Here is a 60,948-nt window from a genome sequence, read left to right on the forward strand (position 1 = left end):
CTCTGGAGATGACAGATCACATGTATCTGCAAATTGTAGCAGATGAGAGTTTAATAGCAAAGTAATGAGTGTTTTGGCTCCACATATAATATGGAGATCAAGCAGTCGGAAACCTTCAATAAACATCTCATTTGATGCAATTCTTTGCGCTTTTTGGTCTCGTCCCCGGGTCATATTACTTCACCAAACATAGAAACACTATTACTGTACACATGACTGGAAGTGTGCATGCATGTGCGCTAACAGTGGGTACAGGTGCTCCATTATTCAAAGTATCTTCTTGGGCTTTCGAGCTCTGACAGTGAACCAGACAAGACTTCTCTGCACGCACACACACACACACACACACTCGCACACTCGCACGCACGCACGCACGCACGCACGCACACGCACACACACGCACACACACACACCCCTCCCACTGCAACACCCCTCTCAACTGCAAAAATATTACCAAAGCTTCCCTGGGGAGAAGCAGAGGGGAAACGTGATCTGGAAGAGAGGGGCGAATCCACCACAACAACAGCTGTTTCCAAATCACAACAACCTGGGGAAGGGTTGTGGGTTATATTTTATGGGTGGAGAGGGACCGCGGATGTTCATTTATTTATCTTCACAGTCAGCATTGAGGTGTGTGTGTGCGTGTGTGTTTGTGACGAGATATCTCATAGCTCACTTTTTACTTGAACAGGAATAAGCCTAAAGTCACCAGTCACCCTGCTGACTGCTGAGACCTGTGCCACAGCCAGTCATGTGCACAAATGATGAATATGTAAAACTAATCAATTCCATGCGTCAAAATATTATAATGAATGTATGGAACATAGAAAAATCTTATTGAGTTGGTCTGATGCCATCTACTTTCCTCTTCACTCGCTTTCATGGATGCCACTTCTCCACGGGTACAATTATGTTGAGAGCAATTTCATATTTCAAGTATGCAAATATCGATGCCGTGCGGCCACAAACAGTCCATAGACAGAAAATATGTGGACTGGAGCACAGTAATCCTTTTGAAGTGTCGTGCTAGCTCACTATTTAAAATCTAAATTAGCTCACGTGAACACAGTCATGCTCACACGCACTCACACACACGGATTGAAATTAGTCGAATGGTTCTCAGTAGACCCAACTCCAAACACACATGCCTCTGGTGGGGAAAATGGAGGGACATGTGCTGGAGCTGAATACCAACATAACCATTAGCAGGTGGGGCAGGCCAATCCGTGGTAATGACCTTGGACATGTGTTGGTGCCTGCTCTCTCCTTTGTACATGCTGTTATTAATTTGGCTATCCCCTAATCCACATGCCGAAACAATGGCTCATCTGGTATCATTTACCCACAGTGACCCAAAGCAGGTGCCGTGGCTCTAAATCACAAGGGATTAACTGTCAGAATCAGACTAGAGGAAGCGTTAGGTCTTGTTCAGACTGCCAGCCCACTCGCGACGCAACACACGGTGACGACGTCATTTTCAGAGTGAGCGGAACCTACGCTACCGCTCGCAGAGCGCTATCAAAGGAGTGAAGATGTTGGCGCCTTGGACAGACAGCGAAATACGTTGTCTGCCGGCACTGTGCTTCTGCGTCGGAAAGACGCTTCACTAGCAGATCTACGCTTACGTCGTTACCACAGCAACCCATGCAGATAGGGTGGTAATGTGGGGACACACTAAATCCGATCCGTTCAATGGCAGATAACGCTGTGGACAGTCTGTCCTAAAGATCAGAATTAAGAAACAAATCCGATTTCCCGCAGTACAAATCCTACTAATGGGACATAGCTGTCATCTATTATATCTACATGTGCTGAAAACACTATGCTGCAAACTTTGTTTGTTCATCTCAAGATTTTTAATCACAAAATATGGAGTTTTTCCACTGAAGCAGCAAATCACTATTCAGTGAACACACCACTGTCCATACAGTGGCAACATTTGTATTTTGTAAATCGTTGTAATACGGTCCATGATTTAAAATGTTTACTGGTTCTTATGAGTACAAAAATGTAATGTTGTTACAGTGGTACGAAAACCGTGCGTCCCTTTCCAGAATTATCTGTTCTTTAACTACTGCTAGTTAAGGAGTAAGTTTACAATTATCATGACATCTTTGTAGCTATTTCTTAATTCCCTATTAAAGCCACTTTGTGTTATCATCATTAATTAAATTCATAGCTCGCATTTGATTGTGAAGCCTGTTAAGTCCCCGGAGTTTCCTCAACATGCTCCCATCGCTGATTGTTATAATGTGCTGTGTTTCACGAGATCCGTTAATCCCCTCTCCTGTTTGGAAATCACAACTTTTTAACCTCAGTCGGGGGCGCTGACTTTGATTCAGATCAACTGATACAGTTACAGATCACAATGGTGACAGTCAGGGAGACTTTTGGAGGTTGTCATTTGTTGCTATTCCTGCCTTTTTTGAAGATGTTTTCTGGATGAGGCATCTGAGAACTGTGGTGCACAACAACTTTTCACCAGGGGGATTCTCTGCCATTCTTTGCGTCTGATGTGGCCCTTCTCGCTTTTATTACTGCTTTTGTTGTCCTTTTTTTTTTTTTTTTTCTTCTTCCCTGTGTGTATATTTTGCTACACCATCTGTCTGTCCTGCACTTGTTAAATCAGTTTGCCCAATAATGGCGCCCTCTGCCTCGACTACACCCCTGGCACTTTCTATTTGGTGTCCAAAAACCACAGAATGATATGCAAGTGTGAGTCAACCTTCCCCGAGTTATTGGACGCTTGTCAAACAATACCAGAACAACAGCATGATTTGTTTTGTGCACAAGTCTCAACAGTCTATACCCTCTTGGCATTGTTAAAGGAAGGCAGCAAAGGCAGAGACAGACATGGAGAGAATATCATATCAATCTACAGGATATTAGCTGCAAGGCACCAGTTCATACTGCCAATGATGTAACCCTCTGTGCCAGTATGAGCAAGTGCCACAATAAATTACTTTACAATCATCCAATGCTTTTATCTGATGATAGCGCTCTGTGTGGGCTGTGTGATTTCAAGCTTAAGATTTTGTTGTTGTAGCAGTGGTAGCACGGTGATTAAGGGTGTGTGAGGGGGAGAGGGAATCCAAAAACAAAACTGTGTACAAGAATGTAATTGCACATGGGTTTATAATTTATGCAGTGGATAATGTTTGAATCCCTAAAACCTGGAGACCCGAGCCAGTCCTCCCCCCAACAGTAGTCACATCTTATTGTTAAAATATTGCAGCCATTCTTCTGACACCCTTTTTTTAAACCCACTTGGCTATGTTTAGCCCGATTTTACTTGGGTAAAATCATGAGTTATTCATTTGACAAGGGGTCATTTTTTTCTTTTGTCACAACAACATGAAAAGGTTTCAAATTATGAACATGGTTCCCAAACATAAAAACACATTTTTATATTGTGTAAAGCTTAATGTGATTTCCACTCACATGTCCACCATGAATTCAAGCTCGCTTCTGCCTCATTATGCAAAGCATCTTTTTTTCTTTTTTTTGTTATACCTTCTCCCCAATACCTACAGCAGTTTTATTTCATCCAAGCTGAGCTGGCGATAGATAAAAGGAATGTGTGGGTGGTGGCCACCTTGTCGTACCTGTGAAGCCCTGAACTTTGGTGGGCCAGTGGGTGACGGTGCCAGACTGCAGACCTGCAGGCACAGACCTCCTCACACCCAGGTTTCTAAGATGATTTAAGATTCTTGAACTATAACATATAAAAACAAAACAGATCATTTTATTCTATTTAGTTATAATTAAATAAATATGTAAAAAAACAACAACTCTATGAGCAGGAGTGACAGACGCAAAGAGGTGGGAGTGTTGGAAGGGTTACAGTATCTGACTACTATCAGCTACTGACAACATCCAGAAACCAAGTATTTTCCAAAGAGATGTGAATACAAGGCAGCACATACATCATTGCCCCCCCCCCCCCCCCAACGTAAATCTGCAGTGCAATCCTCCAACAACATATAGAACTGAGACTCTTCCTAACCTATCCACTCACTGGCAACTCATTTTCTGTCGTCATGCCCCATTAACCTTAAATTTATCACTAATCTCACATTACAGACAGATTAATGTAAAATTCAGTTTTGCAAACAGATGCTACATTAAATAGCTTGATCATTTACTTACAATTACTGATTTGTTTACTTGTAATGTAAATGAGACAGTGACAAGTAGATACTTGTGTTAAAAAGGAGATGGGACATTATTCTGAGACCATGCAGAGAAAGTAAAATAATTAATTATTTAGCATCATCCTATTACAGGACCTGTTTAGAGGTCAATGATGGTAATCACTTATTTATGTATACAGGGTCTGCAAACAACTAGGTAAACAACTTTGGAATCTAATACAGGCCTATATACAGTAATAATTCTGCAATAGTTACAGAAGGAGTAAACAAAAACAACAATCCCTTTTCAAACTGCCCCTCTCTTTCTTTTAGATGTTTTTTATTTTATTTTATTTTATTGCTATTTGGTTTAACATTGATATTGGCTCCAGATGGTTTGACTTTGTCAATTTTTTTTTTAGCTTCTAAATGATCCTATATATTCACCAGCAAGTCGCTGACTGTGTCTGCTGCTGATCTCTGGGTTTTCAGTTTTAAAATGAAAACGTATTTGTTTGAACCTGTAATTTATCAAACCATGCCATCTTAAAAGAAGAGCAAGATATGTCATATAGATATACTCAATCCTCTCATAATCAGGTATTCTTGCTTATCTATCAGATCTGGTTTTGGTCTGCAACAACTGTGTGCTCTGAATGTGTGTGTGTTGCATTTCTGCCACTTGTTTCACAGTCTTTCATCACTGAGTCAAGTAGGTCTCCTGTTCATTTGTGGATTGAAAGACTTTCTCATCTGTTTTCTGCAGATTACTTCCTGTTTCTCCTTCCGGTCTCCCATCTGGTGTGCCAACCACAAAGGATCGTGGTTGCTCGTGTTTGTGCAGGACCACGGCCGGTTGCCATGTCTCTCCTCTTTGCACTCAAACGGTTTCTCCCACGTTTCAGGTAAGACAGTCTCCTTGTTTTCCTGTCCATGTAGTCTTTGCATCTCCTGCTTTTCTCTCAAGTGCCTGCGTAGTTGGACTGTGAGGTTGAGGTTGGCAGTGTCCCATCAGTAACTGTGCTGGTGATAGTTCTAGACTTTAAAGTGGTGTGTTGAAAATGAAGGGGTGACCATTATTACACAGATTCTTCTTGACCATTCGACTCGGCGTGCCCGGGATTAGACGTGGTGTGCTTGAACTCCCAGTTCTCCGCAAAGTCTTTGAACTCAGCACTGACATACTGAGGAACATTTTCGGAAATGACAACATCGGGAATGCCCTGCATTGCAGACATCGATTTCTTTGCAAGTTTGGAACTGCGACTGGTGTATTACTCTCAACGCTGTGATTTTTGGGAACCTTAAAAAACATTCTGCTACTTACTCCCACTGGTTCCTGTCTGGTACTTGGGATCCATTCAGATAAGGTTGTACTCCCTTGCTTTCTCAAAGACGTTCTTCAGCATGTGGTCATGCTTATTTGTTGAATTCTGTATCTTCTCATAGGGGTGTTAGAGGTACACAGGTCTGAGCTTTCATTATAATTTTTTTATCTGCCCTGATTAGCATCTGGCACTGAGAAGTACTTTGTATATGGCACACAGGAAACTACTTCCTCAACAGGGAGCAATGGGTCCTACTCACATTTGATAGCTTGGTTCAGATCTTTGGGATCCATTCAGATATGGATTTTCTTGGGTGTGACCACAGTTTATATACTGTTAATCCACTCTGTTGGTTTTGTCTGCCTTACTCACAATTGTTCCATGTGTAGCTCCTCAACTTCTCTGTCCCCGAGTGCTACTGGAATCCTCCTGGGAGGATACATGGTGGGTGTAACAGTGTAGTCAGTCTGTATATAGTTCTGACCAGCTGAGCAACGACGTTCACCAAAGAGATCATCATAGTCCCTAAGAATGTCATTCTCCTTTCCAACATCCCTCATTGTCTTTAGTGAACCTTTCAAACAAGTGGCTCCTCACAGTAGCTATAGCTGAGACATATTGCGTGATCTTAAAGTCATTGTTGTTTCTTTGGCCCTTGTGTTAGTGCTCTCTTGCCCGGTGGTGCTACTGTATCTTTTGGCGAAAGAAAGCGATGAGTTTGCTTTTACGTGCCCTGAGCTTGCCTCTAACATCGAGTAGTTTATTATATATTTTAACTGATATTTCTTTGTAGTCTGTGTCCAGTTAAAAAGTTACAACTTTCTTATTTATTCACCATCTTTTATTCCATTTTTTTCCTTCTCAGATTCTGTCTCTGCAGACTCCATCACCCTGATGTGTTTTTCATGTTCAGCTTTCACTGTGCTGTTTTAACTCTCACTTCAGCCAAGTGCATACACGTTCTTTCCATGTTGGTGCTGCTGACCCTGTGATCTACACATAAAGGCAAAATAATTGTTCTTCTTGCGTGCTTTCCTTGTGTGGCCATTTGCAGGACATTTTTATTCTGTGTTTAAAGCTACATTTAGTGCAGCTTAACTCATGTTGTTCAAGATTTGCTGTGTGGCTTTAACTTTGTGGTCTTCTGTCCTCACTGTTCTAACTCTGTGCACTTCTACTTCCTGCTTCGACTAGCCTGGATTTAATCTAAAATGCACAGCAGATATCAATCGCTTTTGCTCATGTCAGATCTGCTTTTCTTAGCAGTGAGCCTCTCACTTATGCCACATACTAGTCTGTCACGTACCAGGGAGTCATGCAACTGTCCAAATTCACAGTCTTTGGCTTTATGTTTTAAAACTGCGACATATGCATCAGTGGATTCCTATTGTGTGGGCTCGTGTGGAGAACATTTATCATGTACTATGTAAGGAGAGTTTTTCTGGGCTCAGAATACTCCTAAAACTTCCTTTGTAGCACCTCTATTTCATCTCTCCTGTTGTCCTCAAAATTTCTTCTTCCACATTAACAATATGTTATATTAATGAGGGTCAACAACCAAAGTTCATTATGAACAAAACTTTTCTGGTTACTTGTGCAACATACAGACCCATACTGATAGAGCTAATGTCATGCTGCTTGTTTATGTATTATGTACATCTCGAACTACCGGTACCTACAAAGCACTAATCCAATTATACCAGGTTACATTCTGTAGTTCTGTAGTAGGAGGGTCAGCAGCTAAACACCACTACATAGAGAGATGGAGTCTACTCCATCTATTTGCGTGGTAAGAATAATCAAATAAACATTTAACATTTCAAATAATCCTGGTGTAGAATTCAGATAATTACATCAAGCCTCAGACTTACAATATGAGGATAGCATATTCATTTATTACCAAAAACGTATTCTAATTCAGGTTGGTTCTGACCTGCTTATGGAAAAGCACAGTTTCACGTGACCTCTGCATAAATGATTTCAAGCCAGAGATGGAAAACACTTCACGCAAATGGAAACCATGTTGATTATACAAAAGAATACATATTCTTTATTAATTCTGTCAAACTAGTCTACAAATCTAAAGTGGAAAGTGTGTGGACATGTTCGCCATGCTTTCACATGATTAAAGACTGATTAATTATACTGGTATGTCCCCTTAATTTGTGAAGAGGTACATGAATGAAAAGCAAGGAGGGAAATTCAGGAATTCCAGCCTTAAAAAAATGTAAATAAAAAAAATTAACAAATACACAAAGGTAAGTTAGATTTGTCACCTTCAGTGTTACATGTACATATATATTGTTCCAACAACAGAAACCAGATCCTGTCTCCATTTAGCAATGATTTTCAGTTATATCAGCAATGACCTATAATAACTGTAATATAATAAACCCACACATGGTCTGAATGGATGAAAAGAAAATCAAAGCCTGCATCAAATCTCCAATTTGTTTTCTGCTTGTTGCTGTTTCATCTCCAGCAACACCATGTTTACTGACCTGGCAACATGTCATGTTGTGTCAAGTCCTCAGTCCTAAGAAGCCTCACTGAACAGAAAGGTCAGAAAAGCATGCTCATAAAGGGATGTGGACAGCTTTTAGCCTGTGGCATTGCTTTAATGAAATCCAAATGCAGTTGCAGTCAGAAAACACTTCTGATTTACTCAAGCAACAGTGAACACTGGCTCTGAGTAAGACCTGTAGGATTTGAGGCAGCGAGGGCATTGACTAAGAAATCCTAACATTTCCTCAGAGATACGAGGTGTGCATGTGCGTAAATGTGTGTGTGTGTGTGTGTGTGTGTGTGTGTGTGTGTGTGTGTGTGTGTGTGTGTGTGTGTGTGTGTGTGTGTGTGTGTGTGTGTGTACAGGCTTGTCCTTGTGGCAAGTCCATGCCCTGGGCTGTTTTTTCCCCGACTTTGTCAGAAACATGTTGCATGAAGCAATACACCTGCAAGTCATGGTGTTAAGTCATTGGTGCTGTGCACTTCACGGTCCTTGGACCAGTCCATGGCTAACCAGATTTGCCCCTTATCTTGCAGAGAACAGCTTCATAACAACATAACAACCTCCAATAAATTCCAAGATGCATTTCAAACCTCTCAAAAATTACTGCAAAGACAACACAGCAAGACTTCTGTACAACTATTATCATTTTCTTTGGATTTTTTTTTATATAACTCTGAAGATAACCGCATCACTGCACCTATGGCAACAAATGCATCTAGAAAGATTGTATGTTTTGAAGAATAGCATCGGGGTGTGTGAGCAGCAAGCGGCCCATTTGTGAAAGCTCTTCCATCATGATGAGAGACAGCCCACACAGCTTCAAATTGCTGATGAGCTTATTTTTAGTCGAGGGGCTGCCCCAGTGTCTGGTTTACATGCGGGACTGACAGAAAATGTGGAGCAGATTTCCCAGTTAATACTTGTACAGCAAGCCTTCCTGCTTCGTAATTAACCAATTAACAAGCAACATGCCACACCAACACCATACCTGATTCAGTTTGCAATCAGGAATGCTCGTCTGCAAAGTTTTAATTGTGCCCGAGGCAATAACTTACTGTTTGTAATCACATTCTCTCTCTCCCAATATTGCACCATGGTGCGTTAGGGAGGAAAAAACTTACTGGCGCAAGCTAATTCGGCAAACCTCCATGTTGGAGGTGAGCACAGTGCACATTACCAGCAGTGCTTAGGGTTTTGCTGAATAACAGAATGAGAGTTAATATGCTTCCCAAATTATTTACACATTGTGCATTTATAGCCTCTGATGAGAGGTGAGAGGCAGGCAGGGGAGCTTTCACTCAACACCCCCCCCCCACGCCCCCATGTAAGGTTGTGATGAGACCACAGAATGAAGACACGCAAAGAAACAACCCGCCCGCCTCCATATTTCAAAATAAGATATTAGGTTAATAGTAAAGCAGACAACATTACAAGTTTTGACTCCCGTACACTGTGCTTGCATGGTGGAGGCGAGCCCTGTGCCATTGCCAATCATCGTTCAGTAGGCAGACATGGTGCATGGAATAGATGAATCACGAAGCTGTCATGTGTCTGTTTCACATTCTGACTGTCGGAAAGCAAATTATAGGTGACTTAATGTTCCTTTTTTCTCTGCTTTCTGGTGCGCTGCCAGGCCATACACTGAGCTAAAAGGCAGAAATATGGTCTGTCAGATGGGAGATGCCACTAATTGTTCAGCTCAAATCCCTCCATTTTCGTTAGGAGACCACAGCCACCCACCACTTTTAAAAATACATGGTTGATGCTATTAGCTACAATAGACTTCAAGCAATTACAAGAGTCATGCATTCTAATATGATAGACAGAGATTGGTATTGGCTTTGCACTTTTGATGTTATACACACACACACACACACACACACACACACACACACACACACACACACACACACACACACACACACACACACACACACACACACACACACACACACACACACACACACACACACACACACACCCGAACTGCAAAACACAAACAATCTAGGGCAGCTATTCCAAATCCAATTGTTGTGAACATGAAGCCAGCTAGTTTCAGGCAGTGGGGTGAGTTTGGCCCACACATACCAATTAGGCCCGTTTCCAAAGCAATACTGCACAATGCTGCCCAGAGGACTGCAGCAGAACAAGACTTTGATTTCCCTCAATGTGATAGTAATTTCATATTCTTCTGAAAAGCAACATGGCTACTGAGGCTTGAGTCTCGAGATGGGCAATGAAGAGCAATCCACAAGAACACGCTCGTCTGGTTATTTGCATAATATTTTTTCAAACAAACGCAAATGTGTTGTGATTATATTTTGTTGCAGTGATATTGGAAGGCTCTCGCGCTAATGTAAACACAACAGCGTCTGATAAATCGTCGCCCCATTGGCCTCTTTTATTGGACCCGTTGCATCATCCAGTTGCTTTGTTAACCGCTTGCGTTTGATCAGTTATTGTCTCCCTCCCCCCCCCGACCACACGCACGAGTGTAATGCTTGCATCTGGGATCAAAAATCAAGGCCATAACTGAGAATGCAGCCTGTGGTCTTCACACCGACTAAACGCCGTTGAGCCCGAGTCCCACCGCAGCGCATCAGACAGATTGAGGAATAGAGAGGGAGGAGGCATGTAATGAGAGCCAGGAGAATTACTACACTCTATTTATAGGGAGTGCAGGATTGTTTACCTTCTTTCTTAGCTACTTGTTTTGATGGGTGGCGAACTGGTAATGAGAAGAGGTTATCTTTCCTTTGCGATATGGCTCTATCACCTTCAGATTTTTTACCGTATGTTGAGATTTACCTGGGAGAGCCAAAGAGCTTTCCTTCACGATCACTCTTTAAGGTCTGCGTGTCCTCCTTGTTCAATTCTCTTTTGCTTCTGGTCATGAAATACAATCATATTTTTGGTGTTGGGAGTAGCAGCAGTCTGGTGATACTTATTTCGATGTAAGACGGTGTGGGAGAGCCTATTGTTGGAATAAATCTTCACCCTCTCATCTGAATCACTGGCAAGGCTCTATCATTTGTCACAAGGGAGGAGGGAAACCAAAGCATCCCATAGAGAGCAGAGGTGTAACTGTATGGATGCGGCCATATTAGCAGAGATATTCTTCAGGATTATGTGCCCCTTCAACCCAAGCCAGGAATTTGTCAGCTGAAGTGCAGATATGGCTCTATCAATAATCCATGGCATTGTGTATTTCCCAACTGATGCCATTATGTGGCTGGGGGATGACAGCACTCACCAACTCCATCATCTTATCCACAGGGACCAGAATCTCATAAAGCGCTTTCAACATAGACATCTCATATAACGGGTAATAACTCCAGCCAGTTAATACAGGGGAATTATCAGGGAGAGGAGCGATGAACCCAGCAAAAACCGGGGCGGCCACCACTGTGTTATGGTCGTGGAGCACAGAGAGAGAGAGCAGGGGAAGGTGTAAAAGGAGGGGCTGGAAATGGAGAAGGGGCAACGAGAGAGCATGCGAGATAAGCTGGCGAGAGATAAGAGACGAAGGAGGAGGCGGAAAAAAGGCACAGAGAGAGGGAGCGAGGGTGTCGTGTTAAACAGATGAGCAAAAGTTAGAGGAAGAGCAATGAGTTAGGGTTAAAGAGGAATAAGCGAGACAAATGACGTAATGATTTAACAAAATGCAGTGCGAATGTAGAGCTTCAGAAAGGTATTTATGTCTTCTTTTTTTTTTTTTTTCAAACTCTACACGGTTGAAAATCCTCACATGGTTCGAGGATCCTTCTTTGTTATTACTGCAGTGAAATGGAAGGTAACTTTGCTAAAGACTCAGTAATAAAGAGCTTAAACTAGTAATCCCCCTAATCCAAATCAAAGTCTTTAATTGTTTTCTTGACAGCATAATTCAGAAGACTTTGGTTCACAGAGTCCTGCGTATGGCTGAAACAGCAAACCTCTCTTGTGCTTCGTCACTGACTATTTAAAATATTTAACTGTAATCTTTTCCTCATGCTTCGATTACATAAAAAACATGAATCATGCTTTAGTAGCTTCAAGCAGATATTGTTATTGTCGAGAGAACAAATGAAACATGCTGTTCAGTGGGAGCATTTTGCAACCTTGCAGATACATTCATCCGTATTTCTTCATTTTATTGATAAAAAAAAATCTTGTTTCAAAAGTATTTTTTGTTGCAAATCTAAACACTTGACTTCAAAGAAAAAAGGCTGAGATCCTCTCATATTGACACCATATTGAATGGTGTCAGTCTGACATATTCATCCCTAATATCCTACAGTAAACCTGAGTGAATAAGCCTCTGAAGGTGTGTTCTAAACTCAGACAACAGACAATGGGTACTCTTAGTTTCCTCCTGAACTCTTGAGCCCCAGGGTCTGTTGAGCTTGTTTTATAATTTATCGCTGTGATTAGTAATATGTTTTACAAGGAGAAAAGCAGCCGTGAAAGATATGATTTTAAATCACACCATCCTCCCCTATAGGTTGTCTGCGCAAGCAGCTCAATATGACCCATATTTACATTTTTTGAAACCAAGTGGACATAGCAATTATGGCAAGCGCAAAAGATTAAGTCAGGTAGTATAAAGAGTGATTAAGTCCACATTGGGAGGTGGCCAACACCTGCAAACTTGACACTTTACAATGACAATTGCTTTTTCAGAGTCAACCGAATCATTAACGTGAAGCATGTAGAGTCGGAGAGTTACCAAGCTTGAGGTAAACTTTTATTTGCCTGGCAAGTTTTAATGAGCACTGATATCATGTTTGGAGGCTACGTCGTAAGAATCACAAAATAAACCCAGATATTTTTCTGCCTCTGCCTCATTCACCATCCCTATATCATAACCACCATAATTAGCTGACTCTGTGTTGAGAATTGGCTCATGCAACATCCCCATCATCTTTTAGAAAGTAAAAGCAGCCCACTAAGTAGAAAACAGGGTGATTCAGGACAGAGTCACAGTGCTCATGCTGTGATGTCATACTGTTACATGTTTTACAAATGAATGTTTATCTGTAGTGTGCACGTAACAGACAGGTTGGACATTTGTGCCCCCCCCCCCTCCCCCCCACATCATCCTTGTTCTGTGTCATTGCCCATTAAATCTTAAGCAACCAATAATAAGCATCTGGCTCCAACCCTTTATCGGGCCTTTTAGTCTTAAATGTGGGTAGGTGCCAACCACCAGTGCTATTAGCGGGGAGAGGGACAGGAGGGAGAAAATAAATATATAATGATGCCACCCACCAAGCAAAGATATTCAGTGTTTGCATTTCAGGGGACAATAAAGAAGGCCATCTGTTCCTGTCGTCATTTGTGCTTTATTGTTTTCCTCAACGGACCACTCACTTTGGAACACCACATGAAGCCCTCCCCAAGTCACACTCTCCGTAGTCCAGACCCCCCGACACACACCAACCCCAGTCAAACTGTGTGTACACAAGGGCACGTTAACATGCAGGCACATATGTGCCGCTCACCCTCAGCCTTGTACAGCCTTGCGAGAGAAATCAGGACAAATACAAAAATGCTAAAGAAGACACTGAGGGGGGCATGGCTTTGAATACATTCTCCGTCCTTGTCCCTCATTTTTGGCACCGCTGGTAGTATGGCAAACATTGCCAAATGGTTTCCTTTCATTCATCCTGCAGGATGGAGAGGAGGAGAGGAGAGGAGGAGGAGGAGAGGGGGAGGAGAGGAGTTAAAAACGATCCTTAGAGTTTACCAAGGCTGAAGGTCTCAATATTGGCTAAGGAAATTAATGTCTCTTGGGGGACATATTCGTAGAGCTCACAGCACATCTGTGGTGAGTTAAAACCACACAGAGGACCATGCACGATGGAAGACAATTTTCCATCTAGTTAAGAAGTATATAGCTATGAAACTGGTTTTCAATCAGCTTAAATAAGGTCATTATAATATTAAAAGTTAAAGAAATAAAAAAAATTATTGAAAATATTCTTATTCACTGCGTAGCCAAAGATAGATAGATAGATAGGTTGATACAGCTCTCTTGTCTGTATGATAAGTATCTAAATGGTGTCAGCAGTCAGTTATCTTATAGCTTAACTTAGCATGTAGACTGGAAACAGGAGACAACTACGAGCCTGGCTGCCTTGATTGGGACTAGTTGCCAGGCAACCACTGGAAATTCCAGGATGGTACCGGTCCCAGCCAGGGAACTATCAGGCACATGACCCAAGTAAAATAAGTATGGACTGAGAACTCTGCACTTGTACATATTAAACAAGAGAGATGTGGCGTGTTCATTAGTGACCTTCAGAATTCCTGCTCGGTGGATCTTGTCAGTTTGGTCAGATGCAGGTTCTTTGGTTTCCCCTTTCTCCATCCTTTGTGCTAAGCAATACAGCTGCTCGTTGTCGCTTCATATTTTCCGTGATCAATCTTCTCATCAGGGCTATTCTTTTAACATTTTTGAGTTGTCAGCCAGGATGGATGTAGACCAACAAATCCGGTCAATGTTTCTCGACAGGCTATAAACAGTAAATGTGTGCATGCATGAATAATGTGAATGTATCACAATTATAAATTAGTCACATACAAAGATTGATAACACTCTTCTGTAATGCTTTAAAGGCAATGATATTACACTTTTATACATGATATTACAGACACTACAAGGAAGACAACTCTCTCAAACAGTGTTTTCTCACCAGTGATCTGACTGAATGCAAGATTTGCAGGTGCATTTCCATCACAGTCAGCAAGGTTAAACTCCAGAGAAATTAAACAAATTGCTCCTCTTATGCAGAGTAAAACAAATGGAGAACTTTAGTGCACATGTGGAACCCTCTTGGGTTCTAATTATGTAAAACTATAGACATCAGAAGGCACTGAATTCTTTAATGAGCACTTGAGAGAACAAAGGGAATTTAAGTGCACGTTAATAAGAGAGGCGAGACAACAGGAGGAAGCAAAATGCCACAGAAAGAATCACTACACATTAAACGGGGGCATTTCCTATCTTACCACCATCCAGCAGCTTCTGACAGTTACACAGGGTGCCACTGAACAGTTGAGAGGAATCTATTTCTCACTGTGATTTGTGGCGGTTAGAATGAGCACACAGCTAATGTGCTAATAGGTTCTCCATGGAAACAACATACAATAAATTGAGATGAATTGAGTGTCAGGAAATTCGGGTTTTGCTATTAGAGCAGGAGAGATGAGCCGGTGGGAGATTTCTCTCCACAACCTGCAATCAGTGAAATGGCGACTTCCCTCTGGCCAGTGTGCCGCAAGTCAGCACAAAATTACAGGTTAAGCTCCCCTGTCAGATCTTGGGGCTGCCGGAGGCTTCCACGACGCAACAGGAAAAGTACCATTTGGATTTACTCAATAACGAACAAGGCGTGATGTGTTCGGGAAGCACTGTTCCACTTCCTTGGTCAATGCGCTCGCCAATTAGCATTGACAAAGACTCCCGTGTGTATAAGCAGGCAGAGCACCGCCCAGATTTCTGTTCAGGAGCCAAAATGGATCATACTGTTGGGGGTCCTTTAAATCCCACGGCTCCACTGAATAACGTTTTAAATCACAGACACAGTGGTGTAAGATAGCCACAGTATGCTGTTTGGTTACTATATCTACATCTATACTAGCTGGATTACAATGCGTCTGCACTGTATGCATATAGGCTTCTATGGACTACTGGTTTGTGTGCTGCATTATACAGTATATGTATGCTGGTGATTATGAAAGAGAATGCTTGGGAAGACACATTTCTGTTGCCAAGTAGCATATGGAACACATTGGTAATTAATCAATAATTAATTATTACACAAAAACAAAAACCATCAATGAGAATGATGGCATAGAAAACAAATATATCAAGTACCAGCGTGGAAAATTCGGAAAAAAAACAACAAAAAAAAAACGTTTTAAGGTGTTTACCTTAAAAATCCCCCAGTAGTTTTTTTTACAGGTCGCCCATGAAAAAGAACTGCAGCTGATGACATCTGTCAGTGACCCCACCGCCGGTCGAGAGAGTGCAGGTGCGAAAGAGTCACAAGTCAGAGTTTGTTGAAGACTTCAACAGCAGAATTACAGAGGCTCCACTGCAAAATGCTTTTATCAGCAGCAAGAATCAAAATGCTGGACTGGATTTTTTTTCCCCAAAAAAATACAAAGTCAAGTCAGAAAGGGTCTGGAACAAGGTTGAATGGACAGATGAGACCAAATTGGCCTTTTTTTTTTAAGTGATAGAAAACCAGAAATCAGCATAAAGACAGGAACTGCTCGTGATCCAAACCGTTCCAGCTCATCAGTGAAACATGGAGGAAGTTATGACATGCGCTCGGCCTGTATGGCTGTTTCTGGAACTAGCTCATTCATTTTAGTGATAATTGCTATCTTCAAATGGGGTCTTGTTTATCCTATTTTAACCTCAGAGTTCACGAGTTGTTATGTGTTTGCTGACGTTAACAAAAAAGGCAGCGTTTGGAAGTTAATTTTTCATCGGCTGTTAAGCCACCATGTTGTCATCTTAGCCATATGTAGTTCATCATCCTAATTGAATAATATGTCCAAGGAAAAATGTTGATGTTCCCAGTGGCTTCATCTTCTCCTGCTGTCATTATGCCTTTGTATTTCCTGCACTATGTTACCCACCTGCTAGCTTTGCTGAATTTTTAGCCTCTGTGGTTTCCAGACACCATCCATGTTGCCGAGTAACACTGTTCTTGCAACTTCCAACCTTGTAACCACGAGCTCACTATTTCCGAATGTAGGCGATGCAGGAAGGAACCAGCAGCAGGAACAATTCAGAAGTCGACAATTTTGTCTGGCTGTAAAAAGTAGTTTGTCGTAAGTTAAAGCTTTTATCAGTGGCAAGAACTGGAGGCTCTCACGCTGGCCAAGTCAGACACCAGATTTAAACCTTAGTGAGCATAAAAGATAGAGGATTGAAGACAGTGAGCCTCTGTAACCAGCATCAACCAAAGGAATAACGGACCCACTTTTGGTCACTATTTGGTTTCTATTGTTTTTTTAACAAATATATCAGGCTTTGACTCCACAGGCAATGCTAGATACTTGGATCAATTCATTGTCGGTTTTAGACTTTAGATTTGTTGTGATAGAAAAACAATAAAGAATTTCAACCGGCTTATCCTCTTGCTACCTTTTTACAGTAGTTGATGAGACAATGACACAGGTGTCTATGGTACACACATGGCAGACAAGAATTATGTTTTTGTTTATTACATGCATAATATGAAGGGAAGTATGGCAGTAATAGACCAAGGATATACCACGAGATGAAGAAAGATCCTGAACCGCAAACTCAATTAGATCCTCAATAATTAATTGGTTAATTACAAAGCTCCTGAGGAGCAGTCGTCCTTTGCAACATTATAATAGCATTTCAGGAGGGTTTATCTGTGAAGTTAAAGGTAAATAATGAATATGTTTACACCTCTTTTGAGGCACCACATTTGGCCAACTAAATTATACCTGACAACAGTATTTCCTCATTTCCTCAAATTTATTTTTATTGACTCTCATAAGCCTCAAAAGCCCCCTGTGAAGAGGCCTGACCCTCACTCAAGGATTAATCATCATCACTTCAAAATGGTAGGAGCTTTTGTACCTCTCCTCCAACAGCAGAATTAATACTGGACGAGAAGAAAAAGAAAAAAAAGCACTGTGCGTATTTCACCCTATTCTATTCAAATTTCACAGCACCATCTTTGATTTCTATGGTCCAAAGTGAGGTAAGCCCCAGGGCGGTGACGGACTGTCATCCCTCCCCTGGGGGCAGGAGCCGCGCTCTTCAGCTCCCTAATGATGTGCCTGTCTTTTGAACGAAGCAGCCCATGCCACAGCCTATCACTTAGCAAGCTTAACTAAGCAGGGGGCGGTGGGTTAGACAGACAGAGAGAGAGAGAGACAAAGACAGAAACAGAGGGAGACAGAGGTGTGTTGGTATAGGTTTGGCTTCCTGCAGATGAAAGCTGCCCCTTTCAGAATTTCAAGCATAAATGAGACAGGTTTAAAAGGCAGGATTTCAATGATAAATACGGTATTAAACCATGATTATGTGTAGCAATGTGGCGTATAGGTCAATTAGTTTGCCAATCAGAGAAAATACATGAACAATGTTCCTGAAAAAGACCACAATCCATCAGCTTCATGCAGTCACATTTCACTGTATTGTGCTCCTTTTAAGAATTAGGTAATTGGAGAAATGCTGCAATGAAATACATATTGCATAAATGACAGGCAGTGATACAGCTGTTTTTGTCCCAGTGTCACACTGTAAATATGAACATCCTCAATCTGGAGGGCTCGACATAATCACTGTTTATCCATTATATCCTCCAGCTGAATGGCAGCGCACACACAGTCAGATTGCCCTCAATCATTCTGTAATTGATGCTGTGGCATTTCACGCTGGTATTACCCAAAACAGCCTTGGTTAACTCTCATCTCCCTGACACCGCCCTCCACCCTCCCTGTCTAGATTGTCCTTCTTTCTCCAAATATCCCAAGGCCTCTTTCTCTGCAGTTTTAACTTTAGATTGATTTAAGCTCTCCTGGAAGCCAATTTGGTCCGTTTGAATGTTCTTATAATCTCCTGATTTGATTCACCAGGGGACTGTTGTTAGCTGAACACAGCAGCCCATACAGCAGAGAAGTAAAGAATAGCATCACATACATGGTAGAGCAAAGGAAGTACATTCTGCAATAAAAGAAGAGCAGCCTGAGGGCGCAGGGAGTGGCCACAATGACTCCCTTTCTTCTTCTGCACTTTTTTCAAAATGATCAAATCACGTAGAGTAAACGCAGGAGCACCTGGGACAGCCCAAAAGGGAAGAGGCAGATGAGTGGAGAAGAAGTGGAGGTGGGTGTGGTTGAAGCGCCACCCTGAAAACCCTGCTGTTTTGAAGAAGATGTGAATATAACAGGATTCTTGTATAGTCTGTGGCAGGGATTAAATACAGCCTACACTGTCAAACACAGATCAAGCGCTCTTTTTATTCCTCTCTGCCCACCGCTAATTGAGCAGTTTTTCTGTGTTCTAGTAATCTGAGAGGTTCCATGCAGAACAGAGCAGGCAGCTCCTTTGATGTAGGACATGTTTTAAGGTTCATGTGTGGTGTGTTATCACCACTCATCCCTCTGTTTCTCAGCAAACAAGGCTTAAAGGACGCTAGAAGTGACTAAAGTAAAGTTGCCTTTACTGGTCTTTAGATATATAAAAAGCAGGGGCAAAGAATAAGAATGCCAGAAATATACCACCGGAGATTTTTTTTATTTTATTGTCTTTGCATATATGTGCAAATGTCCTGTACTTCTGTGGGTTCGAACCACATTTGACAGCTGTACAGCTGAAGGCACCTTCTTTTTTTTTTCACTGTTTGACTCTGACCAGCTGGCTGTATCCTCCTCATTCACATTCACATTAAAGACAGGAGAAGTAGAACCACTTGCCTTAAAACCTCTTTGAAGTAAAGTCAGAACCTTAAAAAAAAGAAAATTATTTGGGCCAAGATGGGAAGGAGGTAGGAAAAGAACGTTGAGGCAACGGTGTCATTTGGTGAACCTGTGGGAGACAGAAAATCAAGAAGTGTAGGGTGACAGAGGAGAGAAAAAGAGGGAGGCGGGTGGGGTGGTAGATACAGATAGAGAAAGTGTTTTGGGATGGGAATGCACTCAGGGAGTAGAAAAAGCACACCACCTTTGCATTTAAAAACACTCCAAAACTTTGCTATATAAAAGGGAGGAGTAGGAAGGCAGGACACAAAAGAATATTCACAATGCCTCTGCAAGGAAAAAAAAAAGAAGGAAAAGAAACGCTGTTTCTTCTGCTTCCTCGCCTCTCTGCCTGGGTAGAGTCTCTCCATGTTGATCACGATTTACCGTCTGAAGATGCATTGGCAGTTGTTGACAGAGACAGAGTTTGTGATGGTAGTCACAGTTATTCCATAGAGATAGACGAGGGAGGGGCGATGAGGGGGAGTCGACTCCCCTCTCTTGTTTTCTTGCTGACTCTCTTAACAGTGTTTACTCTTTCAACACTGACATCCAAAGGTATGCAGAGCTGATAAAACTTTCCTGCCAGCTGAAATTTAACACACTTTTTGGTACATTAACTTATTATTCATTTTGCATAAAAGTCAGACTGAAATAAACAGACAAAATGAACAGCTTCCATGGATAATTCATCAGTTTCATCCAGTTTTTGTTTTGTTTTGTTATTCCTGATTCAGTTTATCAAAATAACAGATGAATTAATCTGCTATCCCTTTAAAGGAGCTACCTTGTCAATTACTATTCAAGAGAACAATAAAGTGTATTTCAGTGAAAACTAGATCAAATTTAATAAAATCACCCCTTTCCAGCTCCTTTAAAGATCTACAAGACAATTAGACTGACTAATGGTCTCGTGAGATGAATAAGATGAAACAGCCTGAAAAAAAAAATCAAGACTGAAAAAATTGACAGATGGTAAAAAAAAAACGGTTTCTTTTTACAGTGGCATGGAGACCTCACACTTCACTTTCCATCTCAATAATCTCGGAGTCCTATTTTAGGTGAAATTTAAGGGATCCTATTGTACAAGGCTCCACTCCCCTGGGGCGTGAGCACTGCGAAGCACTGGTGGCGATGCTGGAGAGAGACTGTGATCATGCCCAAGTTTCATCTGAAGCGTCTGAGCCATGATCGCAGGGAAACTTCAAGTACAAAAAAATGCAAGAGCAGAGCAGAGATGAGAGAGGAGAAAAAACAACTGATTTCCATCAAAACAGATTGTCAAACCAGATGGGGACTATTCGAGAACTGGGGCAGAGTGGATGGGGAGGGACTCTGATTGGACAAATCTCAACACAAACCAGACAGTAGCATCAGAACATAATGGACTTTCTAAGCACTCGCCGGCTATGCTGTCATGTCATTCTAAATGGTTTTAAATAATTCTGAATTAAGTTTTTATTCAATATACTGAACATTAAAGTATTCAAAATAAAGAAATCCTTCAGTGGGTTTTATGCTTTGTAGGTAGGATCCTTGTGTTTGTGCTTTGTGGGGAGGATTCAGCTCTCTGGAGATACTGTGTCAGGGTCAGCCATGATGGCTGCATTTAATTTCCTGGACAGTGAAAGTTCTCCGACCTCTCACCTTTGAGTGTGATGTCTCTGCGTTGCAAATGATGAGCCTCAGCATCACTTCAGTGTGTGTTGACGCTTTGGTGTGTATTTCATCGATTCCTCCTGAACTATCAGTGCACCTGGAAGGATTCTGCATGCTCTGACCATTATCATGGTGCCTCTGGCAACACCTGAGCAAAACTCATCAGCATGCCAACGTTGATCCCACACATGGTTTTCCCCAAAGTAGATTGGCTCAAATGCATCCTTTAAACATGTTATCTGAGCCAACGCACGCTCTCAATCAGCCATAGACCACACGGAGTAAACACACAAGCTCATTCTCCTGCCAAAGAACGAGTGCATCACACGTCATGGAATAATGGTGTTAAAACAGCCAAGATGTGATTTTTAGAAATCTGACTGAGCAAATATAAGAAGACCAGGAAATATTGTTTTGCACTTTATTAATACGACTTTGATGAAAAGGCTGATACCCCTCTCATGTCTCTATACTTGTAAATATGTATCTTGTTAGCTTCGGTCATCAGGCTATTGCTGTGTTTGAATTGTCTGTTTCTTCACTGCTATATCTCTAGGCACCAGCCTGACTCTGTCATTCTATCACTCAGCTTCAGTCCTCACTGTGATTACAGTCTGGAAACCTTGGTCGCATGAGGGTTACTCAGCCACTCTGAAGGGTGTGTCAAACAGCAACCATTGTGGGTGGCTAAGTGCGGTGACACTAAAGTCAAGCATCCATTTTGAAATGTAGTTTTAACAATGGTGGCGGTGGTGGAAGAGTGAGCTCAAACACTAAAAACAGTTTGAGCAAGAATAGCAAATATTGAGGAAATGAAGCCGGAGGAGAAACAATGCTTTAACATTTTTGAAAGAAAAAGAAAAGAAGGCGGACATGGCGCCGCACTCTGCTCACACTGCGGGAGGGTCGCTGTTGTTCATCGCTTGGCCAGTTTCAGCAAACAAAGATAGATAGTTACTTTATTAATCCCACAAGGGGAAATACGTTTTTTTTTTTTTTTTTTAATGTGTCATATGATGGTGAAGACTGATTGGTTAAAGGCTGCTCCGATAGTTTCAAAATTAACCTGAGGGTAACCTTAGGATGCAACGACTGGAAAAAAAATCCCCACTGGAGTGAGGCCAGACCCGGTCTATTCACTAAATTAATTTGGGACAGGTTACTGGCAACCAATCCCTGAAAACATAGACCAGGCCAGGCTGGTTGTATCTCGCTGTTAGTCAGTTTATTTTTACATATAGCATTAGTCACACACATGAGGATTCAAAAGTCTTTTACAGAGGTGTGGAAATATTTTCAAAATAAGATATTAAGAAGAAATTGAAATTGCATTTAAAAGACAATAAAAACAAGGCAGTTCAAAGTGCTTCACGCAAGTACATGACAATAAAATTACATTATTAGCTACATATTTACAGTACAGACATGAGCCAACAACAACAAACGCAACAAAAAAGCCAAATCTATTTCCCATCATGTCAAGCTACTCCTTTAAATGTCATTATTTATTTTGAGTAATTATGGAAAACATATTCCTTCCTCGAGCTTCTAATGTCAGGTGGGGGGAAATGAATGTGATATTATTGACAGTGAGATGAATTTCCATCTTCACTCCATTGGACTGATCACAGACCTAACTCCACTTTGCAGCCTCCCAGTTCCCATCTTTTTTCTTTTTTTTGTTTTGCCCTTAAACATGCCTGTAGCATTCCTCAAGGTCCCCCGCGCTGCCTGAGGCAGAGAAACTCAAATGAACACAGGCTCAATTCAATCCCTCCATAAGCCTCTCCACCCATATGCTTATCATGAGATGAGCTTGACATGCTCAGGCTTTTATTTCCTTTTCCATGGAGACATTGATCTATCCTGCTGAAACATGCAATTTGTCAATACTGGAATTTGTAATAGGTGTATAGGCAAACAGTAATGACATGAATATCAAGTCCATTGAAAAGACATTTACCCTCTTGAAATGTATATTTCCCCTGTAAAACCCTTTTTTATTGAGAAATGCAGGAGCTCTTTAAATCCATCCTATTTCTCCTGACACTTACAATTCCTCTGAGTATAGTGTAATGTACTGTACTGTGAAGCTGGAACAACCAGTCGGGACCAAAAATCTGCCAATAAATGGGGTGCTGAAACCACAACAGCAACAAAAGAAGGATTTGGCAAGTTCCCAGAAAGGGTTAAATGTCTAGCTTTTGCAGGAACACATCTGTGAAGATTATTAAAAAAACACAAAAAAACGGTTATATTTTATGACATGTCTCTTTGTCTAAAATAAAGCATGTAGGTGTGTGTCCAAAACAATTCTCTGAGAGCAGGTAGAGGCAGTGACCATCCTGAGCTGCTATCATCATTAGTAAAAGGCAGCATCATTTAGGACTGCAGGAAAACGGCCTATTTAGGACAGAAATAATGATGTCTGAGGTTGTCCACATGTATCTTGTTTTCAGCATTGTTTCTAGTCACAACACCGGTGAGTTACCATGAACCTGAGATTCACTTTTAGCTTTACTTTCTTGTCTGTGGATGAACAATAATTATGCAAGATTGTGCAGCCTGCTTAATTTTATCACCTTAACTATTTTCAAACCAAAAAAAGGTCAAGTATAATTTTGTCACCAATTTAAAACAATGAACTGGCATCTTTTCCACATAAGAACTTTCTAATCTTTGTTTTACGTTGTGTTGTTGCCACTGATAGGAGTCCGTTTTTCATTTAATGATGACAATGCTGTGCTTAATTGCCTCCCCGCTCCCCAAACATTTTCAAATTTACTGTCAGATATTCAAATATTTATGCAGACTTGCAAACCTAAAAGCACTTTTTTAATGGCAAGAAATAAAAGTAAGCAGCATAAATAAAGCAACAATCAAAACAGTGCTTTTCTGCAAATATTTAAATGTGTTTATGACAAGTAAATTTAAAGCACTGATGTCTAAAATATTTACTTCAATCTATTTTTTATTTTTTTTAAATTTTGAAACCATATTATAATGATTGTGGAAAAAGAAGATTGCACGTGTAATAGTTTGTTTACCGAGTCGAAATGTGTAGAGTTTAGCAAGGTATTTATTGCAGTTGTTAAAACTCACTGTGCCATATCTGCCACTGCTACTTCCTGTAATGAGCTTCAATCTCTGTAAGGTGAGAAAGCGCTGCATAAACTGCTCTAAATTTGGCTCCTCGTGAACATTTCCTGTGTCATGGGAATAATAACTTTCCTCTTTGCATAAATATGAGCCATTTCCATTCATTAACTATGTGTTGAAAAGTTCTCAGTTCAGCTTAATTCTCATATAAAAATGAGCCCACGTGACATCAAACATGACCAGAGGATAAAAATCAGTATTGGCCACATATGGTTTATCCTTTTCAGCTCTAATTCTTGAGATTCTCCATATAACTGCATTGTGTGCTTCATTAAAGGCTGATTTTTTGTATAGGTCCTATCATGCGACCTAGATAGATGGTATTGTAGCAGGTCTGTCTATAAAGCACTACAGAGCCATAAGTAAGCATCTCGCGTCTCTGTCAGTGTTGAACAACAGTGCAGAACAACAGGTCTTGTGTAGTTGTACATACTCCACATTCCATCACAGAGCTGGGTGAATGCCATAATCTACAGCAGAGCGTACTATTAACATTTGTAGGGTGATGAAAATCACTTTATAGAAAGGTTTGATGTGTTTTTGACACTTTGACTTTTCACATCCACTGATGATTGTGTCTTTTATTTAGCTTGTCTTTTTTTTATTGTATTTTTTAAAGCACACTATTTTTTTTATAAAACTGCGTGCATAAAATTTAAATGAAAAAAAAAAAAAAACGAACAGGTGATGTCTGACTGGTGGTATTTCTGGTCTCATCTGCTGAGAAAACAAACTGAAATAAAGACTGAAATCCTGAGCTATATCTGTTTCAATTAGTAATATCACTACTGTATACTGGTTTCTCTGCTGTGATTGGTGATGTTTATTTCCAGTTACAGGCACAAGAAATGCAACCTTACTAAACCCAGTGCTGTATCTCCTCCAAATAATCTATAAAATGACCATAAGAATCCACACCTACACCTGTAAAAATAGTCCCACTGCTGCTGCAGTGTTGTCACGTCTATCACTATCACTATGTATGCACATGAGCGGCACACAAGTGTGTGTGTTTCTGCATGTGTGCGTGTTTCTACGTGTGTATCCGTGATTCAGAGGATCAACAACTCACAGTGTGTGTTTTGTCCTCCATCGCAGCCAGTATTGCTGAGGCACAGTCCCCCCCCCCCTCCATTCTAATGAATGTAGTTAAACTGGTTAGGTGCTGGGTCCTGGATGCTTTGTCTCAGCCTTGCTGTGCCTGAATCTAATGTGTCGACAGATGATGTATTGGAACCATCACATCAAGGAGTTGCTCATATGAGCTGGGGAAGCCTAGCTCGGTGTTGTCTACTGTCTGTCTGTGTGTGTGTGTGTGTGTGTGTGTGTGTGTGTGTGTGTGTGTGTGTGTGTGTGTGTGTGTGTGTGTGTGTGTGTGTGTGTGTGTGTGTGGAGGGAGGGAGGGGGGGGGGTCCTGTATTTTCTTTAGGGAATTGCATGTTTCAGCAGTATGGATATTGCAGGCTGTGGCAGAAGGAATAAACAGACTTTCTCTGTCTTTCTTCCCCCCCCCCCATCCATTTCTTCAGGGATGGGCCTGTTCACAGAGGCGGTTCTGTGACTGATGTTTGTCTCTGTTATGCGTCTATTTATTTGTTTGGCGAACAAATGCATTATTAACAAGCCACTGCCACATGTTATCCTCTCAGTGTATTCTCCGTTTCAAGTGTCAGTGTCTTTCTATTCAAGTGCAAATTAGCTAGGTCACCGCACAACTGTAATATCAAACCTGAAGGTGAAATTTCTGACTCAACAGGATGTACGGTTTATATAAATAAATGGTCAAATGTAGTTTTGCCATTAAATATTAAATATTTGATGCCAGCATGAAAGTGCTCCTCAGCAGAAGAGGGCACAGGTGGTTTATTGATTCACGCAGTTTATGTCTCGATGTTCTGCTGACAAAAAGTGGCCATTACTGTGGCCCGTGAAATTAGCAGGGCCCATTTGGAAGGAAACCTATGGAAAGAGGTTTTAAAAATGATATAAAGAGGTCTGGGCTATTAAAGCTGGTGATAAATCCTGACATTCAGCATACAATTCTTTTTAACTCGCAGACACATTCGATATTAGATTGAGTGGGCCCCTAAGCGTCATTTCAGACCCAAAAGGAACTGCCTGGTGGTTTGCCTGGGAACAGCTTGAATAAAAATAATGCTGTGAAAGGCTTATTCACGCTCACAATCACACTTAAGGCAATTTCATCCATAACAGGGACTAGGACTGGAAGAAAATGAGTCTACGGCAAAATACACCTTTTCTGAGGATCCCCCCTCCTCCTCCCCCCATGCATATCAATGTATTTAGCTCATCTGCAATCAAAAGGAAAGGTTGAAAATCTTGTTAAGGTCTATCTCCTTTGGCAGTGTGTGACTGGAAAAAGGTACAATGCATGTCCTCACTGGATCCCATTGGAAGAGAATAGAAGAATGAGCTATAGAAATTCTGAAGAAATCCAAACAGGCCATCCAACTTGGCCTCACTGGTCAAAAATCACATTTAGAGATAATGACTTAATAATTGTTGAGTTTGGAGTTCATAGCTAAAGAGCGCAGCTTGTTGTTCGGCTACCTTCTGCAGCTTTCAGAGTGCTCAACTCCTCTGCTGTTTAACCATGGGTTTGGATTCAAGATGGGTCAGGAAGCCATTTGTTAAGGGTCTCAGTGCACCGACAGCGGTCGTAACCTGTTTCCTTGACCATGGGTCTCTGAAAGGGAAAGTAAATGTTAGCTGGGAAGAAGACTGTAAGAGGAGAGAAAGATCTCTACTTGAGGTCAAACTTATCCTCAGAATGCACTATTACCAGAATCTGTGAAGACTGAACTCTGCAGACAAGTGAAAAGATGTTTCAAGGTGAAAGCACTGATTTATTTATCCTTACCTACATTATGAAAAAAATATTTAAACAGATCAAACTTAAATCAACGAATGTGTCAGCTGTTTTTTTTTTTTTTTTTTTTTTTTTTTTTGTATATTTAGAAATGAATCCGAGACTAAATAGGGTGTTATATATAGCATTTTTGATGTGTAAGGGAAGAATATCAGCGGCGTGAAGTTAAATAAATAAACAGTGCATAGCAGCAGAGTTATGACACAAATGGTGCATAATGTCAGAGCAGAGGGAGAGCTGAAACTTGTTTGTACTGCAAGCAAGGCTGGGGAAGGGTCTCAGCATCAAGCAAGAGCAAGGTTTCATTTTTAGTTGTTTTTTTTTATCCCACTAAAAGACCTTGAGCCTTTGACATTCACTACAAATAAAGACATTTTGGGGATGTTTTGATGCGAGGAGGAGGAGGAAGAGGAGGAGGGAGGCATTCATCCTATTTGCACAGATGATGCATGAATTTGTTTTCTCGCTAACATGTAAAAAGAAAAACTGAGAAAAGCTGACATTAAACCTGCCAACTATCATCCTTGTTAAGATTGAACAAATCAACCACTGACGATATGCAAAGGCAATGTAATTAAACATTTAGCGACTACAAGAGGAACTGAAATGAATGTCAAAGCTGTCTTGATCTTCAGAAGACAGCTTTCAAATCAACTCGAGGCGAATTAATTCTTATTTCTAAAATGTTTTTTTATGTTGTTTTCTACAGTGGATTGAAGATATGTTTAGATGTTTTCAAATAGGAGCCACTTTGTTCAAGGCTGAATGAGCAGGAATTAAGATGTGTGTGTGTGTGTGTGTGTGTGTGTGTGTGTGTGTGTGTGTGTGTGTGTGTGTGTGTGTGTGTGTGTGTGTGTGTGTGTGTGTGTGTGTGTGTGTGTGTGTGTGTGTGTGTGTGTGTGTGTGTGTGTGTGCGTGTTCGGTGTAGTCATAAGTGTAAATGTGACTCCCGTTTTTTCTTCTGTGTGGGTGTTTACTCACTAAAACACCCTCATTAAAGAATAACTGACATGAGTCTATTACATAATTTAAATGCCAATGCATAGAGCGCGCCCCACTGCGAGGGTCCCACCGGCCTGTGATATTCCTGCATGTACATGGGTCCCCTCAAAACATGTGTGTCATGAGGACATATTCTATTAATGGCCATGGAAGAGAAAATAAAAAGCTAAAAAGCCATATGAGTAAGTTTAGTAAATATCGGTATGTGTCCTGCAAAGCCCAGTAAAATGCCATCTGTGCTTCAATAAAAACAGACCCAAGTCTGGTGTACAATGGAAGTTGAAAAATCTTACATTTATACTCTCTGATATTGTCGGTGCCTCTGCAGTTACTGTTTCAAACAAAAAGTCCTGTTAGATGAGCAATATTTTTGCAATAATAGTGTTGTTGACACTTTGTTTTGAGTACAACATGCATACTAAGTTGCAAACAGTCTGTCTAGACAAGGATTTCAACAAATACTGCTACACTTTAATCAGCCCATCTATCAAAGTTAGATTATTTACATGAAAAAAGTGGTTTAGTCAGACTTATTATCATGCAATAACCAAGAAAGGTTTTTTGTTTTCATGTCTCATTTGCAATGTGCACTGACTTTCGACTGATGGCTATCTCAATTATCTGCGAGGATTGTTTGGATACTGACATTTCATTCCGGTATGGGCACGATTAGCACTTTATAGGCCAGTTTAACAGCCTCTCCAAATCACGATGATTTGCTGGCAGTTTGTGCTGCTTTGTGCTGTCCTATTGCTGGCATCAGCAGCTTATCAGCAGGTCTCTTTCTTTGTTCTCAGCTGTTTTGTTCCGTTATACACAAGATGAAGGTATGCTTAAAAAAAAGGGGGAAAAAAGAGGAAGCAAGCAAACACTCGTTTCTAGTTGCTCGTATGTATATTGTCAACTATGCAGCAGCTGGTGGTGTTCATTCTTAAGCCCGGTTGAACAAAGAGTTACTTGCACGTTTTCTTATGTTGACACAGAGCCATGGTGGTGTGTCAATATGTTTCAACAAGCAACAGATTATCAGGAAGTGCTGCAATGTGGCTCTTAACTCTTCTGGCAGCTTTTGTACATTTCTCATAAACAAAAGATTTTTTTTTCTGCCAATGTCATGATGGCTTTGTATTAAATGGACATTTCCTCTACAGAAAGATTTTGAGGATTGTGAGGATGAGGATCAGATTTATGAGGCTCAACCAATCAGACAGTCTTCATCTAGTCACTTAAGACCCTTGTCGATTCTAAAATCTGAAATAAATAACTACAGGGTTTTGTGAAGCTTTACAACCAAAGTCTTAGCTGTGTTAAGCTTGACTGAGAAACCCATCACTGTACACAGATCTGTCCTTACAAAATCTCTGAATTTCAGCAGTGATTCAGCCCTTATTCTCTTATTCCTGCATTTTTCTCAACTTTTTTTCATGACCTTCAAAGATGACAACACTTCTCCACCGAAACCAATTTAAATCTACTTTCAAAGAAGGTAATTCAATGGCACAACCAACTTTACCAATAAGACCCAATATTTTTTTTTACTGGCAGATGATCCATATTATCCAAGACAGATCTAAGCAAATCAAAGATGAGGTGTGACATCCATATGGGATTTCACGTTAAGTAATTACAAATTCATGTTTTGTGATTGGTTTTCTACTTTTCCTTTTCAAACTTCCTCCAACAGAAGAACCTGCTTCAGTAGCGTCATACTGTTTGTAGGCACACTCAATCCCAGCTTTCATACAGGACGTTCAGAGGTGAGCATCCCTAGAGTTAACACAGCAAACTTCATAATACAACAGAGGCCCGCAGCACTAAAAAAAAAAAAAAAAAAAAAAAAAGGTTAAATTTTCCAACGTAAGCTGAAGCACAAGTTTACAGACTTTTATCCAATAGACTCACAGAAGGGAGATCAGTTATCTTGACCTGCAAAATTCAAGACTCAAGGCAACTTCCAACTTCTAATATTGCTCAAAACAATGGGGACATCTTTTTGATATTGAGCTGCAGCGCTTCTGCTCAGTCCACATCTCAATTGCCCCCAAAGTCTCATCTGCGATGGGCACAGACTTAACAAGGGAAATCAATCAAGGCTTTCACCTGGGTTTACCTCATTCACTGCACATCATAAAAGACAGCAAATGTCCTTCATATTTTACATTTTATGTTTCCCACAGAATTTTTTTTTTTTTTTTTTTTAAACCTGTAAATTAAATTAATAAAATAAGTTTTGTTGAATATATTATCGCAGGTAAATTGCTAAAAATTTTCCCAGGAGAAAAAAACATGTTTTTCCTCAGCCATATTGTCTGATACCATTTTTTTTTTAAAAAAAAAAAAAAAAAAAATTGTTTTAAAAAAAGCTAGATTCTTGCACTTTGCCTTTGCTGATTGGACCGAGTCACCTGCATTATTTTGACTCCAGTGTGGTCTTGAAGTTCGGGGGGGGGGGGGGGTATGACTAGCATAAGAGTGTTTGTGAGTGTGTATGAGAGAGAGAGAGAGAGGGGGGGGGGGGGGTCATCCGAAAGAACGTTAATTTTCCAAATAGATGGAATCCAGTCATGTGATAAAACACAAACTTACACCTCAGGGTCTGAAAAGTTTGCACTTGTTAGGCGACACTTTAGACGATATTTGTGACGCTTTAATGGCTTTAGTGAATGTCTATTTTATGCGGGATTCGGCTCTTCACTAAGAAAACAATTTCTGTATCCGTGCCTCCAGTGCCGTGCTGTGCAGTAAATCGACGTTCAGGTACGCTTCGCAGTACTTGCTCCAGTCACCATGTATTCATGAAGGTAAGCTAGATTTCAGATTTTAACAATCATATCACAGTTTCCAATGAGAAAAACAAAAACAGGCTCTGAATATGATAATATTAAAGTTGACTTCCATTCTCTATTTTTTATTTTAAAAAAATGTCACGTCTGTCTTTAACTTATAACAAGTGTTGCTACGTGACTTTTTTTTTTTAATAGAAAGCCCGTTGGTGTATTTCAGCACCTCAGACAGCGACTAAAGTGAGCTGCTCGCAGTTATCTGTTTCTTCTCGAGGCCTTTGAGCGTGTCTGTCTTAATTTACAAACCATTTTGTTTTCCTTTCAGTATAAAGTCATATGAATAAAAAGTGATAAATGCGCTTAGCCTATACAATACAATATATTTTATTAAGCGGGACATATAGGGATTCTATTATTTCCACAATGTACATTTGGTGAGCAACGTCACTGAACATTAAATCAGTCAAAGCTACGCAGATTCCGAAATGTAGAACACACAATAATGTGAATATGTACTTTATAAATTATATAATTATTATTTTTTTTTTAATAAAAGGGCTCTAAGTCGTCTCTGGTGGCTGAAATATGTCGCCTTTTTTCTCTTTTAATAAACTCGTCGGCGGACTACATTTGGCTTATTTTCAATATGTTCAGCATCCAAACGCAACACCATTGACAGCACAAAACATAAAGAAAAAAACTTCCATTCGTGCAAAAAAAATGCCTTGGGCGTGAAAGCACGTCTTCTCTGGCTGTCCATAATTCCATATACTTCACTTGGACGGAAACCATATATTCTTTAAGGCTATACAAACATAAAATAGAGCATAACACACTCGGCCTGTCCAGGACATCAGTTCCTCCACTCCTCATCTTCTCCCTTGTCCATTTTGTCCAGGTTCACCCGTTTGTCTGTCGGCAAAGTTTGTTTTCCAAGCAAGGAAAAAAAATCCACGTACCCGACAAGCGCACGCCACTGGCCGATCAATACGTTTAATCATCCAGATTGCGTAAAAGTTGACTGATGGATTTGAATATATGAAACTCCAAGGAAACGTTCATATTTGACTAGATAGTGGACGATTGTAGGTATACAGATATTCGTCGGCTTCCTTGGCTGACAGTTATTTAAGTTAAAAATAAATGGCATGTTTTTTGTTCCTCAACCTAAGCAGAGTCCCATGCGACATGAAGCATCGCACATTAGATTATAGAGGAAACACTAGAAAGCCTGAGAAGGTGGAGTATTTCCATCCGCCCATTAAGGTGCCCCGTTCCAGCTTCAGATAGACCCGGTCCTCCCGTTCAACCATCAGCAGTACTCCGTTGCTGGCCGCCTCTCTCGTAACGTCCTGGTCACCGGCGAATGCTGATATAACCGGATAATCATTCTGCATCAGGTTCACCTGCAGGGAACAGCAGAGACAAGCTTGGAGTTGAGCCTCTTGCTCATTATATGCACTGAAATTCCATCTCTTAAATGCTGAACGCAGACCAACTATTTCATAATTGCTCACCTGTATGGTTTGTCTGTTGTAGACCTTCACAACGTGAAAGCTGAAACTATAAATCCCCCTTCTTGGAGCCTGGAAAACACTTGCTTTGAGATCGAAATGGTTGCCGATGTTCACTAAAACCTGTGACCAGAAAAGGGCGCAGTGAAACAGTGCTTAATTTTTTTTCCCAAGTGCATGCTTCACTCTACACAACAGCTTGTTTTCTGGCATTGTATGGTTTGTGTCTCCTATGCACAGTGATTGCAGAGAGACGTCTCAGAGAGCCTGAGTCAGGTTTGCCAAATGTTTTAGGCTGCGCTTCAGTTGCAGTTTGGGATGGTTCCTAATTTGATGCGTATAATAGGCCGCTGTCCAAATACCTCAGTCGTGAAAACTTATTGGAAGGTCTGATCATAAGCTACTCAATGCATACGTAAATGCGACGCAGGCCTAAGATGCATACGTGATACATGATTCTGCATGGATGATCGTTAGTTTTGACTGCGCATCTCCAAATCACGCCAATTACGCACAGCATTAGATTAACCCTTTTCAAAGAAAAATCAGCAATATCCTTGGGTTTAGGGATATTCGGAGCTTAGTTCACAGTGTCAGCAATGACAGAAAAGCAACGAAAAATGACCTTAAACAAGTTCTACACACACGGCAAATTGAAGATATTGCGCCAAAACTGATTTATATTAGACTCTCGGTGAAGTGTGTTCGAGCTAAATTCAGTAGACATCTGACCTGGTCAAAATAGATGGTCATGGACGTGTTGCTCATCTCTGACGGTTCATGGTTGGTTCCACGCACGGCGGAAAAAGCCACTTTTGCCCCAGCGGAGCGGACTGAAATGCCAAGTGAGGAGGTGACCGCTCCGTCCGAGGAAGGGTTCGAGTCGCACACCACAAGACACTTCCCTTCGAGCACGATGGGTTCCGTGTCGTTCTGGCCGACGCAGGATACCATGCCGCATCCCAAGAGGAGGGCCAGTGCCAGGACGGCACAGGGTCCCGGGCAGCGCGCTGGCACCATGGTTGGATCGCTGATCCCGTGCACACTGATACAACCCGGCAGCCCCTTGGAGGTTTGTTAGTACTCGATCACCTGGTCCAGACTTAGTCCCTTTTCTCTTCCCCTCTCTCTTCCTCTATCTGTGATGCTGCCTCACTTTCTCAAACACCCTCTGACACACAGACGCACACAGACTCTCTTCGGCTGAGACTCCCCTCCCTCCCGTGCGTCTTAGTTGAATTTGGGAGAGTATTCAGACAGCTGTTGTAAATCCTGATGATATGAGAGAAAATAATTAAGTTTTCATGTAAGACAGTAGCAGGAATGGAATTGGATATAGTTTAAAACTGAATATATATTATGTGCGTAAAATGACTCTTGTGCGTAAAATGAAAAGCAGCTGCTATCAGTAAGTACAAAAATCGAAATAGTAACACTAAAGAAATTCGTTTTCTAATTTTCCATTTTTGATTAAACCTATTATTTCTGCTCCTGCGCAGTGTTTACAGATAGAACTGTGCGCCGCAGCACTTTGTGCCAAATTAAAATAACCAAAATGCTGTTACTATCATCTACCCTCGGTCTGTTTGATAAATATAGTGAAACAAGCACTTTTCAGGCGTTTCCTCCGAGAAAAAGGTAAAGCACGACCTACCTGTGCTATCCATCCCGCTGGTATGCTCTCTGTCTCTCCCAGACTGTAAACTGAGCGCTCAGATCACTGGTGCAAAAAAAGCAAGAATCTCTGGGCTCTCTTTCGAGGGACAACTCACGCCCATGCTTTGTGTGTAGCCACTGCAACAAGACTCCTCAGAAGTATCCCGCAATTAAGAGCACATGAGTGGACTAATGGGTTTGTTTACAGTTCAATGCTGTGAGCTCAGGACCCCCTAAGGACGGCAAAGATCACTTGCTCTCTGTGTGTCTGTTATTTATATGCAGTGGTTTCCTCATGTCTCTCCCTGATTAATACGAAATGAAGGGGGCTGCAGCGGATAACCTTGCTGTTGTATGGTACATTCAGCATGCATGTATATGTTCCTAATTTGAGACTTAAACGAGCGATTTTATGAGGCCAATACAGATCCTTGTGCGCCATCCAGTGGCGGATATAAATGGTGCAGATTGTGTTTCGGTTTATGAAAGGTAAAAATTAAAGCATGAAAATGATTAAAACAATAAACTAGTGTGGTATTTTGCTTCCACATTTCATTGATAGATGGTGTGCATACTGGCACATCAGAGAATTCGTTTAGGATCACATCACAAATCAACAAAGATCCCATCAGGAAGTTGAAAGCGGATGACACTTCAAAAATGCTCACATCACAGAGAATGACCTGCACCTCTCTGTACCACCCTTAGCCTTTTCTTCTCAATTCCTGACATGTCATCATCCTTTGAAGGGCCTTGTAGAGAGTCCCTTCAGTGCTTCACACCTCTGAATGGTTTGAGAGTGGGCTTCATAAGTGGTGAACCCTCATGTAAGACCTTTAATGAGCTGCTGTTTTCCTACTTAAAGATATGCTAAATTGCTAAATTATGCATGGAGCTCAAATTTACACAGGGTGTAGACTGTCCTCATCTTCATCCACTCAAGTTAATGTGTGACGAAAACACTGTATTTCTTACAATTCAGGGCTCGGATTAGTATTTGAAATACATGGAAGCAAATGGATGGGATGAGCGGAAGAAACAAATCTGAAAGTACAGAATGCCACTGTGAATAAGCATTAAAAGACCTGACACAAAATCAAATATGTGACTTGTGAAACAATGCTTCCATACATGCCAAGTCCTCCACTGAAAAGAAAACACATTATTTTAGATTTAATCACGCTTAATTCTTCCTTTCGTTCTCAGTCCCATCTGACAAACATTGCGCTGTCAGAGCTGACTGACAAACCATGCGGAAGAGTGACATCAGGTATCCAAGAGCCACAACTGCCCCCAGGCCTTCAGAAGGACACACAGCTAGTACAGAAAACATCAAATGTCAAGTACGGGGGACATGCAAGGAAAAGGGGATGTGGCTTACATGGCATTACTATACCAGGGGCTGCTGCTGCTGCTGCTGCCCTAAGAGGGACTTCACTTCCATCGGGCAAGCTGATCGGCGAGACTGACAACAGCATTATGGTTATTTTCCCTGACAGCTAGCAGAGCCTACTGGCTTCCAGGAATGGGGAGGTCGATTGTGTGATGGGTCTTAAAGCGCGCCATCTGCTTTTGCAAACCAAAGGACTTATCTTCAATCTGCTTGGTTTTGTGTTTTTCTGTACTTATTACACATGGACTTATATTCTCACTTGTGACTTAGATTTCATTTTTCCTTATACAGAGTCATTTCGTTAGTGACCTTTCCGTCACAAGAAAGTGAGTCCACATTCCTACCATACCTGTTTAAACCTCTGCTGCAAATATTATACATATAATGAAAGACAAAAAAGTCAGAGGAGGTCCACTTTGTGTGGTCACACCACCATATGCTTCACCATGTCTAACATACCCACTTTAAAATAAATATCTGCCTGTCCCATCTGTCTGCCAGTCCATCTGTCTGTGTGCAGCTATAATTGTGTCTGTATTTTCATATTTGAAATGAGGTCAGACTCCCAAACTGCTTTATTTGTGAGTTCTCTCTCATTGCAGGACTGAACGAAACCTCACAGAGAGGCAGGAGAGAGAAGAGACAGAGGGAGGGAGATTGTGCTATGCCTCTCTTGTCTTGCATCACTACGATGTGACCTCTATCTTGGGGAGGCAAATAGCATCAATCTTGCCTGTTCCTCCCCTACAAGAGCTGGGCGAACACCCTGATGAGTTATATTGGTAACCCAGAGAAAGGTTATAGCAGGCTGTACTGTGCCTGCTAAAACTTACAGTGACAGGCTTTACTTTGTGTGCGTGTGTAGTCGTATTTGTCACATTGTGGGCACTGGAATCGATTTGTTCAGTTAAATTTTAGGACAACAGTTTCTTCCTTCAAAATAAACCACCAAATTTTATAGGTACGATTTGAATCAGGGTTGGGGTGAGAGTTGGGGTAAGGGTTCAGATACATGTTGTTACGGCAAAGCCTCCAGAAATTAAAGTAAGTCAGTGCAACATGTGAGTCTCTACTCTTATCGATTTATTTGAACAAATAATTCCCCCATCCTGGTGAAACTTGTTTTGTTATCCACCAATCAATCAATGATTGTGCTGCGTGGTTTCACCTTTCTAATATGCACAGTTCGGTTTGGTAGCCCAGTAGTTGATGGCACCCCACTGATGTTATATTAGGTTTATAAGATAGTGAGCATCACCTTGCATGTTAAAACTGTTGTCTGATGTCCTCTGAAGCTCCGGAGAAGAGCAATTGGGTGAGGCAGGACCGAGTCCAGCTTCACCTCTATATAGTAGGTCCAGCCCCACCTGAAGACAGCGCGCACTGCTATGATTGGTTATTGAACTGTCAGTCAGCTTGTCTCGACCTAACCCCGAACCCTAATCTTAACCCTAATCGTAACCTTCACACAATGTCGGACTTCACTAGGGTGGAGCTGGTCCAGGTGCTTCTCTGGACCAAGTGAATTTAGCACAGTAGTTAGCAATACTTGCTCAAGTCTGAGACATTAACACAGGTGGCTATGTCATCAGGCTTATCTCAGATTGTTTTTTTAAATCTGTACATTTACAACAGAAAGCCTGTTAGACTGGGAGGGGGTGGAGTAACAAGGGCTTGTAAAAAGTCCTCTAATAAAAGACCAGTCAAGTTGCAATATGGGAAATTAAGTGTTTTAAGAAAACTGAATGTATTGCAGCCTCTGCTGCTTCAGTTTTAACAATTTTGTTTTTAATGTCTGTTGCGAACCCCACCTAACTGGATGGACATTGCTGAATTACTCTCGCACCCCTTTAATTTTAATTGCAGAAAGATGGTCAGGGATATCGAGCTGTGTAAAATCAAAACTAAAACACAATATAGTGTTTGATCACAGTCATTTATTCATCTGCTTTTATTTTGAAGGCGCAGGTAACACTCCGCACCGGAAGATTTGGTTATCCTCGCGGAAGGAACTTGAGCGGAGGTCACCATGGCAACAAGAAGCGGACAGTTCAGAAACGCTTCAGCAGCAACGCTCCCGCCGTTGTTCTTTGCCACAGATGTGGCAACAGAAAAGGAGAAGAAAGTTGTTTGCACATTTTAGTTTTCCAGCGTTATACTCCGAGGACTGTCAGCAAAGGCGCTGTCAAAACAAACGCGGCTTTAAATTAACGTTATCTAACGGTATTTGCCGTTAACGAGGTGGTCGGGACCAGTGAAAGAAATGGCGACGTCGAAAGCGGTCGTCTCCAGACTGGAGCTTGTTAGGACGACGAGAAGAACTGGCAAAAAATCATCAGAATCAACTCCTAACTTTTTGGGAAGGTAATCTGTCAGAACATGCTCACGTTTACTTCGTGTCTGTTATTTGTACTCTGCACTTCAACCAGGCTGTGTTCAGAAACGGTTGCAGATCAGGGTCTAAAGGGACGTATCACCGCAAAGCACCGGAAGCACTGTACAAATCAATACAGGTGGAAGACAACGTGTTCAAATTAAGCAATTTCCCATTCAGATAGGCTGTAATACAGCAGTGAAACACTAGGACATAGTTAGCACTGTTGATTTATTAACTACTTATCTGTATAAACTCGCTTTTTCTGTCATTTCTTATATGTGAACTGCTAAAAAAAAAAAAAAAAAAAAAAAAAAGAGGATGTGATACTTTAAAAACAGCTTAATATTCAGAGTATTTTTCTTTTTTGAATTTTAATATGCTCAAGAAAGTAGAATTTTCGATGTTATTTTTTTTTTTAAATTTTTTTTAAGAAGCTGTCTCAAAAGCTGAAAGAGCACACTTTCCCTCCGTCTCAACTTTTTGAACACTGGTCACAGTTTTCTGGGTGAATACATCTTCAAACAATGAAAACAGTACTTCCTCTAAAAGTGCATGGTGCATTAATGCAATTATCTATTTCAGATCAAGGCTGCAGCTCGCAAATTATTTTCATCATTATATTTCTCATGAATCTGTTAACCATTGCCAAACATCAGAAAAAAAAGTGAATCACGATAGTCACGGTTTCGGTTTCAGTTCAGATTGATTATTGTGTCTGATCATGACTCTAAAGTCGTTGTATTTATACAAGAACCAAGAGAAAAAGCAGTGCCCACTGACTGTCATTTTTAGCTGTGCAAGTGACATGGCTCAACGGTCTTATTTAGGTCAGCCTGCCACTTTGGTCCAGACTAAAATAATACAACATGCCTGGAACACATTTCCCCTACAGGAGTATGTTGTAGCATCATGAGGTCAAAATTGTCCTTTGGTTTCCTTCGATTTCTGACGAAATGATTTGACAGATCCAAATTGTTGCTGATCAGGGGTTACTAATGTTGATCCACTCATCAATCATCAATAAAGTAACATATAATTTTAACGCTAGTTTCGATGTATGGAATACGCAATCATTTTATGAATTCAGCATTGTTTATATAGATATTAAGAGGTCTATTCTGGCAATATTGTGGCTCTTCTATGCAACATAAGTTTATCTTCTGACTTGTGTTATCACTACTTCTAGTCATCTTCTTCTCTTTCACCATTATAAATGCCAGCATTTACACACACACACAAAAAAAATCAGCACCTCTGTATGTTCACAGCTCCAAGTGTCAGCGAGAGGTTAACTATTTGAATAATTTGAACTTTAAAGCTGAACTGTGTATCATTCCCCTTGTTAAAACACCACGCAGCATGATTTATTAATTTGGTCTTGAAGTAGTTTCGTCTAGTTTTTCAAATGCAGGTCAATGTCAGTGATTGACCAGGCAGGTAATACGAACACGAATATATTACTCACTCAAGTAGTTTAATTGGACAGCGGTGGCATCATCAGGTGTAAGTAAACAAACTCGATCAATATCTCTCATCTGGATGACAACTTCAAATACAAAAAAAAACGGTGCCATTTTCAGTAGTTTTCATGTGATTTAGGCGTGTTTTTAACTTCAAATCTTGCATGAGCGCTTTACAATACACATATTCATATTCAGCTTTCCTACATGAGAATATCGATGTGTAGTTGATTTGTCTTTATTGCCAGAGGTGTATGATACGATTGCCAAGGAGCCTGTTCAGAACACATTTGTCACAAAGGCTGCAAACTGAACAACATGAGGCATGTAAACACTGGTGTCACTTCCTTGTAGTCATGTCTCATTACCTCTTCCGCAGACTGCCATCTGAGATCCTGATTAAGATTCTGTCATACCTGGATGCCTCCGCACTTTTCAGCATCAGCCACATCAATAAGCTGTTCGATAAGCTTGCCAACGATAAGTAAGTGTCATCCACGGCTTGTCAGTACAAAATCCACTCGATGTCAGATACACAATAACAGATAGGCAGATAGGTTTATCTAATCTAACAGCAAGTAAAGACAATATTCACACAAGTTTGGGAGGTTCAAGTTTTTCACCTGTACTTGAACCCTGAAACCTGGATCTAATGAGTTCATTGCTGAGGCATAGTGAACATTTGTGACAAATGTGAAAACATTCCCTTCAGGCCCTTAAATAATGTGTTCATGAGTATGGGTCAATGTGAGGAGACAGTGACCTTGAACTTTGACCTTTGACTCCCAAAGTCTTGCCAGTTCATCCTTGAGGCCAAGTGAACGATTGTGCCACATTTGAAGGAAATTCCATCCAGACGTTCCTTGAATAGAATGTTCATTTCAACGTGTCGAACTGCGCTCACGGTGACCTTGACCTTTGACCCATGAAATCGAATGAGTTCATCCTTGGCACCAAGTCAATCTATTTGCCAAAGTTGAGATGATACCATTAAGGTATTCTTCAAAATTTTGCGTTCACAGGAACAGGACAGGACAGACAGACGGACGTACGGCTGGACAGACAACCCGAAAACATTAAAAAAAAAACATAATTTAATATGCCGCCAGCTATGGCTATCGCATACGCGGAGGCATTATTTTTAACGATTAAGATTATTCATATAACGGACCACAATCTGCCATTGAATTTGTTAAAGCAGAATTCCTATTCAACCCATTAAAAGAAATTCCAGAAAATGTTTTGGCACCTTCGAACAGCGGACCTGTAACATGTTAGCATACCAGACATATTAATATAATGAGACCTTTTGTTCATCAACTTTTTCCACTGACCTACGTTCTCGACCTTCCAATATCCCTCAACGCAGCATTCTGTGGCAGAAGATCTATACAGCAGAGTTTGGCAAGCATAAAAAGCGGAGACCCGAGTGCATCGACAAGCTGCTGTTGAAGATGGAGGACGGAGCTGAGATCTCCTGGAAGTGGCTGTACTTCAACACCAGAGCTGCATGTGACATGTACAAGTGGAATAAACATCTGGAACAAATCAGCAGTCACACTGGTCTACCCCGCCAAACCGAGCGAGTTCTCAGGTACGGCAAGAGACGAAGCGAGGCAAGAGTCACTTTTGGAAATCAGTTTAGAAAAAGCATGCGAGGGGAAGGGCTTGTGTAATGGCAAAAAAAAAAAAAAAAAAAAATCTGCTGGTACAAAATGTATCTTTTATACAGAGGTTACAATTCAGAATATCGCAAAACTTGCAAGCAAAGTGATTTATTGGGATTTAAAAAACAAAACAAAACGCATTTTAGGAAAATTCTATACGCAGCTTCCTGTCATAGTATATTGTACTTCCTGTCTGAATTAACTTTGTTACACTGGAGTAAAGGAGACAAATAGCTGAAGACAGATTACAACACCGTTATCCAGCAGTCGGGGGTTTAAACACAACACAAATTTGAGAATTGATCGTATCATAAAACATGATACGGTGGCACCCCAGTTTATCGATACCCTGAGTGAAGTTATGTGTTTAATTTACCGCCCACTTGATTTAATTTAGCAGACACTAGGGACACGTGTTGTGTTTGAGTTAATCTAATTTGGTATTCAATTAGTTTTATAGTTTGCTTTATCTTGAAAGGAGGCGTGTGAATCCTACTGTATATGCGATGTTGTAATCTGTATTTTCCCCTCTGTTTAGCATGTCTAGCTTGTTTTACAGTTGGAGGCAGCTGTGTGAGGCATCCCTGCACTGTTTGTGGTTAGAAAACATTAAAAACTTTGAAGATCTTCCCCAGCTGTCGAGAAAAGTTCAAGGGTAAAGACTAGAGGACAGTTCAAGCTGCTGGCAATCAAAAACAAAGAGTGGTTTGTTTTTCATACCGCACTTAATGACACTTTTTTATTAAAGGTGAGATAGGAGGTGTCTGTCTGAATGTGATGTCTGCTCAGGGGGATGCCGGCTCGCAGGGGAAAGCTCCCTCACCACCTCCACCGCGGTTTCTGCTGTGTTTTTATAACCTCTGATTAGAGGCTGTGCAGCACTCAATTTTGAGTTCTGTGGCAGTCGCTGTGGTACAGGGGGGAAGTAGAAATAATTGTGTTCCTTGCAGAGGCTGTCTGAATTGTTGAAATAAATTACTTACCCCCCCCCCCCCAACCCTTCATCCACAACACACACACTAGAATGCACGCCCACCCTCCCCTTCCTCCCTCCTCTCACCAACTCAGACAATTCCCTGTGGGGGTTTGTCTGTTAGAGACACTGAGGAGCATGCGATTTACCTTGGTAATAATCATTTCACAAGACATCACACATACAGACAGTGCAGAGTGAAATCCCCTGGGTCATCTGGGGCCCCCTGGGCTGCTCCAGTTTTTAGCTTTGTTTCCCCACTTAATTGATATTGGATGGTGCCTCAGCGAGACACCGGCTGCATCACAGTGGGGGTAGCCCTGAATCACAGTTTAGACAGAATTGGATCAAGAGATTTATCACAACAGCTGTGGTTACATTCCATTCGTTGCATATCATTTCATTTGCAAGAACAGCCTAAATGGAGTTATACTAGTCCGTGGAGCTGACGAATGAAACGAAACAGCCATTAAACTCGTGATTTTCCTGATTTAAAAAGCAACAGACTGCTTTGCTTAACACTGGCCAAAGGAATGAATTGAAGATTTTGTTCAGTAATTCAACTGGCATCTTTATGTGGCTTTTAAGGAACAGAGAGTCAGCCGTTTTCCACCTTATACAGTAGGGAGCCTGATAACTTCAGCCACCACACTGTGCTCTACGTGCCTTTATTGCATCCTAAAAATCCTTTTGCCATAATTCTGCATTGTGTTATCTCTCTCTAGAAACTTGAACCTCACCTGGGAACTGACGGTCACTGATAAGTCAGGGCAGGAGAACACTTTAGAGCTGAGCTGCTCCCACTTTTTTAATGCTTCTGTGACACTGTCCTGGAGCGCAGGAGTCTACATGCCCGACTACCAGCAGATTTCCACCCTTCAGATCCACGGTGTCAGGAGGATAGCCCTCAAATGCCCGGGCATAAAGATGTAAAGACAGACGGCATCCATCCCCACCCTCTCTCCATGTCTCTGTTCCCTCTTCTCTCAGTAAAAACTTGTTGTCTTTGCTTGCTCTGCCAGACCTGGGTGGAGGTCACTCATGGCAACGTTGGACATGCAGGCTCTCACTAAAAGCGCACAGGTCATTGGCGAGGACAGACTAGTGCAGCTGAAGTTGCTGCAGTGTGGCGTCATCATCGGTGTCTGGAGGGTAATTTCTTCACAGGCAGCCATGTCATTTTTAATCATAATTAATTTGTTTACAGCAGCTGAACAAGCGCGATGGATACTTATTTTTAATCGCAAAATAAATGTCATCTTTGGCTTTTTTTTTTTTTTTTTTTTTTTTTTTTTGTAGGACCAGTGCTCCGTTGCCTTCGTCATGGTCACCCTCCATTTCCACAGGCTGGTGGAAAGAAGCACCCAGGGATCCTCTGTTTGGTAGGCTGCACAAGAACAGATGCCTCCTATTCACATTCTTGGTTCACGTGGTGTGTCTGTGTGTCAGAAGGTTGTGGCTCAAATTCACAAAGAATGTAATAACTGACAGGAGTCACGCGATGCTCCTGGTGTGACCCATCTATGATGCACTGCAGGGGGAGATTTGATGCGTCGGCATCACTGGTACTTGTATTTCACCAGAGCATTGTGGCAATAATGTGAAGCTCCCTGGATTAAATACAAAGAATGATATTCTTGTCGTGTCAGGTCCAGTTACACCAGGGATTTTTGAAGAATAATTTCCCACGAGGACATGACAACATGCAAGTTTGAATTCTAGCCAAACATGACAGCAATTTAATTTATTTATTAGCAGACCTCCAAACAGAGAGCAGGTAAATAATTGTAGAAATGAGTTTTGTTGTGTTCAGTCTGAAATAAATTGATTGATTTCAAACGATTCTGCGAGATCAGAGGTTCCCATGTTTTCCCAGATGGGATAAATGTGATCACACGTATGACACGTTTACCACATCTTGCCACATACGATAACGTGCAGAAAATATACAGAAAACTTTTCACATGGGAATCTACATAGGCTTCACAAATTACACCATGAAAGTGTCCTATAACCACGTTTCCTAAAGGCAAAACACATGTAGTCACATGTGATCACGAGTTTTAATACGTGTGAAATTGGTGTGTTTTTTCTATAAGGGTAGGGTCAGGACCCCCCTCATATATACTAGATACTAGACACTTGTAATCCTGCAAATGAAACAGGAAGGAAGAAAAACATTTTTTTTTTTTTTTTGAACTGCTCATACAGTATGTTGTTCTCCATCTATCTGGAAATAAGAAGTGATCCAGAATATGTGATATTGTGGTCTTTAAAGTGCCTCACTTCATTATAGAACATTATCAGGACCACACAACATTCATAATAGTGCTACACCTATTATGCGTCTTGGGAATTGAGTTCAGTGTGGATATAGCACCCTCTCCTGGTTTCCTGTGAGAGCACAGTACAGTTACGGTATAGTATTGATTCCAGGCCACAAACCCTCTGAAAGGTCTATCGAATGAAATGTCCTTCTAAATGTTTTCTCCACTCATTATAGTTTAATTTACCCTCTTTTTTTTTTTTCTGCCTCCAGTCCCTATGTGGAGCCAACAGTCAAACCCCCTCCTGACGACATAGACCCTGAATACGGTCTCCATGGATACCAACTACACATTACTCTCCACAACACTGTATGCGAGCTCATGTCAGAAAGACTTTCCCAGCTCTACTGCTGCAGAGGTAATCTATTTATACTCATATTCACTAAGTCACACTATGAATGATGCTGACAAAATCCAAAGTATCTACAGAGTTTGTCTGCCCTAATTATTTTGTTCCTCCTCCTGCAAATTTATGAATATAAAGACTGTGGAGCCAGAAGTCAACTATAAATAGATACATTTTCTTTCCTGAGGCCATTAGTATTCTGTCCCCTGACTTCTGTCTTCTGCCACCTGGTATAATTGGATATTTTTAGTCAGGCATGTGCAAAATGTTATTTAATTTTTTGCCCTACAGTTGTGACAAACTGCATGCACATTACACATGTTTACAGACGTATTTGAATTTGTTATGTTATATTTGTTATATGAATTAGTTGGCCTCTATAAAATAAGAAGAAACCCACAATTTTCTCTGAAATAACTTGAAACTGACAAAAGTAATCAGCACCCATGATTGTTTGTTCCCTATTTGATATAAATCCGAATTTTCTTTTGACTTTTGATTGAACAGAATCTTCTTCATAATAAAACAAATGAAAATGGCATGGATAAAAATGGTAAGACCGTAGAACTAATGTTTTATTGCACAACCCCTGGAGGTAATCACTGCAAACAAAGGACTTCTGTAGCTGTGAGAGAGACTTGTGCTCCAGCTGTCTCAGGTTTTAAGGGTGCTCTCTCCAGACTGCATGTTTCAGCTCTTTCCGCATATGTTTGATAGGATTCAGATCAGGACTGATAGACGGCCACTTCAGAATCTAATATTTTGTTGATCAGCCATTCTGGGGTGATTTGAACAGTGTGTTTTGGGCCACACTGACACTGGGCATCTCGGTTGTCTCCAGAATGCCTTGATAGTCTTTAGACTTCATTGTGCCCTGCACAGATTCAAAGCACCCTGAGCCAGTCGCAGCCCTAAAACCGAACCCAGCCTTTCCTAATGTTTCACAGCGGTGATGGTGTTCTTATCTTGGAAACTTCATCTTTCTGTTTGTGAACACAGAGCTGATGTGACTTGCCAAAAAGTCTCATCGCTCCAAAGCATTCGAGCATGTTGGTTTCTTTTTGAACAGTGGAGTCCTCCTGGGTCGTCTTCTAAGGAGCCCACAGCGCTCAAAAAGTGTACCTAGACCTCGCAATTAAGTCTGTATCTCTTTGGAGGTTTACTTTGACTCTGTCTTCCATACACACCGTCCTTGTCTTCGATCTGCGGTCGATTTTCCTCGTGTGATGGCAACCCTGGCAGTCTTAATCATATTTGCAGCTGTTCTCACAGCAACACGCTGCTGCTTGGGGATGGTTTTATAGCCTTTGACTTGAACGTGCTTGTCTAAAATTCTAGTCTCATCAGGCCACTCAGTGCTTTGCTTTCTCGGGTCCATTTTCAGTGTGGTGCACATGATGATAACAACACACAGCAGAGTGACTGCGTTTCTCCATTCAAATAGACTGAATGACTGATTACAAGGTTCAACACATTAAATACTAACGAAAGAAAAAACTTTAGTTTGAAAAATCATTATAACCCAGTTAGTTCACACTGTCTTTGCCCTACTCCATGACATCCCAGAGACAATTGTTTTTAAATTAAGCTGTTCAGGGTGTCAACCAATTAATCCACATCTTTATATTCTGACAATGTCCAGCTTTTATTGCACCCTGGGTTTAGCATTGTCTCAAGAATATGCTTCGTTGCATTTCACTGCATATGTTGTATGTATTGCAAATACATCCTTTGAATGTTAGAAATAACTTTATTATCTATGTTCACTAAGAAATTCTGTTTGACAATTGTTGTATTGCTCATAGATTAAATTCAGGAGATGCAAAAATGTTTTAAATTGTTCTCAAGTAATTTTCTTCAAGCTGAATATACCCTGATGCTCACAGATTTGATTTCATACTAATGAAGTTAACCTAACACTAAAATGCTAATTCTAGTAGTGTAAAAACATACGTGTGTGTGGTGTTGTCTTTGACCAGATAACATCTCTGATGGACTGGTCCGGCTTACTACCCTTAGCGGGAACAAGTTGGGGCATATACGTCTGTCTGGCCACGTCACCCTGCCTTGGAGATGTGAAGCCCTGCAGGGCACAGTGGAGGTACGACATGGACTGTTGGTTACTCAAACACTGTTTCACTACTTGTTTAAGGAAAACAGAAATGCATCCTCCAAAACATCTGAAAGTACGCTCCGCTGCTCACGGTTCATTTTAGAATCATCGAGCAGTCGGGCTAAAATAACTTCTTCACGCCTTGGGTTAAAGGAACACAGTTAAAGTCTCATTTTATCATGAAATTTAACAGTCTTCTAGTGTAACAGGGTGAATAAACGTTTGCTGGATAGAAGTGGAGAAAACTTTCACGCTGTTTATGTGATTGTAGTGTTTAGTAGCTGCACGATGAAATCAAAAAAACACATGCTTAATTACATGTTCACTTTTCGGCTTCTCGCCAGAACTGCTGCATCATGAGCCTGACTCTGCTGGACGAATTCGGGAAACCTTTCAAGTGTCTCAGCTCGCCTGTTTCCATGGCGCCAGAAACGACGCCGGTTTGTTATGACTACGACGGTGAGAACTACGTGATTCACTATAAGGAGCCAGACATTCAGGTAAAGATGAGGCTCGTATGGATGAAGGAGCATTTTGCCCCCATCAGTTTAGCTGTCCATGTGAGTGTTTCCAGTGTCAACGAGCATTTCACTAGATATTACTGATCAGCTGTATTTCTGCTGGGATTTCACATTCACTATTTGAGGGTTTTCGTCACAAATGTTTAACTTGTGGAAAACGATTCGGTGAACGGCTTCATCAGCTGCAGGGCCACGCCCCTCTCCGCAACTTATTCATTGTGTGTATTCAGTAAAACCTATACTGCCCTTATCATTCATCTGTTTTTAATACAGTCATTTATATTATTAATTTATTTATAAGGGGATTTGTTTTTAAACCACGTTTTTCATTTCCTTTTCTTTCTACATCAGTTTACAGTCACTCTGTGCCCACCTGAAATTTCACATCAAATTCTTTTGCCTCTTGTTTTTTTTAAATGTGAGGTTTTGTCCACACTTCATCATACATTTTAAAATCATTTTACAAGCCTGTTGAATAATTAAACCAAACGCTTTAAGTTCACAATGTTCAAATGTTGTTCTTTAATAAATCATTTTGTATAAAATATTATATTATAGCATTTGTAACTGATTTTTTTGAATGCATTAAATGTTGGTGTGTGTGTTAACTACAGTACAGAAGTAAGGCAGTAAATTCAAGAGAAATAATCAATTTGTTGGAAATAGAGTCACATGGTGAAAACTGAGTAGATCTTCATCCCAAGTAGAATGAATAGTGAATGTGTAATATATGCTAGAAACCTGTGCTTGGAGGTTTTCTTGCAGTCTTGTCATTTTGACGAGCTTTACACTTCTCCTCCACTGAGTTTAGTGGCTCATTTTTACGTGCGCTGTAAGAGAATATTTTACCAGAGCACAGAATGTGATGGTCCGTTTCCATCGGGCGTCACTTCTACAGCGTACAGAAGCCTTGTGTTCCTGTTGGAGGGAAGATGATTGGAGCGAACGTGCATCCATCAGTGACGCTTTCTTAGATTTGGCCGATAACACCTTATGACCCCATAGTATTTTTGCCATTTTCTCTCAAAGCTGCTTTCATTAGTTCGCTGATTGTCAAAATATTAATCGTTATAAAATTCTCAATCTTTCATTATTCTTACTGTAGTCATGTCCCTCATGAATTGCCTGCGGTTTCTGTTTTCATTTGTGTTTGGATATTTTCCAATGCGAGCAGGCGCTAGGACTTTTAAAGCATCAGCCCTTTAATGAACAGTTTTAACTCTGAACTTTTATTAAATTGGGGAATAATTACAAAAGTTTTGTGCCCTTTGGATGTTTTACACAAATCAGGTTTTGCTTCCGTTATTGTGGCCTTTATACTTTAACACCCACATTTTCTCAATTGCACTGTCAGACGTTATGCGACCACTTTAAGATGAAAATTGAGCTTAATGTCCACACCCTGGGCAAGTCTGGCTACAGCGATAGAATTAGTGCGAGAGCAATTGTTGGAAACAGCTGCCATGATGCTGATGGGCCAGTAGTGCTGATGGCAATAAAATAAAGCAGGCCTCTGGATAATAGGATTTCAGAGGCTTCCCTTGCTGTTATGAGAGAGGGTCGTCATCACCTTGAAAAGATGCTTATTTCTTCCAAACACATCACCAACATCTTTGGCAGAAGATCCGGAATTATTTGGGGAAATGAGCCAGAGGGGGCAACAGTATGTGTGATGAATCGGGTTTTTTTTGTCACAGGCTTCACAATTGACTCAACAAAGAAGCAGGGATGTGAAGAGACACTCCGTCTGAATCATCGGAACTCCATGTGTTGTCATATTTTACTGGCCTGGGGCTCCGAACCTGCATCCCACACTGGACATTATATACAATGGCAGCCCAAATAGGGACCATACAGAGTGTGGAGCTATATAGACGTATATTGGACTGCTGACTTGGACACTTAATACACTACCAAATTACATGATATTGCCCATCACGTGGACTGAATGCCATGTACAATGTATGACTTTCAGGTTCTAAGTGTGTTACAGCACATTTCCATCACAGCGACCTTCACACTACCGCTTGCTGTCACATCATCCGTCGCGAAACTGCCAATCCTTCATTCCCACTGTATTAGAAAAAACAGGAGCCAAGGTTATTATGGGCTGGTAATGGACTGGCAAGAATATAAAGCCAGTTATTCAAACATTTGAGTCAGAGTAATGGCTAAATAAGGGCAACAGATGTGTGGGGCAAGGACTGTGGAGCCTTGACTGAAAGCACAGCATGTTCTGTCTTTGGTTTTGCAGAGAGTATTAACCTCATGTGTCTACAGTGATTTTTCTATGAAGAATTGGAATTAAAAATAGCCCTGCGAGCATGCAAATTACATGCTTGAAAATAGTTTAATATAGGCTGCTCTCCACTAGATGGCCCTCTTCAGTAAACAATGAGAGTGTCTAGGAGCAGCAGTGTTTTCATTTTCTAATTCTTACAGTCAATCCAGAGAAACTTGTAGTTATAAAAATATTTTTATCAGCACAAGAATAGTCTCTTTTGTGACGATCATTTCTACACAGTACGGGGAATTTATTATGTTCCCGCCTTTTCTCGCTGTTTTCCTTTTCTGCTCTTTCGCAAAGTAATTACGAGCCTGTGTGTTAATCAAAACTTAAAAAGACCTTAACACCAAATAACAATTAAGAAAGAATACACCGCCAAACGACTGAATGGGCAAATTTAGTGACATAAAGCTTCATTAAGCTCATCTTTCTTAGTTTCCTCACAGGCTAATCTTGGAAGAAAATTGCTTCCATTTTTAGCCTTTAATTCTCTCCCTCGTGAGTGACCAGCTGGGCCCGCAAACCATTCAGCCTCAGAGGCCAATGACAGAGTCCTTATTTGGTCCTCTCATCAGAGAAAAACAGTCATCTAATGAAATTCACCAGGAGGGAGATTGATTGTGTGTGTCTGCCAGCATACACCGAAAACCCAACTGACACTGTTGTCTTAAAAGAACATTTGAAGTCAGTGTCTATCTTCCAAAAGTCTGAGAGATAATCACAATCTTCTCACACACTGATGAATGACTAGTCCTCACAAATCCTAACCCGAAATATTCCACATTTATTACCTCGTTGAGTGAGCGTGCGAGGCCAGGGAAGTTAATTATGCTTATAATGATGAGAAAAACAACAGCCCAAAATGTCCATGCCAAAAATCGCTCATTAGAAGCTGCATAATCAAGCAAAAAGTGTTTTGTCGACGCCACGAAATAACAGATGGCCTGACATTTACATTGTCAGAAGTGAACCCTACAACATCATTGCAGTCACACTCCTTTGTCTTATTCATCTCCTTCCGCATTATTTACTGTTATAAAGAAGCAGAACTGGACACAGGGGAACTATTTAAGGGATGACGGTCTTATCATTGGCACGTGATGCCCAGCGAGACCCCTCGGTTTATTCTCCGCTTTAAATGGTGCATCATGAGCAGACGGGTGTGGAGAAATCCATTTACTGTATATATCAAAGCCGCTGCTCGCCCTGTGACTCCCAAGAGCTCGATGCACAGTGTCGGAGGAAGGCTTTAGTTCCTGGTGCACGGTTCAGTCTGGCATCAGTCTGCAATGACAGAACAAACGATTCTTCAAATAAAACGTGCAGTGATGATCACCTGCAGATCTTTTTCCAGTCGAGGTATTAACGTACAGTACTGAAACACGAGAGACGCACTTGAGTATTTTCATTTGGTGAAACGGCGCTCCTTTAGTTCCCAGTGTCTTCTTTACATTATTGATAACTTAAGACAACTGGATGGTGTTGTTCTTTGTATCAAAAATACAAATTCCTCGCCACTGTCGCCCTCTCACTTCCCGTCACCAGTTCCTCAGTGTGTGCCTGAGAGAAGAGGAGATGGCATGAGTCAGCACATTATCCAGTCTAGTGTGGAAGCACTTCCTGCAATTCCACACGGTTCACTAGTTTGTGTTGCCCCCCAGAGTAACATCCTGTGTCTGTCTGGTCTCAGAGCAGATGTTTGGTAGGCAGGTACAGTCCAAACTGATCTCTGATCCTGCTGCAGCTAAATGTGGGTTAAAATAAAAGGGGACCTGTTTATCTATACACCAAGCTCTCTTTTCAAAAGGTCATTTTAAGTTTGGGAAATATGCTTATTCAGTTTGTTGTAGAGAGTTACATGATAAGATTGATACAATTCTTATGTCAGTGAGAAGCTACGGTCGGCTTAATTTAGCATCTGCCTACTTGCACCTATAAAACCCATTGATTACTGCATTTTTATCCGTTTAATGTGTTTAACAGCAACAAGTTGTGATTTTTTTTTTAGATTTTTTTTTTTTAATGTCGTTTGCAGGTGGATTTTGTTCCCATAATTCAAACACAACAAGGCTACCTTCCCCCCCCCCCCCCGTCCCGTATTTATGCGTTAGCTACTGTTTAATAATGAAGTAGAAACTGAAAAATGACAAGTGGTGGTTTTAATGAGACTCTGTTTATAACTCGCTAATACAAAGTGAGGTTCAGCTTTGGCTGTGCATTGTATACGTAAGTAGCTTGCTGTTATTGTGGACATCGTGCATCCATGACAAGTTTGTGACACTGAGCAAAATAAACATGTTTTCTTCCGACCCAAAGCAAATGTTAAATGCGGCACATCTTGTGGGATGCAAAAAGCAGACAGGCTTCACAGAAAACGGTCTGGGCTCTGCCGAGTTCCTGGAACAATTGGTTTTAGTGCAAAGGTCTGTGCCCGAGGCCAGCTCTATTGATCTGGACCTCTATTAAGAGGGAAAGCAAGAGGGGGAGAGGGAGATAAAAAAACAAAAAAAACACAGAGAGGTAGGATTTTAGACATGCAAAGAGAGCCTCCTTCTTTATACGTGACCTGGGGAACAGAGGTTTTCATGGTGAGTGTCAGGGACACAAACACTGAACAGCTAGTGTTGTGGTACACTCCAGAATCTATGTAGCTTAAGTGTCAGTGATGTTTTTGGTCCATTACACCCAACCACACACTGTTTATTTCCTCTATAAACTCCCTCTACGAGGCTATGAATTATTGAAGACCCAGTGGTTTGTTGTATCTGTGTCATAGTAGCATGTTGTTTAGCCTTTTGACACTGGGAGATTCCCAGGGGTCCTCTGCTCACGGCTTGTGTCTGACTCGTTACTGTGAAGTGCCACATTGAGTTCTTCATTGCTTGCTCGCAGCTCTGACTAAAATGAAAAATTAGACAGGGGTGGCTTCGGGGTCACTGGGGGTCACCTCTGCTTGGGAATCAAGGCGGTGAAACCAGAAATGCCGCCACAGGCTCTCGACTGAGTGAGATGTTACACTGGAAAATGAAATGTTGACTGATTAAAGATCAGTTCTGCTTAATCTTTCCGTTTCAACATGTCACATAAATGAATCCAAATTTCCCCACAGGAGCTACAGAGTTGCTGCCCCTACTCTTTCTATTACACTCACGTTGAAACAAGCCAGTCTGGTACTGGATGATTACCTTTTAATCACATCTCTGCTGTGGGGCCACCTGTGTGTGACACCCATTAAAAATGATGGCAGTCACTGTGGCTACGCTAACATTTCCACATACTTGCTGCTGTCGCAAAAGCAAATTAAGAAGGATATGTCGGGCAGCCTGCCACGTTGATACCTGGGCTTTTCCTCGGGGACCTGCCAAATCATCCGAATGTAGCTGAGTCATAACATTTGGAGTCAGCTTGGACCACACGGGCTGCGAGCTTTTGTCACGACTGCGCATGGTCAGTGGGACATTTCCAGTACATCACATGGTACTATAAACTGTGCATTTGGTTTGGGTACCCTCTGTCTTCATGTTTTATCTCGCGTCCAGGGTCGGGTTTTACGGTGCATATTAAATTGATGAGATTCGGCTGTTACCCATGACAACGACCCTTGACTGAGTACCTGACCTCACTAGCCATTGGCTACTACCCAAGAATACTGCGCCCATTAAAAGGGGAACATGAAGCACATGTGATCAGGAATATGAGAAAGAGATGCGCCAAGCAGGCTGCTTGGATGAAATTGAAAGTCCGTCTGTCCACTGACTTTCGGTCAGACTGAAGTATCTCTACATTTGTCACTGCAGTTGTCGGTTGGCAAATTTGGTTTTCTGCCTTTGGTGATCTTCTGACTATTTCTCGACCACCTCGACAGCATTTTTGTTTTTAGTGAAATGTCTTGACAACAGTTGGATGGATTGCAATGAAATTTGGTAATTTTGTAAAATATACTCGGGACGGGCCTATTAAAATTAATTTAAAAATACTATTGGATATTTGCTGTGAACTATTTGACTGTTTTGGGTTTTTTTAGAGCCCTTGCTCTCCTTCCTTACTTCGCTACTGCATGTAGATACGCAAACTTACGCCATTGGCTCTGGCTTGACAAATGAAACTTTTTAGGTTTTGGCCAGTGAGCGTGCCAAAATCCTAAACTAACATAGTAAACATGGTACATTTTTTTTTTTTACAAATTAATAATAATTTATTTTTGAGAGTGTTAGCATGCTGACATTTAGCTCAAAGCACCACTGAGTGGGTGTTGTTATGTGAAAGATGGATAAAACCAGCAGTGCTAAACGTGATAATTAACATTACTTCTATTTATAGTTTGTATCATACATGGCGCCCTGATTAACTCTAACATCTACCAAACTGGAGTGAATGTAAAAGGTCAAGCATGGTGCACCTCACTTCATTATGCCGTCATCTTAATCAAATGTGTTCCTTTTACTTTCTCGCCCACTCCATGATTGGATGGGTCAGATCTGCATGAGACTGATGGATGTTTTTTTTTTTCCCACAGCAACAATCCCGGAGGCTCTGTGTTAAATAATGACCAACACACCTGACTAATGAGTGCAGTCAGTAGCAGTTGAGGTGAGAGTTTTCGTTTGTCTCTCTCATGTGTGGTGTGTGATAAGAGATCTTCATTTGCCGGCATGATGATGATTGATACTATTAGGTCCCAACTTTTTTTCGCTGGAGTCTCCACACCTCACGATCACTCACCTCTGGTATTAGTGAGATGAATGGGTTTTCCTTGTCTAGAAAAGGAGGGGTAATTTTCTCTTACTCTCACGTGCAAACTTTTTGTAGGAAAAGGGAATAAAATATGACACAGAGGGAACAGAGTTTAATTGTGATGACTGGAAATGATAGGAATCATTTTTCATGTTTGCGTAGTTTGTCATACTGTAAACATCCTCTACAGCTCTTCAAGCTGTGTGGAGGCTTTGCATTGAGATAAGAGGCTTAAATTTAATCACTGAGTAAATCATGGCCATTACAGAAATAAAGACACTGTGCTTGCGTGTTTACCTACAAGTAAGCATGAACAATATGTCGTACAGCATTTCTCAAGAGCTTTGATTTGCAATGTCGAGTGACCACTAACAGTCATACACTAGTAAGCAGGGAGGGACCTGGAGGAGGAGGTACAAATGTAGAGAGGCCACCAGAAGGCACTGAAGAGCCTTGTTACTCTCACCCTTAGAAACGCAATGGCAAGAAGATATTCCACGATATAGAATAGAATAAAAATCCCCCCAAGTGTTTGTGGGTTTTTATGTTCTTTTTTTTTTTTTTTGGTGTTTGGATGTTGTTGCTTTTTTTGTGCTTTTGTCCCCCAAAGCCTGTTTTAAGTGATTTGCTCATCGTGCAACACTCAAATGCAGCAACACTTGCCCAAGAAAAAGGTCCCCATGGGGACAATAAAGTATATCGTATCGTATTGTGCTCGATAAAGCCACCCTGATACTGACCCAGAGCTGGAGTTGAAAGTTCTGCAGCAGGCGTCCTGTTTTTAGGGAGATTACAGTGCTTGTCAGGCAACGTGAGCCCAGATCAAGACGATAATGATTCACAATTAATCTACTCAGATTTGTGTTAATTGCAAAATATAGTGATAATAAAATGGATGAATTCAAATAGTGTAGTTCTAAATGAAGATAGATTTAGGCACATGATACAAAACACAATGGAAAGTGAGTGTATTTTTGTTGCAAAAATAGTTCGCTTAATAAAGTAGGCTAGTTATTCAGGGAAAACAGTTGAATGTAGCTGGAGTACACTGAAGTGTGAATTGCACATTCAGTGTTTCTTTTTTTGTTTTTTTTTCAGTGCCGACGCTGAACTGTGTGTTGGATTCTGTGAGTTTTTCTACGCCGCCAAAGATTCTTCAGGACGGATCCTGAACTTCGAGGTGAACTTGGGAGTGTTTTTCTGACTTCCATCGGGGAATTCTTCAGGACTGACGCCAAACTGTGAGTAGAACTTCACGTGCGTCCGCACCGCACCAGAAACACTGTCAGGCCTGCAACGTTTTGTTTTGTTTTGTTTTGTTTTGTTTTGTTTTGTTTTGTTTTGTTTTGTTTTGTTTTGTTTTGTTTTGTTTTGTTTTGTTTTGTTTTGTTTTTGTGAGTCAAAGTGAGTGTGTGTGTGTGTGTGTGTGTGTGTGTGTGTGTGTGTGTGTGTGTGTGTGTGTGTGTGTGTGTGTGTGTGTGTGTGTGTGTGTGTGTGTGTGTGTGTGTGTATGTGTGTGTTTGGGCCCACGTAGTAAAACATAGTTATCCTGGTAGCATAGCATCTGTTACGGGCTTTGTGAATTTTTTTGTGGAATGGACATTGTGACAATGAGACATTTTGGTAAATTTTAAGTTGAACGTTCACTGATAGGTGCAAATTTTACCCTGCAAGGAGTAGTTAATTTGTATGGAGACACTTTAGTCTCACATTTATTTTTAGAGGTATTGAAAAAAGACAAACTCAGAGGCGCTCATTTAGTTGTTGTTTTTTTTAATGTTTTGTTGTTCTGTTAAAGTGAAAGTTCAATTATTTGTGTTATTTTTAAAAAAATATTTTTAGTAAACTGGTGTTTGTTTGTATTTAAAAAGAGTTGTTTGGGGTCCGTCATTTGGAATACAGTAAATGTATTTATTTGCATATCTTCGTGTCAGCTACCTTAACACTAACGAACCCGATCACCCCATCAGTTTGAGCATCGTAGACGAGGTGAAGAGTGATGGGTTCTACTTTAGCTTGATTTCATCTCTTATCATTTCCGCTCCAAATGTTCCTTTATATTCCAAACAGCAGAGATCAAGGGAAAACTTAGGCTGTTGTTCGTGTGTTGTGCCAAATGCAGATTTGGGGAATAATACCGGCTGATCTATTGTCACTGATTGTTTTAATCCATTCATTACACATTACACAATAGATGTGTCAAGTTTTCCCTGCACAAACTTTAAAATGGCAGAATAAGGAATTAACTAAGACTGTGTGGGGCACAAGTTTAAGGAAGTTTTCTCTTCATTTGTTGTCCAAGTCTACAGTGAAGTCAATGTCAGTGTTAGGAAATGTGTCACAAAAAGAATGTGCTAGATTACTAACTTGACACCTCATTTAAATACATGTTCAAATCTATTGAGCATGAATTTCGGCGGAGGAATAACACCTGTTAATGAGCTGTCCCAAGGAAAAGAACCACTTTATGTATTTTTCTCTTTCGATGTCCGGGTGTGACGGCGTACATCGTTTCTATCACTCGTCCCGTGACTCCCCAGTCCTCCCTCCTCCTGTGGCCTTGCTGTACTGGCTCGCGCACCCCCTCACGTCATCACTTTTTTGCCGTACTCGCAACCTTGTGGGCTGGAGCACACACTGCATCTCATCAGAGAACATTACCTAACACTCAGAGGACAACATTCATCAACGTCACCCTGCTTTTGCCAGCAGTGCATTTCTTTCTGTGGATGCCTCGAGTCCATTTCAGTTGTTCTAGCAGCACCGCAGGGTACCTTGTGCGACCTGTGATACTTTAGCAGCACACACACACCATATCTCTTTCAAGGTTCTTCAGCCTTCAGTTTCTGCTGATCTGAACTAAATGTGTCAAATTCTTCTGTCTGTGTCCTGGTGTCAGTTTTCTCGGCTAATGCCTCGTGTTAGGTTTGCAAGAAGATATGCTGATACATCTGATTGTTTTTTTTTTTTTCTCTTTGTTGCTTGTTTGTGGAAGCTGTCTCTCCTTAAGGAAGTTAATTTCTTAACAAATAGAAATGATGAAAGTACAATGCATGCAAGGGCATCTGTATGGGGCATAAACTGAGGCGGATATCTGCACTTTTCAGACCTGACTTAACCAAGCCTTGCTGGTGCGGCCGGAGTTAGGACCAGACCTATGACTACAGTAAAGATAAAATGATATGCTTGATTTGGAAAGTCTTTCTCAGACATGAGGAATAACTAATCTGAAAACAGCAATAAACCAACGCAGAATGTTGCAGAGTCAGAATGAGAGTGGGAGAAATTTTAAAAGCTTAAATGTCAAAACTTGATGCAAGATTTTATGTACCAAAACAGCTTAAACCCAACATATGACCAATTGGCACCTGTCACGTTTGGTTAGCTTGCTAAACGCTAATGTACAAGCAAAGACACTTGTGAACATGTATTCTAGATAGCATAGTTGACCTTTTTGCATTCAGTGGGAGCTGCGAGGTGAGAAGAATACTGATATTCTTCAGAATAAATATTCTCAGCCAGTATGCTGTCAGCATGTTGAGCTGGTGTGACAAAATATTGAAATGAAGGCGCTATATTAAATCTGTTAAAATCTGTTAGTTTGCCTGTTTAATCTGTGACCTGTTTACAGTGCTGTACTGCATGCAAATCGTACCAGATCAAACAATCGGGACAAAAAAAGGACATCCTGTCCACCTTATGTTTGAAAGCTTGGCTTATAAACAGACAGGTGAATTTATCACCATCTTTCAGATGGAAAATCTACAACAAATGCACCTTGTGTCAATGTGACCCGAATATTTTTTTTTCCGTATATACACAGTTGACTTGCAGTAGATGTATGCATAACACAAAACTAAACATGTCTTAAAGCAGATTATACATTAACTCTTACAAGCAGATATACTGTAACATAACCATAATACTGAGTGGCAAGACCACTTGGTTGAAAGTCCACTTAGTTTGCAGGCATTGCATCACTTATTATATCAGTGCATAGGCAGGCATGGCATAAGCACAGCTCAGGGGGCTGTATGTTATTCAGAGCCTCTTAAGAACAACAGTCAACCAAAAACACCCTCGGGAATTTACAATGATCCCACTATCCGGGAGAGTCACGTAAGAGCTACAGCCAACACACAAATGCAGAGAAAATCACATTAGCCACTAGAAAGCATTTTGATTTAAGAAGCACAAACGCGTAAACCCAGTCGAGGAGGATGGCGTGCACACGCAAATCATGGCATCTGATTTATTGTTTGAAATTTTATCGAGTGAGCTCTGTCCTTGGCATTTTGAACACTGTAGGTGTAAATCTTAAATGTAAGTGTTTTGAACAAAGGGGAAGGAACGTGTCTGAACCGCGATAAACAGAGAGCCTGAGTAGGACTACAACATTCAGCCTTCCAGCAGATGCAAATGAGTGGCATTTTTTTTTTTTTTTTAATCTTATGAGATAAGGAAAGGAGATTTCAATATTTACATATAGATCATAAGTATTTCATGTAGTAACATGTAAAGAATGAATACAGCTGTTGCATGTGGATTATGATTACCTCTGTGCATCAACATAAATGTTACTCGACTATGATTAAGACCTCTTTGTTGTGCTCTACCGTGATAAGGCATGTTGTTTTCCACTACAACTGCTTTCCCTTTATGTCCTTTTAGTTCTTTGCCCTTTCTTCTCGCTGATCAGGCAGCTAAAGGTCGACCTGGATCCTGATGTACACACACACAGGTAGACCAAAGCCAATTTCAGATGTGTCAGTGGAACTGATGCTGCCAGCTTCCTGTGACAGCTTGAGTGGAACAGCCTCAGTTCTCATCTCAAAATCGCCTCTGCTTACTGAGCGGAAACCATTTGTCACATACGCCTGAAATGTGCTGTCAAGCCCTGTCAGCATACATCCATTATATTTATTACATCATGATTATTATTGGCATTATTAAGGGTCCAGGCAGAAAAGCTGTGGGAACCCTGATGCTTATGTTCCTTTTCTGAAAGTGTTTGTGCATCTTAACCCAAATGACCTAGACACATGGAACTTCATGATGTGGTCCCAAATCCCCTCCCCCCGCCCACACTATTCAAACCCCGAGACATGAGGTACTGCACCCATTGGTGGGGCTGTGATAGTCAGGCTTGTGTTTTGGTTCAAATCTCAAGAAAGGTGTGACCTAGAGTTAAAACCTTTTCTTTACGTCAGTCTCTGAATTCATCTGCATCTTTGACGAATGACACATTTTGTAACTTTTTATCTGTTCTCTTAAAATCATTCTGCCAGTATCTCACTAGCAACTGCTGGACCAATCACAACACAACTTGACCAAGCTTTTCTACAGATTTTGCTGATGTTACATAGTTAAGGGAATTCTAGTACGTCAAACCGTTTCAATTGAATCTTCATCCAAAAGTACAATAGATCTACTAATTCGTCATTGTCTAATTTCTACAAAACACAACATGTTTTGTCTTTACAACATTCTGTGAATAATCCCCAAGTTTCACACAAAGACCCCCCCCAAAAAAATCCTTCATCCTCACCAGTTTATGATCTATGAAGAAAACATGGAAATACAGAAACAGGATTGTTAATGTCTTTCAGGATGAATCTAGTTAGTCCTAGTTCAAATATTTTCACTTCTAACATTATAAGAGCAAACGCTTTTCTGTTAACAACAAAGCAAGGTGTTTTGGAAAATGAATGCTGTCTCAGGCTGTGGATGTAAATCTCTTCAAATCCAGAAAAGATTGATGGTGCACCGTGTAACCCCACAAAGTGTATGATTGTCTAAGGAAATGCTCCTCCTGATACAATCGGTTACTACAGGAGGTATGTAAGCTTCTTAACTGAACATGCAAACAGTTGTAGCTGAAGTTTTATTCAGAAAGAATAAATGCATTGTTTAAAGCACACTGTCAGAGCGTGTGGAGAAATCCAAACACTGACAGGCCAGCTGTCCCTTAAGGTTCATTAGCTGTAGCTGCTTTTCAGCAAACAGCATTTAGCTCTATATTATGAAGTAATGAATTGGCTTCTTGTTGTTGTTTTTTTTTTTTTTTTTATCTTGCCATTTCCTCGATGAATGCCAACTGTAATTTTTAGTTTCACGTCTTCAACAAATGCTTAACAACATCTTGTATGCTGCTTTCCCTCCTTTTTTTTAATTTCTGCGTTCTGGGATCATTGAAAAACAAATTGTCAATTTAATTGGAGCCTGACAGCATCCTCCAAACCTCAGGCTGAGTGTGTACTAACTGCACTGAAGTCATTCCCTTGACTTAAAAGAAAAGGGTTAGTGAGACAAGTACAAAGTAAACTTTAAAGCGTGCTGTAATGTATGCGCGCCCCTCTGTATTTGATGCTGCTCTGTTGCATTAAGATCCATCCCTCAATGCCCATATTTAATGTGTCGAGTTGGAGCTTTTCCATGGCAGAGGGCTGCTGCAGAGCATAGCTGGTGTCACTGGGGAACTGTGATCACACAGTCGCACTACAGAAAGCATTCTGCGTCGTCCCCGAGGAGCTCATTCAGCGTATTCCTGCATAATTACCTTTAAAGTGATTACTGAAATCAATGGCGCACTGTCAATGCCGAGGGCACTTTCCCAAA

General features: G+C 41.0%; 2 protein-coding genes across 2 annotated transcripts; one reads left to right on the forward strand and one right to left on the reverse strand.

Moving 5' to 3' along the window:
* Positions 1-31,322: 31,322 nt before the first annotated feature.
* On the reverse strand, positions 31,323-34,427 carry cbln2b (cerebellin 2b precursor). The gene is made up of 4 exons (XM_069705482.1): positions 34,131-34,427; positions 33,209-33,748; positions 32,480-32,599; positions 31,323-32,368 (listed from the first exon to the last, which is right to left on the reverse strand). Exons 2-4 carry the CDS (start codon positions 33,494-33,496, stop codon positions 32,171-32,173), a joined length of 606 nt encoding a protein of 201 aa, XP_069561583.1. The 5' UTR covers positions 33,497-33,748; positions 34,131-34,427; the 3' UTR covers positions 31,323-32,170.
* Positions 34,428-37,584: 3,157 nt separating this feature from the next.
* fbxo15 (F-box protein 15) lies at positions 37,585-47,824 on the forward strand. The gene is made up of 9 exons (XM_069705586.1): positions 37,585-37,889; positions 39,742-39,846; positions 40,732-40,956; positions 42,728-42,931; positions 43,025-43,154; positions 43,302-43,384; positions 44,542-44,687; positions 46,655-46,776; positions 47,133-47,824. The coding sequence occupies exons 1-9, from the start codon at positions 37,789-37,791 to the stop codon at positions 47,391-47,393; spliced, it is 1,377 nt and encodes a 458-aa protein (XP_069561687.1). The 5' UTR covers positions 37,585-37,788; the 3' UTR covers positions 47,394-47,824.
* The last annotated feature ends 13,124 nt before the right edge of the window (positions 47,825-60,948 follow it).

The sequence above is a fragment of the Brachyistius frenatus genome, unplaced genomic scaffold (assembly GCF_029030835.1).
Source record: "Brachyistius frenatus isolate BFR_SWC_R1_liver_20210118 unplaced genomic scaffold, ASM2903083v1 Contig_57, whole genome shotgun sequence".
Taxonomy (NCBI): Eukaryota; Metazoa; Chordata; class Actinopteri; family Embiotocidae; genus Brachyistius; species Brachyistius frenatus.

Coding starts and splice junctions, on each gene's coding strand:
- cbln2b (XM_069705482.1), bottom strand. CDS start 33,496: ATGGTGCCAGCGCGCTGCCCGGGACCCTGTGCCGTCCTGGCACTGGCC. Junction 32,600..33,208: donor TGACCATCTATTTTGACCAG/GTCAGATGTCTA, acceptor TTCTGGTCACAG/GTTTTAGTGAACATCGGCAA. Junction 32,369..32,479: donor ACAACAGACAAACCATACAG/GTGAGCAATTAT, acceptor TGTTCCCTGCAG/GTGAACCTGATGCAGAATGA.
- fbxo15 (XM_069705586.1), top strand. CDS start 37,789: ATGGCGACGTCGAAAGCGGTCGTCTCCAGACTGGAGCTTGTTAGGACG. Junction 39,847..40,731: donor GATAAGCTTGCCAACGATAA/GTAAGTGTCATC, acceptor CCCTCAACGCAG/CATTCTGTGGCAGAAGATCT. Junction 44,688..46,654: donor CCAGCTCTACTGCTGCAGAG/GTAATCTATTTA, acceptor GTCTTTGACCAG/ATAACATCTCTGATGGACTG.